Source organism: Oncorhynchus mykiss, chromosome 9 (assembly GCF_013265735.2).
Source record: "Oncorhynchus mykiss isolate Arlee chromosome 9, USDA_OmykA_1.1, whole genome shotgun sequence".
NCBI classification, from domain to species: Eukaryota; Metazoa; Chordata; class Actinopteri; order Salmoniformes; family Salmonidae; genus Oncorhynchus; species Oncorhynchus mykiss.
Genome location: NC_048573.1, coordinates 33,323,879 through 33,395,967, shown reverse-complemented (window position 1 = coordinate 33,395,967; position 72,089 = coordinate 33,323,879). Strand labels below are relative to the sequence as shown.

General features: G+C 45.3%; 1 protein-coding gene and 1 long non-coding RNA gene across 5 annotated transcripts; one reads left to right on the top strand and one right to left on the bottom strand.

Moving 5' to 3' along the window:
- Positions 1 to 8,001: 8,001 nt before the first annotated feature.
- Positions 8,002 to 34,706, bottom strand: LOC110531943 (protein TASOR). Of its 4 annotated transcripts, none has more exons than XM_021615470.2 (20): positions 34,268 to 34,706; positions 27,143 to 27,288; positions 26,759 to 26,851; positions 26,511 to 26,583; positions 25,912 to 26,003; positions 23,832 to 24,126; positions 23,204 to 23,309; positions 22,967 to 23,070; positions 22,362 to 22,471; positions 21,758 to 21,830; positions 21,568 to 21,642; positions 20,641 to 21,417; positions 19,464 to 19,771; positions 18,022 to 19,344; positions 17,183 to 17,305; positions 16,690 to 16,849; positions 15,130 to 15,238; positions 10,286 to 10,464; positions 9,993 to 10,127; positions 8,002 to 9,793 (listed from the first exon to the last, which is right to left on the bottom strand). In XM_021615470.2, exons 1-20 carry the CDS (start codon positions 34,575 to 34,577, stop codon positions 8,385 to 8,387), a joined length of 6,000 nt encoding a protein of 1,999 aa, XP_021471145.2. In that variant the 5' UTR covers positions 34,578 to 34,706; the 3' UTR covers positions 8,002 to 8,384. The 4 variants fall into 4 exon arrangements, with proteins under 4 accessions (XP_021471145.2, XP_021471144.2, XP_021471143.2 ...); XM_021615469.2 differs by having other exon boundaries at positions 8,002 to 9,796; positions 19,464 to 19,768; XM_021615468.2 differs by having other exon boundaries at positions 8,002 to 9,796; positions 34,268 to 34,705.
- An 18,416-nt stretch (positions 34,707 to 53,122) lies between these two features.
- On the top strand, positions 53,123 to 54,117 carry LOC118966028. The gene is made up of 2 exons (XR_005053227.1): positions 53,123 to 53,248; positions 53,870 to 54,117. It is a non-coding gene; the product is annotated as an uncharacterized LOC118966028 (long non-coding RNA).
- The last annotated feature ends 17,972 nt before the right edge of the window (positions 54,118 to 72,089 follow it).

Here is a 72,089-nt window from a genome sequence, read left to right as displayed (position 1 = left end):
AATATGTTTTGACCATGACAGTTTACAATCCAGGGTAACTCCAAGCAGTTTAGTCACCGCAACTTGCTAAATTTCCACATGATTTATTACAAGTTTTAGTTGAGGTTTAGGGTTTAGTGAATGATTTGACCCAAATACAATGCTTTAAGTTTTATAAATATTTAGGACTAACTTATTCCTTGCCACCCGCTCTGAAACTAACTGCAACTCTTTGTTAAGTGTCAGTCATTTCATTCGCTGTAGTAGCTGACTTGTGAAGTGTTGAGTCATCCGCATACATAGACACTCTGGCTTTCCTCAAAGCCAGTGGCAATTCATTAGTAAAGATTGAAAAAGTAATGGGCCTAGACAGCTGCCTTGGAGAATTCCTGATTCTACCTGGATTATGTTTGAGAGGCTACCATTAAAGAACACCCTCAGTGTTCTGTTAGACAGGTAACTCTTTTTCCATAATATAGCAGGGGATGTAAAGCCATATCATATACGTTTTGGCAGCAGCAGACTATGATCAGTAATGTCAAAAGCCGCACTGAATTCTAACAAAATAGCACCCACAATATTTTTATCACCAATTTCTCTCAGCCAATCATCAGTCATTTGTCTAAATGTTGTGCTTGTTGAATGTCATTCTCTATAAGCATGCTGAAAGTTTGTTGTCAATTTGTTTACTGTAAAATATCATTGTATCTGGTCAAACACATTTTTTCCCAAAAGTTTACTAAGGGTTGGTAAAAGACTGATGCTGCATAGAAGGCTGCCTAGAAGGCCAGCATCCCTGAGTTGTCTCTTCACTGTTGACGTTAAGACTGGTGTTTTGCAGGTACTACTTTATGAAGCTGCCAGGTGAGGACTTGTGAGGCGTCTGTTTCTCAAACTAGACACTCTAATGTACTTGATCTCTTGCTCAGTTGTGCACCAGGGGCCTCCCACTCCTCTTTCTATTCTGGATAGAGACAGTTTGCGCTGTTCTGTGAAGGGAGTAGTACACAGCATTGTATGTGATTTTCAGTTTCTTGGCAATTTCTCGCATGGAATAGCCTTCATTTCTCAGAACAAGAATAGAGTTTCAGAAGAAAGTGCTTTGTTTCTAGCCATTTTGAGCCTGTATTCGAACCCACAAATGCTAATGCTCCAGATAATCAACTAGTCTAGCCAGTTTTATTGCTTCTTTAAATCAGCACAACAGTTTCCAGCTGTGCAAACATAATGGCAAAATGATTTTTTTATGATCAATTACCCTTTTAAAATTATAAACTTGGATTAGCTAACACAACGTGCCATTGGTACACAGTGATGGTTGCTGATAAAGGGCCTCTGTACGCCTAAGTAGATTTTACATTAAAAAAATCCACTGTTTTCAGCTCCAATAGTCATTTACAACATTAACAATGTCTATACTTGTATTTCTGATCAATGTGATATTTTAATGGACAAAAAATGTGCTTTTCTTTCAAAAACAAGGACATTTTTAAGTGACCCCAAACTTTTGAATGTAATATATATATATACAGTGCCTTGCGAAAGTATTCGGCCCCCTTGAACTTTGCGACCTTTTGCCACATTTCAGGATTCAAACATAAAGATATAAAACTGTATTTTTTTGTGAAGAATCAACAACAAGTGGGACACAATCATGAAGTGGAACGACATTTATTGGATATTTCAAACTTTTTTAACAAATCAAAAACTGACAAATTGGGCGTGCAAAATTATTCAGCCCCCTTAAGTTAATACTTTGTAGCGCCACCTTTTGCTGCGATCACAGCTGTAAGTCGCTTGGGGTATGTCTCTATCAGTTTTGCACATCGAGAGACTGAAATTTTTTCCCATTCCTCCTTGCCAAACAGCTCGAGCTCAGTGAGGTTGAATGGAGAGCATTTGTGAACAGCAGTTTTCAGTTCTTTCCACAGATTCTCGATTGGATTCAGGTCTGGACTTTGACTTGGCCATTCTAACACCTGGATATGTTTATTTTTGAACCATTCCATTGTAGATTTTGCTTTATGTTTTGGATCATTGTCTTGTTGGAAGACAAATCTCTGTCCCAGTCTCAGGTCTTTTGCAGACTCCATCAGGTTTTCTTCCAGAATGGTCCTGTATTTGGCTCCATCCATCTTCCCATCAATTTTAACCATCTTCCCTGTCCCTGCTGAAGAAAAGCAGGCCCAAACCATGATGCTGCCACCACCATGATTGACAGTGGGGATGGTGTGTTCAGCTGTGTTGCTTTTACGCCAAACATAACGTTTTGCATTGTTGCCAAAAAGTTCAATTTTGGTTTCATCTGACCAGAGCACCTTCTTCCACATGTTTGGTGTGTCTCCCAGGTGGCTTGTGGCAAACTTTAAACAACACTTTTTATGGATATCTTTAAGAAATGGCTTTCTTCTTGCCACTCTTCCATAAAGGCCAGATTTGTGCAATATACGACTGATTGTTGTCCTATGGACAGAGTCTCCCACCTCAGCTGTAGATCTCTGCAGTTCATCCAGAGTGATCATGGGCCTCTTGGCTGCATCTCTGATCAGTCTTCTCCTTGTATGAGCTGAAAGTTTAGAGGGACGGCCAGGTCTTGGTAGATTTGCAGTGGTCTGATACTCCTTCCATTTCAATATTATCGCTTGCACAGTGCTCCTTGGGATGTTTAAAGCTTGGGAAATCTTTTTGTATCCAAATCCGGCTTTAAACTTCTTCACAAGAGTATCTCGGACCTGCCTGGTGTGTTCCTTGTTCTTCATGATGCTCTCTGCTCTTTTAACGGACCTCTGAGACTATCACAGTGCAGGTGCATTTATACGGAGACTTGATTACACACAGGTGGATTGTATTTATCATCATTAGTCATTTAGGTCAACATTGGATCATTCCGAGATCCTCACTGAACTTCTGGAGAGAGTTTGCTGCACTGAAAGTAAAGGGGCTGAATAATTTTGCACGCCCAATTTTTCAGTTTTTGATTTGTTAAAAAAGTTTGAAATATGCAATAAATGTCGTTCCACTTCATGATTGTGTACCACTTGTTGTTGATTCTTCACAAAAAAATACAGTTTTATATCTTTATGTTTGAAGTCTGAAATGTGGCAAAAGGTCGCAAAGTTCAAGGGGGCCGAATACTTTCGCAAGGCACTGTATATATACACTGCTCAAAAAAATAAAGGGAACACTTAAACAACACAATGTAACTCCAAGTCAATCACACTTCTGTGAAATCAAACTGTACACTTAGAAAGCAACACTGATTGACAATAAATTCCACATGCTGTTGTGCAAATGGAATAGACAACAGGTGGAAATTATAGGCAATTAGCAAGACATCCCCCAATAAAGGAGTGGTTCTGCAGGTGGAAACCACAGACTACTTCTCAGTTCCTATGCTTCCTGGCTGATGTTTTGGTCACTTTTGAATGCTGCCGGTGCTTTCACTCTAGTGGTAGCATGAAACGGAGTCTACAACCCACACACGTGGCTCAGGTAGTGCAGCTCATCCAGGATGACACATCAATGCGAGCTGTGGCAAGAAGGTTTGCTGTGTCTGTCAGCGTAGTGTCCAGAGCATGGAGGCGCTACCAGGAGACAGGCCAGTACATCAGGAGACGTGGAGGAGGCCGTAGCAGGGCAACAACCCAGCAGCAGGACCGCTACTTCCGCCTTTGTGCAAGGAGGAGCAGGAGGACCACTGCCAGAGCCCTGCAAAATGACATCCAGCAGGCCACAAATGTGCATGTGTTTGCTCAAACGGTCAGAAACCGACTCCATGAGGGTGGTATGAGGGCCAAACGTCCAACAGGTGGGGGTTGTGCTTACAACCCAACACCGTGCAGGACGTTTGGCATTTGCCAGAGAACACCAAGATTGGCAAATTCGCCACTGGCGCTCTGTGCTCTTCACAGATGAAAGCAGGTTCACACTGAGCACGTGAGAGACGTGACAGAGTCTGGAGACGCCGTGGAGAACTTTCTGCTGCCTGCAACATCCTCCAGCATGACCGGTTTGGTGGTGGGTCAGTCATGGTGTGGGGTGGCATTTCTTTGGGGGGCCGCACAGCCCTCCATGTGCTCGCCAGAGGTAGCCTGACTGCCATTAGGTACCGAGATGAGATCCTCAGACCCCTTGTGAGACCATATGCTGGTGCGGTTGGCCCTGGGTTCCTCCTAATGCAAGACAATGCTAGACCTCATGTGGCTGGAGTGTGTCAGCAGTTCCTGCAAGAGGAAGGCATTGATGCTATGGACTGGCTCACCCGTTCCCCAGACCTGAATCCAATTGAGCACATCTGGGAAATCATGTCTCGCTCCATCCACCAACGCTACGTTGCACCACAGACTGTCCAGGAGTTGGCGGATGCTTTAGTCCAGGTCTGGGAGGAGATCCCTCAGGAGACCATCCGCCACCTCATCAGGAGCATGCCCAGGCATTGTAGGGAGGTCATACAGGCACGTGGAGGCCACACACACTACTGAGCCTCATTTAGACTTGTTTTAAGGACATTACATCAAAGTTGGATCAGCCTGTAGTGTGGTTTTCCACATTAATTTTGAGTGTGACTCCAAATCCAGACCTCCATGGGTTGATACATTTGATTTCCATTGATAATTTTTGTGTGATTTTGTTGTCAGCACATTCAACTATGTAAAGAAAAAAGTATTTAATAAGAATATTTCATTCATTCAGATCTAGGATGTGTTATTTTAGTGTTCCCTTTATTTTTTTGAGCAGTTTTTGAGCATATACACACACACACACACTATTCTCTATGATTGACCCAGGTTTATACGCTAAAAGAAATGTTGCAAAAAAACAAACATTTTGCCTATATGGACACTCCTGACCTGCAAACCGATATTTCATTTAGATATTTATGGTTAGATTTCGGGTTTAAGTGCGACTGCACTCCCTGGAGAAGACCCTTGCTCTTCTTCTATGGTATAATTGCGGTCTGTAACCAAGCGTTTAAGGTGCATGCCACCACCTACTGTGTTGGAGTGTGTGAACAATTTTAGTTTGCCTAATTTTGTACTGCTAAGAAAAAGTAAACAAATAATTCCCTACTAACTTTAACCAAATCCTCCCCAAAATCCACAAACCCATCAAATCTCTTCAAACTTCCCTCTATCATGCTGAAACAATCCATCTTTAGGATTGTCTCCTAATAACCCTAATAACTCTGTTTGTCGTATCCACAATAATCTTCAACCTGCCATTTCTGCTTCTTCAATCCAACTCGTGTTGATAACCTTTCCAATGAAAGCTACAGTGCATTCGGAAATGATTCATTCCCCTTGACTTTTTCTATATTTTGTTATGTAACAGGATTATTCTAAAATGTATTAAATAGTATATTCCCCCATCAATCTATACACAATACCCCGCAATGACAAAGCAAAACGTTTTTTCTAAATGTTTCCTACTAAAAAAACTGAAATATCACATTTACATAAGTATTCAGACCCTTTACTCCGTAGTTTGTTGAAGCACCTTTGCCAGCGATTACAGCCTCGAGTCTTCTTGGGTATGACTCTAAAGGCTTAGCACACCTGTATTTAGGGTGTTTCTTCTCTGCAGATCCTCTCAAGCTCTGTCAGGTTGGATAGGGAGCGATGCTACACAGCTATTTCCAGGTCACTCCGGAGATGTTAGATCGGGTTTAATTCCTGGCTCTGGCTGGGCAACTCAAGGACATTCAGAGACTTGTCCCGAAGCCACTTCTGCATTGTCTTGGCTGTGTGCTTAGGGTCATTGTCCTGTTGGAAGGTGAACCTTCACCCCCAGTCTGAGGTCCTGAGTGCTCAAGCAGGTTTTCATCAAGGATCTCTTTGTACTTTGTTCCGTTCATCTTTGCCTCGATTCTGACTAGTCAACAAGTCCCTGCATCTGAAAAACATCCCCACAGCATGATTCTGCCACCACCATGCTTCACCGTAGGGATGGTGCCAGGTTTCCTCCAGACGTGACACTTAAGCATTCAGGCCAAAGTGTTCAATCTTGATTTCATCAGACCAGAGAATCTTGCCTTTTGGCAAACTCCAAGTGGACTGTCATGTGACTTTTACAGATGAGTGGCTTCCATCTGGCCATTCTACCATAAAGGCCTGATTGGTGGAGTGCTGCAGAGATGGTTGTCCTTCTGGAAGGTTCTTCCATCTCCACAGAGGAACTCTATCAGCTCTATCAGAATGACCATCGGGTTCTTGGTCACCTTCCTGACTAAGGCCCTTCTCCCCCGATAACTCAGTTTGGACAGCTCTAGGAAGAGTCTTGGTGGTTCCAAACTTCTTGATGGAGACCACTGTGTTCTTGGGGAACCTTTAATGCAGCAGAAATTGTTTTGTACCCTTCCCCAGATTTGTGCCTCGACACAATCTTCTCTCTGAGCTCTAAGGACAACTCCTTCGACCTCATGGCTTGGTTTTTGCTCTGACATGCACTGTCATCTGTGGGACCATATATAGACAGGTGTGTGCCTTTCCAAATCATATCCAATCAATTGAATTTACCACAGGTGGACTCCAATCAAGTTGTAGAAACATCAAGGATGATCAATGGAAACAGCTCAATTTCGAGTCTCATAGTGAAGGGTCTGAATACTTACGTAAATAAGGTATCTGTTTATGTTTAATACATTTAAAAAATGTCTAAAAACCTAATTTCACATTGTCATTATGGGGTATTGTGTGTAGAATGCTGAGATTTTATTTGATCCACTTTAGAATAAGACTGTAATGTAATCGTTTTTTTTTTTAAGTCAAGGGGTCTGAATACTTTCAGAAGGCACTGTATGAAGCCAATTTTATTTACAATGAAAGTGTCCTTTGACAAAGCACATTTATGGGAGCAGGATTTATGAACAGGCCTCGAAACCATGTCAGGACGAGTAGAAGCACCAGTTCTGACAGTAGGTCCACTTACTAAGGAAGCAGTCATAGTAGCGCCATAAGTCCGAATTGCAGTTCCACCAATATGTCTTTGGGTCTCTCTAGCCTCTTTCTGCACCTAGAAGACACTTGTTCTACAAAACCTTGCAACAAAAATAGCTTGCAACTTAGTTTCAACACGTTATGTACAGTGCCTTCAGAAAGTATTCATACCCCTTGACTTATCCACATGTTGTGTTATAACCTGAATTAAACATTATTTTTTTTTAATTCTCACTCATCGACACACAAAAAAATAATGTTAATCACTATTATTGCACACAGAGTGAGTCCATGCAACTTATTATCTGACTTGCTAAGCAAATCTTTACTCCTGAACTTATTTAGGCTTGCCATAGAAAAGAGGTTGAATATTGTTTTAACGACACAAGACCGTTCAATGGAAACGCACCGTAGGAGGCAATTGTCACATCTATTTTCTATGCAAACTTTCTAAATGTCGACAACAAGAAACAGGTTATTCCACTTCCTCTGATATTGTCAAAAACAAAATAACCCTAGTGCTGACTTAAGTAAGCTATGTTGTATGCAGGATGTTGGTCAAGCCCAGCACTTACACAATTTACACAATATCAAGGTATTGATGAATTTGGTGTGTTAGTCCTGAACTGGAGCAAAAACTCAGTTGTTTTTGGACCATGCTCTATTTTATTCTCTCCTATGACATGGCTCTCAACCTTATCAAAGTCCCATTTATTTTGATGGGCCTACTATTGTTATACTTCTGAACCCGGCAGTTGCTAGACTCCATTAGACCAATAAGAGATGTCATTCAGATTATTGGAGGTTCTTAGCACTACATACCAAATTGTTAGTACAGATTTGTAGCTCCCATCGATTGGCTTATAACGCCTCCATGACAGACTAACCCTCATATGTCCAAAAAGCCGCCAGGACAACTAGCTCATCATGAACCTAAGGTTTTGATCTCCAGGTGTGCAGAAACAAAAAGACAATTCAATAACAGGTGGTGACAGATGTGGTGCATGCTTTTAGATTGCTAGTCATCATGATTAATAGTAATAGTAATAGTTATCTAATAGTAGCTAATAGTTATCAAAGTGACATATGATTTGAAACATGTTTATTTTAATAGATATTCTTCTTTGAACAACCAAGGATGTAAAAAAGAAAACCAACAGTGAAAAGTGAGTGCCTTCCACTTATGATTCCCCCCCCAAAAAAGTTGCCTTTCTCTTCATTACATTTCTTGGCAATTATAAATACAGTGGTTGGAACAGGGGTCTGAAAAGGCTCACATGTAAAGAGCGTACGTTTATGCACGACAGTAACGACACTCGGCACTGCCTGTATCAAGTTTATTTGTAAAAAAAAAAACAGGATCCTTCTGTCCAGTATCAATTCAATGTGTTTATGACAAGTAAATATGTACATTCAGGTCTACCAGTGTGACGTGCCCATTACCCCCTCTCTATAATTATGATTGTCTGTTCAGGGGGAGTAGTTGTGTGAGTATGTGTAATCTGAGTAGTAATCTTGTTCACCTGGCCTAGGCCAGGGGCCTCCAGGTGGGGCTCCTCTACCTCGGCACTCCCCTAACGACCCGGGACCCATTCCCCTAGAAACCATGCTCCCGCGTTCCATACCCCCATCCATCTGTCCAGACATGGCACCTATACAGCTGAAGCGAACATCGCTGAGTGGATGTACACTGGCCACGCCACCTCGACTACCTCCAGTACCTCCAAGGATTGGCAGCATTGGCCTAGCTATTGAGCCCCCCCTGGTGGCTACAGAGGCAATAGCCATGCCCGCTCCAAGGCTTTCTATACTGTTCACTGGAGTCCGGCCCCCCTGACTTCCAGGGGTACTGCCACCAGGAGTGCCTGTCCTCTCCCTCTCCCCGCTTTGGGTGAGGCCGCTGTGGGAAACAGAGCCAGGCGTGGCCCCTCCCTGACTGTTAGGTGTTCCACCTCCTAACCCCCATGGGCTCTCCCCGGGCCCACTGAGTGTCCTGTCCCCCTGCTGGGTGGGGGTCCCATTAGTGCTGGAGCTGACCCCTTCCAGGTAGCCGAGCTGGGCCATTTCGCTCTGAGAATAGCCCAGGCCTAAGGAGGCAACAGCAGGGTCTGAGTATGTAAGTGCAGTGGATGGAGAAAAGGAAGAGACCTCTATGGCTGTGCTTGACAGAATGCTAGTACTGCTGGCTATAGAGAAGGATGCTCCAACACTAACCCCTGCTGCTCCAGTATCAGAGCCAGGCATCCTAAATGACTGAGACAGAGCCCCACCCAACGTGAGATGTGGTGGAAGGGGAGGCTGGGGGATGTCTGATAGGGTGAGGGGGGCCTGGCTGGTCAGAGGCCCTGTGGTGAGAGTGGAGCCTGGGGCTGTAGTAAGTGCTGTGGCTGGGTGTCTGTAGTCCTGTTCTTGGTTGCTGTTGCAGGGTGAGGCGGGGTAGGCCGGGGAGGCCGTGTAGCCGGAGGAGCCAGAGTAGGATGCCCACTGGGTGGAGGGACACAGGAAGCTCTGGTGGGGGTTGACAGCAAACGCTCCTGGCGAAGTGCTGCCTACGTCCGCCAAGCCTGCCCTCCCAACCTGGTTAGAGGCTTTGAACTGGGAGATGGCTGATTTGAGAGCAGCGAAGTCGGCCAGGTTGGCGGTGCCGCTGGAGTAAGAGAGGGAGGAGGGTGTGTGTCGGCCGGGGGTGTTGAGCTGGTCGGGAAGAGGGGGGCGAAAATCGTCTGACTCGGGTAAGGGGGGCTGCTGGGTTGCGTCCCCCATGCCCCCTCCTGTTCCCCCCTCCTGGCTTTGGGCAGGGGGCTTGGCGATAAGCTGGTTTTGGGTGTCGTCATCAGAGTCCAGCGACATATCTTCCTCTTCTACACACTCGTCATGCACTACTGAGAGAGGAGTAGAGGAGGAGAAAAAGTGAGAGGAGAGGGGGGGACGAGGGGAAGAGAAGGAAAAGGTTATAGATACATTCAAGTAAAATATTTCACATTTGGCCACACGTTTTTTTAAATTTTGTTCACAAATATCTTGCCATCACAAAGAATTATGCATTTGAATTGTGAAGTCATTGTTCATGATACCCACCAGTAGAGGGCGGCGTGGGCAGCTCGTTCAGATCCCTGCAGCCAATTAGGCTGTGAAAACTTGTCATGATGTCATCGATGTTCGCTATCACTATGCCGTTCCTGGAGTACTGCAGGAACATCTCAAACCGCCTCTCTTTAGGGGCAAACAACAAAAGAGGGGTGCTCAACTGGAAAAGTAAATATTCTGATTTACAAACAGAAGAATGCCTTATAGAGAGAGATTCTCAAAGCAGTGAGTGAGAAAGAGGATGATAAATGATAATGTTGTGAAAATTATGATGGTGGTGATACCTGTGAGGAAGATGATGTGGCGGTGCTGGGTGTGGTTAGCCTGGAGCTTGACCAGGCAGTCTAGATCAGGGGCCTGACGTGATTGGGCGTCACACTCGTGGTAAGGCAGGAACTCCACCAGGTGCTTCTTCTGATAGGCTGTTAGCAGGTTCAGAAGAGCCATGGCATCACTGTTCAACCTATGAGAGAAGAGAGGGGGTGGGGATGTCTGTCTGTCGTAATCGCTCCTCTTTCACCCCAGCTGCCAAACTAACCCTGATTCAGATGACCATCCTACCCATGCTAGATTATGGAGACATAATTTATAGATCGGCAGGTAAGGGTGCGCATGACAGGCTAGATGTTATTTACCATTCAGCCATCAGATTTGCCACCAATGCTCCTTATAGGACACATCACTGCACTCTATATTCCTCTGTAAACTGGTCATCTCTGTATTTCCCTATCGCAAGACCCACTGGTTGATGCTTATTTATAAAAACCCTCTTAGGCCTCACTCCCCTCATCTGAGATATCTACTGCAGCCCTCATTTTTTAATTCACCTTTATTTAACCAGATAGGCCAGTTGAGAATAAGTTCTCATTTACAACTGCGACCTGTCCAAGATAAAGCAAAGCAGTGCGACAAAATCAAACACAGAGTTACACAAACAAAGGTACAGTCAATAACACAATAGAAAAATCTATGTACAGTGTGTGCAAATGTAGAAGAGTAGAGAGGTAGGCAATAAATAGGCCATAGAGGCACTGGAGTGATGTGCAAGTAGAGATACTGGGGTGCAAAAGAGCAAGAGGGTAAGTAATAATAGGTAGTTGGGTGTGCTATTTACAGATTGGCTGTGTACAGGTACAGTGATCGGTAAGCTGTACTGACAGCTGATGCTTAAATTTAGAGAGGCAGATATAAGACTCCAGCTTCAGTGATTTTTGCAATTCGTTCCAGTCATTGGCAGCAGAGCACTGGAAGGAAAGGCGGCCAAAGGAAGTGTTGGCTTTGGGGATGACCAGTGAAATATACCTGCTGGAGCACGTGCTACGGGTGGGTGTTGCTATGGTGACCAGTGAGCTGAGGGGCAATTCCTAGCATAGACTTATAGATGACCTGAGTCAGTGGGTTTGGCGACAAATATGTAGTGAGGGCCAGCCAACGAGAGCGTACAGATCGGAGTTGCGGGTAGTACATGATGCTTTAGTAACAAAACCGATGGCACTGTGATAGATTACATCCAAATTTGCTGAGTGGAGTGTTGGAGGCTATTTTGTAAGTGACATCGCCGAAGTCAAGGATCGGTAGGATAGTCAGTTTTACGAGGGTATGTTCGGCAGCATGAGTGAAGGCTGCTTTGTTGCGAAATAGCAAGCCGATTCTAGATGTAATTTTGTATTGGAGATGCTTAATGTGAGTCTGGAAGGAGAGTTTACAGTCTAACCAGACACCTAGGTATTTGTAGTTGTACACATATTCTTCATATTCACAAGTCAGAACCGTCCAGAGTAGTGATGCTAGTCGGGCGGGACGGTGCGGGCAGCAATCGGTTGAAGAGCATGCACTTAGTTTTACTTGCATATAAAAGCAGTTGGAGGCCTCGGAAGGAGTGTTGTACAGCATTGAAGCTCGTTTGGAGGTTTGTTAGCACAGTGTCCAAAGAAGGGCCAGATATATACAGAATGGTGTCGTCTGCGTAGAGGTGGATCAGAGAATCACCAGCAGCAAGAGCGACATCATTGATGTATACAGAGAAAAAAGTTGGCCCGAGAATTGAAACCTGTGGCACCCCCATAGACACTGCAAGAGGTCTGGACAACAGGCCCTCCGATTTGACACACTGAAATCTATCTGATAAGTAGTTGGTGAAGCAGGCGAGGCAGTCATTTGAGAAGCCAAGGCTATTGAGTCTGCCGATTAGAATGTGGTGATTGACAGAGTCGAAAGCCTTGGCCAGGTCGATGAAGACGGCTGCACAGTACTGTCTTTAATCGATGGCGGTTACGATATCGTTTAGGACCTTGAGCGTGGCTGAGGTGCACCCATGATCAGCTCGGAAACCAGATTGCATAGTGGAGAAGGATGGGATTCGAAATGGTCGGTTATCTGTTTGTTAACTTGACTTTCAAAGATTTTAGAAAGGCAGGGCAGGATGGATATAGGTCTATGACAGTTTGGGTCTAGAGTGTCTCCCCCTTTGAAGAGGGGGCTGACCGCGCCAGCTTTCAAATCTTTATGGATCTCGGACAATACGAAAGAGAGATTGAACAGGCTAGTAATAGGGGTTGCAACAATTTCGAGAAACAAGAAAACAATAAAAATAAACAGAAAACATGGTATCATGCTGCCTGCTACTCAGGCCCAAAAGCTAGAATATGCATATAATTAGTAGATTTGGATAGAAAACACTCTGAAGTTTCTAACTGTTTGAATGATGTCTGTGAGTATAACAGAACTCGTATGGCAGGCAACCTGAGAAAATATCCAACCAGGAAGTGGGAAATCTGAGGTTTGTAGTTTTTCAAGTCATTGCCTATCGAATATAGTGTCTATGGGGTCATATTGCACTTCCTACTGCTTCCACTAGATGTCAACAGTCTTTAGAACCTTGTTTCAGGCTTCTACTGTGAAGGGGGAGCGAATAAGAGCTGTTTGAGTCAGGTGTCTGGCAGAATGCCATGAGCTAAATCATGCGCGTGGCCGTGAGAGTTAGCTGCGTTCCTTTTCATTTCTAAAGACAAAGGAATTGTCCGGTTGAAACATTATTGAAGATTTATGATAAAAACATCCTAAAGATTGATTCTATACATCGTTTGACATGTTTCTACAAACTATAATATAATTTTTTTTACTTTTCGTCAGAACTAAGCGATTGCGCATTGAGCATTAAGATTACTGGGCTAATCGCGCAAACAAAAAGGAGGTATTTGGACATAAATGATGGACTTTATCGAACAAAACAACCATTTATTGTGGAACTGGGATTCCTGGGAGTGCATTCCGATCAAGATCATCAAAGGTAAGTGAATATTTATAACGCCATTTCTGACTTTTGTGACACCTCTCCTTCTTTGGAAAAAGGCTGTATGTTTTTCTGTGGCTAGGTGCTGACCTAACATAATCGCAAGGTGTGCTTTCGTCGTAAAGCCTTTTTGAAATCTGACACAGCGGTTGCATTAAGGAGATGTTTATCTATAATTCCATGCATAACACTTGTATCTTTTATCAATGTTTATTATGAGTATTTCTGTAATTTGATGTGGCTCTCTGCACTTTCACAGGATGTTTGTTTGAGACAATGCATTTCTGAACATAACACACCCATTTCAAATGAAGTTTTTGGACATAAAGATTAACTTTATCGAACAAAACACACATTTATTGTCTAACGAAGTCCTGTGAGTGCCATCTGATGAAGATCAAAGGTTAGTGATTAATTTAATCGCTATTTCTGACTTTTGTGAGCCCCCTCCTTGGCTGGAAAATGGCTGTATGGTTTTCTATGACTAGGTGCTGACCTAACATCATTTGGTGTGCTTTCGCAGTAAAAGCCTATTTGAAATCAGACACTGTGGCTGGACTTACAGGACGTTTATCTTTAAAATTGTGTATAATACAGTATAATACAGTAAAAAAGTTTGAAATATCCAATAAATGTCGTTCCACTTCATGATTGTGTCCAACTTGTTGTTGATTCTTCACAAAAAAATACAGTTTTATATCCTTATGTTTGAAGCCTGAAATGTGGCAAAAGGTCGCAAAGTTCAAGGGGGCCGAATACTTTCGCAAGGCACTGTACGTGTATGTTTGAGGAATTTTAATTATAGGATTTCTGTTGTTTTGAATTTGGCGACCTGCAATTTCACTGGCTGTTGTTCAGTTCATATCCCAGAGAAGTTAAGAACAAATTATTATTCACAATGACGGCCTACACTAGCCAAACCCGGACGATTCTGGGCCAATTGTGCGCCACCCTATGGGACTCCCAATCAAAGCCGGGTGGGATACAGCCGGCTTTGACACCAGGGTGTCTGTAGTGACACCTCAAGCACTGAGATGCAGTGGCTTAGACCGCTGCGCCACTTGGGAGCCCCTGTTAAAGGTCCCCAAAGCACACACATCCCTGGGTCGCTTGTATTTTTAGTTCGTTGCAACTAGCGACTGGAACAAGCTGCAACACACACTCAAACTGGACAGTTTTATCTCAAGCTCTTCATTCAAACACTCATTCATGGACACTCTTACTGACAATTGTGGCTGCATTGTGTGATGTATTGTTGTCTCTACCTTTTTGCCCTTTGTGCTGTTGACTGTGGCCAATAATGTTTGTACCATGTTTTGTGCTGCTGCCATGTTGTGTTGCTAACATGTTGTTGTCATATGTTGCTGACTTGCTGTTATCTTAGGTCTCTCTTTATGTAGTGTTGTCTCTCTAGTCGTGGTGTTTTATCCTATATTTTTTTTTTAAGTATAATTTTTTTGAAAATCCCAGCCCCCGTCCCCGCAGGAGGCCTTTTGGTAGGCCGTCATTGTAAATAAGAATTTGTTCTTTAGGTTAACTAAATAAAATAAATACTAAAAAAATCTAAATACATAAGATGAAAAAAAAGAACAAGTTATTGATGAGAGCATGATATCATGTCCTATGTTTAATAATGTTTTTTAATTATTATTTTTTTGTTTCTCAGCGTTATAAACGTCACCACTATTACTACTTTGAACCTCCCAGAAACGTTCCTTATTGGTTGATAGACTTTCTTACCAGTCTTTGTATGGGCTGGACGATGTTACTGAATGGCTTGACATAGACCTATGCAGATGGCCATGCTCAATGGTAATAGTGGAGGTAATTACTGACCTGCCCAGCTCTTTGAGTTTCTTCTGGGACTTACAGTGGATCTTCCACTGCCAGGGGTTCTCTGGAGAGCTCTGTTCCTCTAGGAACCCCAGGAATGCCTGCAACCGGTCTGCACAGGAAACACAATAATACACAACGCATTACTGATCTGCACAGGAAACACAATAACACATTAACACACAACACTTTATACTCGTACTGACCCCCCCCGCCCCCCACATAAATGACCTGTCATGAGAGTTCAGTCTTTTCCCCTCCAAAAAAACACCCTTCTGCTATGTAGTCAATCTATGAACACTTTACTAACCAGAATGTATTTTTTTATTTTATTTTACCTTTATTTAACTAGGCAAGTCAGTTAAGAACAAATTGTTATTATCAATGACAGCCTAGGAACATTGGGTTAACTGCCTGTTCAGGGGCAGAACGACAGATTTGTACCTTGTCAGATCTGGGATTCAAACTTGCAACCTTTCGGTTACTAGTCCAACGCTCTAACCACTAGGCTACCCTGCCGCCCCAGTAATGGCAGCTGCATGGTACATAAAGCAACAATGGAATTCTAACAATAAAAAATCTGACCAAATACTGTTTCTAAAGAGTAAACTCAGCAAACAAAAGAAAAACGTCCTCTCACTATCAACTGAGCCAAAACCGTGACTCGTCAGTGAAGAGCACTTTTTGCCAGTCCTGTCTAGTCCTGCAACGGTGGATTTGTGCCCATAGGTGACGTTGTTGCCGGTGATGTCTGGTGAGGACCTGCCTTACAACAGGCCTACAAGCCCTCAGTCCAGCCTCTCTCAGCCTATTGCGGACAGTCTGAGCACTGATGGAGGGATTGAACGTTCCTGGTGTAACTCGGGCAGTTGTTGTTGCCATCCTGTACCTGTCCCGCAGGTGTGATGTTTGGATGTACCGATCCTCTGCAGGTGTTGTGGTCTGCCACTGCGAGGATGATCAGCTGTCCGTCCTGTCTCCCTATAGCGCTGTCTTAGGCGTCTCACAGTACGGACATTGCAATTTATTGCCCTGGCTACATCTGCATTCCTCATGCCTCCTTGCTGCATGACTAAGGCACGTTCACGCAGATGAGCAGGGACCCTAGGCATCTTTCTTTTGGTGTTTTTCAGAGTCAGTAGAAAGGCCTCTTTAGTGTCCTAAGTTTTCATAACTGTGACCTTAATTGCCTACCGCCTGTAAGCTGTTAGTGTCTTAATGACCGTTCCACAGGTGCATTCCACAGATCGTTCCACAGATCATTGTTTATGGTTTAAGCATGGGAAACAGGGTTTAAACCCTTTACAATGAAGATCTGTGAAGTTATTTGGATTTTTACGAATTATCTTTGAAAGACAGGGTCCTGAAAAAGGGACGTTTATTTTTTTGCTGAGTTTATATAGTATAGCTGCATGTTATTTCCAAATCCTCTAAAGATGGCATTTATCCAACTTCATGGAAAGGACCGGTGACCGAAAACTCAAGATATTCACACGTGGAACCCACGTGACTGTTAACAATGACTGTTAAGGAGATTTGCGGAGACCAATTTAGGCGGCTCACCGTGAGTTATGAAGTCTGGGTTGAGGACAAATTCGTCAGATACGATGAATCCTCCAGAGACAAAGAGCTCGTTGTAGGTGTGGTTCTTCACATCGTCTAGACTGTCCACTCCAGCAAAGCTCACCATGGACAGCTTCTTCAACGACACCAGGGCTGGGATCTGACAGGGGGAATGGTTCCGAATAAATCATTAAATAAGACACATACATACAGCTTTAAATTCATCCTCAACACTTAACATTGAAATGTACATTTGTGTGAAACAGAGGTAATGACCATGGCCAGACTAGTTACCGCGAGGAGCATGTCTTCCAGCTCTGCCTACATATTCAATTAATGACACTATGTTTATCTCTGTGCTGCATCCATGTTTTTTGTTGGATTTAATGAGAATTCTCTCTGGACAGACATTCTGTCTGGTGCCGTGGCGATGATGACTCATCCTAGCAGCCAGCCAGTCAATCAGGCAGTCAGTCGATAATGATGATGTTACCTTGTTAACGTGGGAAGAGATGTCCTCGTTCTGAATGATGATGAGCAGTTTATCCAGATTGCTGTTTTTCTCCAGGAATGTCTGGGGGTTACACTCTGTGTTACCCAGGCTCATCAAATACTCCTGTCACAGGGTGAGAGACAGAAAGAAGGGCTTTAGAAGAGGATCAAAGACATTGACACACATCACAAAACCAAATTGACAAGGTGAAGATAAGGGAATGAGGGAAAGAGGAGTCGTGCAATATTGTAAACTGTTTTTTTAATGGCAGTAGTGTTCTGCAGTAAAACAAGGAGAATACAATGAAGTGGGACTCTGCTTGTCTTCCAGAGGAGAAAGTTATTTTAAGGATGTTTGTAGATCAACAACATGAGGGAACTCTTGACAAGTAAGCCACTGAGTGACCATTCACAATGCAGATAATGACGCAGGTTGACATTTATTGGGACGAGTATTGTCCTGAAGGCAGAACTGAGCGATTTCAATGAGATGGGCCATCTGCAAAGTCAAAATTGGCTATATTGTAAAAATTCTCTTTTTGGTCTTAATTTAAGGTTAGGGTTAGGCATTAGGATTAGCGGTGTGGTTAAGGTTAGGTTTAAAAGTTAATTTTAAGACTAGCTGTGCCAGCAAGTAGCCACTCTGCAGAGCTGCCCCCAGAACAACATTCATGATGAAAAATGCTAATCTGCGATATTTACAGTGGACAGAGAAACTTTGGATAAAGGTATTGGATAAAGGTATTGGTGAAGAGTTAGCTCAATCATTGGTGAGAAGGAGTTCATCTGTGGGCAAACATTGACAACATCGGTGCTAATCATAAGTGAGGCCTACAGTACCTTGATCTCCACACAGATGTCACTCTCGTCATCTCCAGAGTGGATGTAAAACTTGACCGTGTTCTTCTGCACGTCCTTGAAGATCTCCACCAGGCTGCTGAACACCTCAGGCTTCAGCTGGCCTATCAGTAGTCCAGCGGCTGAGGCCGGGGTCAGGGGAGAGGGGGCTGTGAGAGGGGCTTGTTTAGGCCGGGTGGGGGTGCATTCTGGGGAGCCCATGGTGGCCTGGGAAGGGGAGTAGATCTCACACTCTGAGGAAGATGGCTCAAACTTCCTCTTCGTGGAGGGCTTCTGTGCTGCGGAGGGGTTCTTGTGTGGCTGTTTGACCGTACCAAGTTTGTGCCGGCTCTGGGAGGAAGAGGCGCTCTTATCCTGAGGGGGCTGTGCTTTGGTTTTGGGGACATGCTTGGGGGTGGGGGACGTGATGGGTACAGGGTCAGGGAGGTGGACGAGGGCAGTTGGGGGTAGAAGGTGAGGGATGGGGGGAAGGGGAGAGATGGAAGTGAGGGAATGGGGTGGGGAAGGGAGAGTGATAATAGGAGGGTTAGGGGTGAGGTGGATGTGATGAGGAGGTGGGGGGAGAGAGGGCATGGGAGGGGCGGGGGTGAGAGCATGTGGAGGGGGTGGCACAGTTGTGGGGGGAGCACAGAGGGTAGAACGAGCCCCATGCGCTTTAACAGAGTCAGTGTGGCGGGGTTGGGGCACCAGTCGGCCCATCCTCTCACACAGGGTGTTGACGTGGCCCTGGACAGGGACAGACACGACATAGGGTGCCACAAAGTCTGAGAAAGAGCTGTTGGGCTGCCAGGCGAGGAGCTGGGGCAGCCGTGGGGACAGCTGGGAGTTGTAGTAGATCCTCTGGGTCTCCATGAGGCCCTGGATGGAGTTGGAGAGGCAGTGGAGCCCCTGGCTAATGATGGTGTCCAGAGTGCTGGACGGCCTGGCTGGCCTCTCCACCTTGCTGTCCCTCTCTAGGGAGGTGCCCCTGGCTACCCTCTCACTTTCCAGTGAGGCTCCTCTAAGAACCTTGTCCCTTTCCAGAGAGGATCCCCTCAGAGCCCTCTCCAAGGAAGCCCCACTTTCTATAGAGGCTTGCCTCGTAACAGTCTCCCGCTCAAGGGAGTCACCACTCTGACCTCTCTCACCCCCCTCCAGACATCTCCTCTGCTCCAGGTGGCCGTCAGTCAGAGCATCAAGGAAGGGGAAAGGTTTGTCTGTGTGAGAGGCCAGATCCAAGGTGAGTGGTGGATTTTCTGAGGTGTGGTGTTGTTCTCCTGGAGAGCCGGGGCTGAAGAGGCTGGCCAGACTGCACTCCGTCTGCTCCTAAACAAACACCACCACCATCACCATGGTTAGTCACAATACTCCATCACAACACCAGAGGATTCAGTACATTCAAAATGTCTGAGTCCGTACTTCATTTGTTCTCACAAAAATCTCACCTCCAGGCAGTCCTGTCGGGCCTGCTCCACTCGCCCTGCGTACGGCGCTCCAGCCAGGGGCTTCTCCATGCTGGCCGTGCCCGTGGTGGGCTCCCCGTGGTCGGGCAGGTCGGTGGCGGCAGCACCCTGGGCCATAGCCTTGTTGAGGGTGGAGAGCAGGATCTTGAGCAGGCGCTGGGTCTCGTTGGCTGAGGAGGCCTGAGAGGAGTTGCCCCTGTCCCTCAGGTCAGTGTTGTAGATCCCCATACTCTCCATTACTGCTGCCAGGTTGTAGTTCCCACCGTCCCCCTCCTCCTCCCCCTGGGCTACTGGGAGGACGGAGACAGTTTGGTTAGGATGGATGTAGCCTCACTTACCAGGTTTATACGGTAGGCTTCTACAGTACACACACGGAAAGGTTAGAAAGGATATTATTGACTATATAGGCCTAGATTTAAATGTTAAATCAGAACCTGAAATCAATATTTTCTCTTTGGTTGGCGTATAAATGTTAAAACACTATTATTATTATTATTATTAAACTTATGACTTAACTTATGACTCCCTCCCACACTTGTTCTTTCCCTTATTCTTCAGTCTTGCACACACCGACACCCACCTATCACTCTCTCCCACACCAACTCAACTCATTCATTTTCTCATACAATTTTAAAAAACATTTTTACCCCGTTTTCTCCCCAATTTCGTGGTATCCAATTGTTTTTAGTAGCTACTAGCTTGTCTCATCGCTACAACTCCCGTACGGGAGTCATGCGTCCTCCGATACACAACCCAACCAAGCCGCACTGCTTCTTTAACACAGCGCGCATCCAACCAGGAAGCCAACCGCACCAATGTGTCAGAGGAAACACTGTGCACTTGGCAACATTGGTTAGCACGCACTGTGCCCGGACCACCACAGGAGTCGCTGGTGCGCGATGAGACATGGACATCCCTACCGGCCAACCCCTCCCTAACCCGGGCGACGCTAGGCCAATTGTGCGTCGCCCCACGGACCTCCCGGTCGCGGCCGGTTACGACAGAGCCTGGGCGCGAACCCAGAGTCTCTGATGGCACAGCTGGCGCTGCAGTACAGCGCCCTTAACCACTGCGCCTCCCGGGCGGCCCCTCTCATACAATATTTTGCTCCCTCCCACACCATCCCGCTCTCTCACACAAACACACGTCACAGACTCACCTCTACTGGGCTCTCCGTTGCTGAAGTGGGCTCCCCGTAGATATTTATACATGGCTCCTGATTCGTCTTCCTCTAGTTTTCTTTTCAGGCCGTGGGGGCCCTCCCAGGACCCATCATCACCCCCCTCGTCCCTCTCCTTCTCCCCTGGCTCCTTCACAAGGGCCTTCTTATGCAGCTGGATCAGCTTCAGAAGCTGTTTCATCTTTTCCTTATCATAATCACTCTGGGCTAGCCTGGACCTCTGGGGAGGGGCCCCTGTCCCTGCTGCAGCCCCGTTAGAATGGGCCTGGGTCTGGGAAGGGCCCCCTCTCCTCCTACTGCTACTGCTCTCTGGAGGCTGCCTCTCTGGTCTGTCCGACCCTCCTGAGCCCCCCCAGTCTGACACAGGGCTGTAGTCCGTGGTGGTGGGTGCCGGGGCAGACGGGGGCTGGTTGATCCTGTCCATCATGTCCCTGGCCTTGACCATGGGGAGGACGTAAGCCGAGGAGGGACCATGCAGGTAGGAGCGTAGCAGACCCTCCATGTTGGATTTGGGACGGGGCGCGGGGTGCATGCTGCCCCTCTCATCCAGGTTCTGTTGGTACTCTGGGACAAGGAAGGCCCTGACACTGTCCCTCCTGGTCAGGTAGTCTAGGGCCTGGCGCTCCACCCCGGTGCTGAGGTGCTTGATGTCGGGGGTGGAGCGCATCTTCAGCAGGGCGTAGTGCAGGGCTGGGATGAATGGTTCCATGGAGACCAAGAGGGGGGGCTGAGGCTCAGATGACAGAGGCTCCTGCTCTGGGGGAAGAATGACAGCAGGGACATGGTCAATGGAGGTAGTGGTTAAAAGTGCATAAGGTGCACATAAAAGGCTCTTACTAGAAATCACATATCAAGGAAAAATAAGCTGCAACTGTGGTTTGAAGAAGGATATTTTAGAATACTTACTGTACTTAATGACTCCCCTGGACTCCTGAAAGATAAACAGTGCCTGCAGGCTCTTTTCAAACCGCCCCTGTCGTTCTAAAATACACAAAACAACTTCCTCTGTAATAACCCACACAAACAACATGTCAGATCAGTTTAGAAATGAGAGGTGAGAACGAAAAAGATGTGATAAGAGATAGACAAGACATACCCTTGGGATTGACCATCTGAGTAGATGACAAGAGGAAGAGAAAGCCTTTATCAAATAAAGGCTTCACTAGCACCTACACAGGGGAGGAAACGAGACGTTAACATTCACTACATCTAAACAAACACTTTACATACATACACTGCAGCTGTGCAACACTATTCTTGACTTAACATTACAGCATTGGAATTACCTGATTCCCATTAGCTCTACCGATTAAAAATATATGGGGAACAAATGACAGCGCCCCTTCTAGGGAATTGAACAATTTAGCTGCTCCACATTTCAAACAATATGGGGGACCAAATGGAAGACTGGGAGGATGTACTGTATGACACTATGATCCATCCCCGCATCCCCCTCCCCACTCCTTTTCTAGTCTTCATGTGTAACCATTCAACTATGACGTGATGTTCTTTAATCACTTGTAGTCCCCTGCACAGTCCCCAACCCTTATATGTGTTTGTACATTGTCAGTTGTTATTTTTATGTCCCGTTAAGGATTTTTGCTGATGCAAGGTACATTTCATTGAATTGTAAATATACAATTCTGTATTATCTATCTTGATTAAACATCCGCCAGAGGGACCATCAGGGAGTGACTCACCATCCTCTCTCTCTCCAGTTTGTGTATTAGTCCTGATAAAGTGCTGGTGCTCGCTTTTCCCTTCCCATCCACCACCTCAAACAGGCTGCAGTACATCCCACACTTTAGCACTGAAACACACACACACACACACACACACACTTTGGTAAAAAACACACACAAAAAACACCTACACAGTGATATCAAGACTCCGGGTGACAGTTCCTACATTGTTGTTAGTCAGATTCAGTGTTGTTGTTGCTGTTGCCATTCTATAGCAGGGGTGTCAAACAATGACTCAAACCAAATCGAAACTGTGCAGATATGATAATGGTCCACCGTTTCTTGACTGTGTCCAGCTTGCTAATAATCACCGAAATGAAAGCTAGACAGTCAGGGAGCATCAAAAATTCCAAGAATGATGGACAGAGGACTTTATTTTTATTTTTATGTTGATGGCAAAGAAATATGTATTTTCAGTGTGGCCTCTTGTTGAAGACCAAATGAGGCCCCAGGGGCAAAATTTGTTTAACACCCTCGTTCTATGCCTATGTACTGCTGTCTTCGTCAGAGAATAGATGAGCCAAACTAGGAGTAAGGCTATAGAGGTATGGAGTGTTTCTGACCTTCTCGTGTTCCGCTGTAGGTGTCCCAGGAAAACAGAACAGAGGGAATCTTCCTCTTCACCTGGTCCAGCTGCATCCCCATACTCATCTCCAACTTCTCCGCTCTGCAAATAGAACACACACACACGTTAATCTACTTATTATATAACTTAATATTTATTAACTATGAATTACAACTGACAGCCATGTTTTAGTTATAGAAATAAATACGTGTATAGATAATAAAGGGGTACTCACAGTTTGAAAGGGAGGAAATGGCGTGTAGAGGAGCACAGACACACCTGGCACAACTCCTGTCCCTTGTTCACCAGCGGCCCACTCCACACAGTGTAGCTACTCCTCCCTGACAGGCAAATTAAACTTTATTTAAAGTGCATTCAAAACACTTTACATTTGCAATAGAAACAATGGCCCCAGTCACAGGTTAAATATGGACATAGTCAGCCAACATACAAGCTAGCTATCAAACTACATGCTACAATACCTACTTAAAACAAACATTGGCACAGACAGTTTTTTATTTAACTAGGCAAGTCAGCGAAGAACAAATTATTATTTTCAATGATGGCCTAAGAACAGTGGTTTAACTGCCTTGTTCAGGGGCAGAATGACAGATTTCAACCTTGTCAACTCGGGGATTCGATCTTGCAACCTTTCAGTTACTAGTCCAACGCTCGAACCACTAGGCTATCTGCTGCCCCACACATGCATACACACACAACATACGCACTATACATGCACATGGATTTAGTACTGTAGATACGTGGTAGTGGTACAATACTTTCACCTCTACAATTACTAAATCCTTCAGTACAAACACATTAAAGCAGAGAGATAATGTGAAAAAGAAGAAATGGGAGCGTACTTCTGCTTCCTCCTTCACAGACAGTGCTGTTGAACCTGTGTGCAGCCATAGGTGCAGCAGCAGACTCCTTGCCTTTGTACTGGAAGGACACCACAGCGTATGGACACACATGCCTGGGCCGAGACTTGATCTCATCAAAAGCAAACTCATAGAAATACTGCTGCGTGAGCTCAAAGGCCCTGTATGACAGCAGGGAAGTGACCCGTGTGGCGTTCTTAGAGACATGACAGTCAAACTTGGGCGTGGGGTCCAGTACACTCTTGGGCATGTTCTCAAAGATGCTCTTCAGCCGGCCCTGAGGGACAAACACACTTAATGGGTTACAGATCATTTAAACTGGTGTGGTATACAGGCTGGTATATGTTGCAGGGATGCAAACTGGTGAGGGCCCAAAAAGGTGACACTTTCTTTTGCATTGAAACATGCAAAAAATCCCTGCTAGGGGGAAATGCATGTTTTAAATAATTAAACAAAGAATTTGATCTACATGATCAGTCTCTGTGTGTAAAATAAAAAGTGGTTAATGTGAACCTAACTCACAGCAAAAGAAAAAAAATGAAAGCAATCCAATGTTATTTGTTGCCTATACTTTACTGCAAATGACACTCAAGTCTTGAGAAAAAAACAATACACTAATATGGCAGTTAGCCATGACAGCCTTTATAATAGAACGCTTGTGACCACACACACATCTAAATATTGCACTTGGGGGGAAAAAATCTTAAAGTAGAAATAGAATGAAACAAACAGGCATTCTATTTTTGCTCTATTATAGTGGCCTCTATAGTAGACATTGATCAAGTGCACAAGGTAAAAATAACGTTTACCGAGTAAAACATTTAACAATCCCACCCTCACTCACACACAAGTGTTACTGTCAAGTTCAACACAAAAGCAATATATTTGGGCTACACATTATTACATTGTACACTTTCTGCCTGTGGACGTACATCTGTTCTACAATGTGCCAGCAGAGCATGATACCCTTTGTTGGCATAATTGGTCTCTTTCAGGCAGAGTACACCTGGCATACCCCTTTTAATCCACTTTATTGAAAAAGAGGGAACGTGTGTGTGGTGTTCCTTTCACCTCTAGTGGCATCCAGCTTAAGCCAGGCCCAGCTCCAGCTACACTTCATCCCTGAATCAACTTGTTTAACAAGCAACTCATCATTTGCACCTAACTCTCTTATTCTGAAAATGAACCACGTGCATTAGACGGAAAACATCATTTCACAGATAGTAGTTAGTTCGTTAGCTAGTTAACAGTTCACAGATTGCCTGGGTCCAGTGAGCAACTAACGCGTTATAACTTGAGGAATGGCAAGGAGTCGTATACCAGTTAATACTATAGTGAATTGGTTAGGTTACTAACGCTTGCGCATCTGATGTTATAACCTTAGACAGCTGTCTGACTTTGTTAGCCGGCTAATTTTCACACCATAAACTCAATTATTTGGTCAGTTGGCTAATGTTGCTCAACATTTCTCTGGCTAGTTAACGGAGAATTTGATCCAGCTAGAAAGATACTTATTCTTATTCTCCCTCACCTCAAACTTTCCAAATGCCAGTTGTTTTTCGGTTACAGCTCATGAAGTAGCTTCATCACCTTCTCACCCCTCCCCCCGTCTCCGTGGTCAGGCTTCTCACCTACCTCTTCGTTATCGTTCAGGGGACACACTGCTGTAACTGACAAACTGCCTTTCCACTCTCCCGCTGTCTTTCCAGAGCACGCCCTGATGCAGTAACCAGCACATTGGTTGTCTCTTCTCTCTTCAGTCGCGTGAAGCATTCTGTGGTTATGTGAACGATTGGCTGAACCTTGGATACAGCCAGTATTGCTCCAAACGCGTATCACTCGTTTGCTTACAGCCAGTAGTGATCCAAAGCCCCCCCAAAAAAACTTTTCTCATCGGATCTACACGAATCACATAGGTCACCTATTTTGGATTCAAAACGGCGAATTTCGCCGAAAGGTGATGTTGGTTGCACTCAACGCTAGGCTGTAGCAATGTAAGCAACTATTTTCTAGGTATTCTTAAGATACATATAGTTTCAAGTTAGATAGGACATGTATTTACCCTCATGACTTTAAATACAACAATGTCTCCACAGGTTCCTGCTTCAAACGGGTTCATTTGAAGCAAATCAGAGAATTTGGACAGATAAACACCTGAAATGACAAAACAACAGTAATGTCAAGCACAAACTAATGAGACAAAAACAATTCATAAACAACTTTCACTTTTGGCAAATCTAATTCTGTGTGTGGGCTAATATTTTATGACTGAGGTTTGAGGCAGTGTAGTTTATGTATTGTAATAAATATTTCCACAATACTCAGCTGTTGCTAGGTCATGTATTGGGTATCTTCTCATGTAGCTGTATCTGGTAGAAATGCTAAGCTGTCCATCAGTGGACAAAGCTGCTCTTACTGTGCTGAGGCATACAGCTTTTCATCATTTAAAGAGAGTCATTAAACATTAAACTTGTTCAAAAGCAGATCAACTTCAAACTGACATACACCAGGCCCAAAAACACAAGTGCATTAGCGAGAAAAACTGTCCTTCCTGAGTCCAATCCTTAGAAGGTGAACAGCACAAATTTGACATTTGTAAACTCTCCCTAAAAACAGCATAATGCATGACATTTGGTAATAAGTACACAGGCGCACACTCACCCATTGCTGGATTTCCGAGTGCAGTGATCCTGGAGTGTCCCACGGACAGACCCTTCTCACAAATCAACGGGAGCTGGAAAAAGTAATTCACAAATTTAGTCAAAAAATAAAGAAAAATGGTTTTAAAGGAAAACCTAATGCATAATCCAAAGATCCAGACTTCACTGTAGCAGCAACATCAGATCAGAGTAGTAAATCAATGAGCTGTACCACACGCCCTGGTGAGGCAGGCAGGCCCTCAGGCTCACCTTAGACTTGTCTGGGAACATGAAGCAGTAGGACTCCACCAGCTCTGGGTCTGTACGGCCCTCCTGCTTTAGCTCCCTCCTCTTCTCAATGAACTGGCACACACACACAGGAAACCATGGCATCATGAGAAAATATGTGAGCACAGCAATATAAAGGGGTCACTGGTTTTGTGGGTGGGTGAAGGAGATATGAAGTACGTATTTGTTATTGGTCGTGCAAAATTATCAATTAGTATTTTGGGCCAGTCTGGGGACAATATCAGTAGAGGGTAATGTGTTTTGTTTGAACATTAGGAAGTGGAGCTGTTGCAAAACTTCAAATAACATCTTAACATTGAGAACAGCCAGAGGCTAACTGGCAGGGGGGGGGCTTGCTGATGCTACCTCTTTTTCCAGCAGCTCATTGTGAATGAGCCTGGCCTTGCTGTAGGAGAATGTCCCTCTAGAGGATGCATCCAGGTAGGAGGAGGACAGAATCTTCACAAGGCCCTCAAACTCCCGGGAGTCAGGGGGCAGAAACTGGTACAGACCTAGGAGGAGAGAAGCAGTGGATTAGTGTTTGGGATGTGGTTGGCACAACATAGAACAGGATGACATTGTTCATTTGTATACATTCTTACTTTTAAGCATTCAATAGGCTACTTTCTGGGTATCTGGTCAGTTTAAACTGTCAAAAGGGATTAGTAAGTGTGTTTAAGAGGGGGCAAGAGAGAGGGGACTTGGAAAAACATGTTTCACACCGTAATGACAGTTCTTTACAGAATCCCATTTACTCTGATTTGGGAATAGCATAGCAGAGCTGGCATCACGCATATGCATTCTGAACAGCTTGCCCCTACATCTAAGCACTTTATGGAGATGTCAAGAGATTAGACAGGTATTAGCATTATGCTTAAACCACCTTCCCTCCGAGTGACAAGGTGGATTTTTCTTCTCCGTATTGCTTATACACAAGTGCCTAGAGGGTCGATCTGGGATTGGGCACATAAGGGTTGTGGAGGTGGTGTTGTGTGAGTAATGCTTGGAAGCACTGCAGAATATCAGGATGGTGCTGCAGCATAATCAGGATGAACTACATTTCCTTACAATGACACCACACGCGCACACATGCCTACTGACGCCACACACACTTTCACACTCACCAGATATGCAGCTGCTACTGCTGCTCCACATACACTACTGCTACAGCTCAGTCCATCTATCCCGTTGCCTTGTTACTTCATTCCTACCTATATGTACCTCAATAACCTCGTACTCCTGCATCTCAACTCAGTACTGGTACTCCCAGTATATAGCCATGTTATTTTTGCTTGTTGTTATTCGTTGTGTTTTACAGTATTCCTCGTGTCACTATTTCATCTTTAATTATTTGTTGGTAAAGGACTCATATGTAGGCATTTCAGTGTCTACACCTGTTGTTTACGAAGCATGTGACAAATACAATTTGAGGAGAGGTTTAATAAATTGCCAGGTATGGAAAATCGCATTGGGCAAATAATATGGCAAGAAATGGCATTTGGGATCCAGAGTTGGGGTCAATTCATTCCGTCCTATTCTAAAATGGAATGTCATTGCTATGAGGAATGTCCCATGTCCAATGGAAATTGAATTGACCACAACTCAGATGTTCACAGAACACGAGGTCAGTATGATAGACAACATATCAAAACATCAACAGACATGCCCCAACTATACAAGATGGTTAGTACACTAAAGAGCTTCACTTTCCCAAATGGTTGCCATTGTTAAGAGTGATAGGATGGGGCTGCACTGTAATGCGGACCACTACCAATAGCAATTCCCTATCTTCATCTAATGACCCTACCACCCTATATTCAATATTTCTGCAAAAATGGCCAAGATCTCTCAATGTACTTTGTGCTCAATTATGATGCTGATGAAATATTTTCAAACAAGTTTCATCCACCAGTCTATTTTCCAACAGAGCTGGCATCACGCATATGCATTCTGAAAATTGGTCAATTGACTATTTAGTCACATAATGCATGGGACATATCCATCAAGCAATAGGCTAGATTCTAGATCCAACATCAAATGAGAATTAATGTACAGTGGGGCAAAAAAGTATTTAGTCAGCCACCAATTGTGCAAGTTCTCCCACTTAAAAAGATGAGAGATGCCTGTCATTTTCATCATAGGTACACTTCAACTATGACAGACAAAATTAGAAGAAAAAAAATCCAGAAAATCACATTGTAGGATTTTTAATTAATTTATTTTTAATTAAATTATGGTGGAAAATAAGTATTTGGTCACCTACAATCAAGCAAGATTTCTGGCTCTCAGAGACCTGTAACTTCTTCTTTAAGAGGCTCCTCTGTCCTCCACTCGTTACCTGCATTAATGGCACCTGTTTGAACTTGTTATCAGTATAAAAGAAAGCTGTCCACAACCTCAAACAGTCACACTCCAAACTCCACTATGGCCAAGACCAAAGAGCTGTCAAAGGACACCAGAAACAAAATTGTAGACCTGCACCAGGCTGGGAAGACTGAATCTGCAATAGGTAAGCAGCTTGGTTAGAAGAAATCAACTGTGGGAGCAATTATTAGGAAATGGAAGACATACAACACTGATAATCTCCCTCGATCTGGGGCTCCACGCAAGATCTCACCCCGTGGGGTCAAAATGATCACAAGAACGGTGAGCAAAAATCCCAGAACCACACGGGGGGACCTAGTGAATGACCTGCAGAGAGGGACCAAAGTAACAAAGCCCACCATCAGTAACACACTACGCCGCCAGGGACTCAAATCCTGCATTGCCAGATGTGTCCCCCTGCTTAAGCCAGTACATGTCCAGGCCCGTCTGAAGTTTGCTAGAGAGTATTTGGATGATCCAGAAGAAGATTGGGAGAATGTCATATGGTCAGATGAAACCAAAATATACCTTTTTGGTAAAAACTCAACTCGTCGTGTTTGGAGGACAAAGAATGCTGAGTTGCATCCAAAGAACACCGTACCTACTGTGAAGCATGGGGGTGGAAACATCATGCTTTGGGGCTGTTTTTCTGCAAAGGGACCAGGACGACTGATCCGTGTAAAGGAAAGAATGAATGAGTCCATGTATCGTGAGATTTTGAGTGAAAACCTCCTTCCATCAGCAAGGGCATTGAAGATGAAACGTGGCTGGGTCTTTCAGCATGACAATGATCCCAAACACACCGCCCGGGCAACGAAGGAGTGGCTTCGTAAGAAGCATTTCAAGGTCCTGGAGTGGCCTAGCCAGTCTCCAGATCTCAACCCCATAGAAAATCTTTGGAAGGAGTTGAAAGTCCGTGTTGCCCAGCAACAGCCCCAAAACATCACTGCACTAGAGGAGATCTACATGGAGGAATGGGCCAAAATACCAGCAACAGTGTGTGAAAACCTTGTGAAGACTTACAGAAAACGTTTGACCTCTGTCATTGCCAACAAAGGGTATATAACAAAGTATTGAGATGTTTTGTTTGTTATTGACCAAATACTTATTTTCCACCATAATTTGCAAATAAATTCATTAAAAATCCTACAATGTGATTTTCTGGATTTTTTCCCCTCATTTTGTCTGTCATAGTTGAAAGTCCGTGTTGCCCAGCAACAGCCCCAAAACATCACTGCTCTAGAGGAGATCTACATAGAGGAATGGGCCAAAATAAAGTGTACCTATGATGAAAATTACAGGCCTCTCTTATCTTTTAAGTGGGAGAACTTGCACAATTGGTGGCTGACTAAATACTTTTTTGTCCCACTGTAGCTATATGCCCATGAGAGCAACTTGTATGAACTTTGCAGGCTGTGCCATCATAATTCTGCATCTTCCCAACTACAAAACCAAACACATACAACCTGTGAATATAGCAGGCACCATTGCATAGCTGGAAATCTTTCCGATGACAATCCAAGCAGTGGACCAATGACAAAACAGGCTTCCACTGCCCATGGTGGTGTCCATTGCATAGTAGTCTAAAGTCGTCCGCATGCTCCCCAAACGAAACAGTTTGTGCATATATTATGACGTATTATGACGTGCATATATTGTGACGTTTTTGTTATTTATTTTAAACATTTTTTCTGGAGGCAAGCCGAAGTTTACGCCCCTTTGTCGGTGACTGGTTAACAGTAGAGATTCTTCAATAAAGTCTGTTGTCATTCGACGAGAGACAACTTGTTCTCATGTTAATTTTTTCATTGAGAAATACTGCACCAAACATCTTTGTTAGATATAAAATTGCGCGACTAAGATCTCCTCGGCAAACAGCTCAAAATGAATGACAGATTTCTTGAGATATCTTAAACTAATTCTGAACATTTTGGCTAGGGCGTCTCAAAAATGGACAAACAGTACCAATGCATTTTTTTCAAGCGAAGGTCTTTTAAAGGAGTATGTCAGCACATTTGTTCGGTTCGGGTAAGCACCAGTCCTTGGCAGCTTCTCCCAGTATGGCTACACTCCTGGATTGCCAATGGGTTCACTATTTCGAGTGAGCACGGGAATAAAATTAGAGTCTGGACTTATCTTCACAGATTTGATACCGATTATGGAAGACAAGGGACGACGGCTGACTATCTTTGAAGCTTCACTGAAGGGCCAGTCTAGATGGGTGTAGTGTTTGTGCAACCGAGTGGACTTCACCACTATAGTCATTTTCCACCAAAAAGCCTTCAAATTGGGTCCTCGGCTAAATACCATCATCAAAACTACTTTTTCTCTCCACATCAGCCTGTGTAGACCCAAGGAATATGGAGGCTTGATGGGCAGTTGGCTGATTAATCAGACTGTGATACATAATTAAATTGGTATATAGCCTGAAACATAGAAGTGCAAAATCATGGAAATGTTCCTTACAAGACAGAATGTTTACATGGTTTTGCATGTCCAGCTGAAGGACCAACCGCACAGACAACCAGTTTAATTTGATTAAACATTCTGGCTTGTAAGAAACATTTCCACTATTTTGCACTCCTGTTTCAGAATGTATACCAATTCAATAGCGGAAGTGCTCAAAGATGGCGGCCCCAATGCATTTACCACAAATTCCTTGTTTTGCTAAGTTCTCAGTTACTCTTTTTTTGTTTGGTCATTAGCAGAGTATACGTGATTACAATTTTAGCTTCAAGACGCCGCCAATTTGAAAATCTAAAAAGTAGATTGTGTGGATTTATTGGCACATTGAACCATATCGCACGCCATAGTTTAAAAACTCGGTAGATGGTGCTAAAACAAAGACATATCAGAATTCTGCCATCTTTATGCACGTTATCCATTGCATCAGTCGGGAGAGGCTATACGGACACGCCTAGTGCCAAAATTGATGACGTATGTTGCACAGCTGAGAGTCAACTGGAGAGAAATGGATTTGGTTCAGTCAGTCGTCCTGATGAGCCCTTCCCAGATATAGTTTATGCTGGCTAACTGGCAACCACACCATGACGCTAGTTCAAACTTGTCAAAGAAAGTGAAGTTTATTTTGATGGGTGAGGGAGAAATAACTTGTAGTATTGGTCACCATCTGGACATCACCATGACATGCCAATTAGCTAACGTTACAGAAAGCCGGTGTGAATGACAGTACAACGGTGTTGTATCGAAGTGCAATTCTCACTGGTGCTTCCCACTGGGCAGCTGTATCATTTATTTGTATTTAACATTTATTTAACCAGGAAAGTCAGTTAAGAACAAATTCTTATTTACAATGACAGACTACCCCAGCCAAACCCTAACCCAGACGATGCTGGGCCAATTGTGTGCAGCCCTATGGGACTCCCAATCACGGCCGGTTGTGATACTGCCAGGGTCTGTAATGACGCCTCTAGCAAGGCAGATGCAGTGCCTGCTGCATCACTTGTGGTAGCTAGTGGCCAATTTGTTCCATCCCACTTGATTTTATTTATAGTGGGATAGCAGCCTACATGAGAAATAACTTGTAATATTTATAGTAACCATCTGAATGTCACCGTCAAATGGGGAGAGTATGCACCCGCTTGCAGGGCACTGCTGTCCTGCAGTAAGGAGTTGAAGGTAGCTAGATCAAAGATTGAGAACTCAGAATTATTTTTTATAATTAGGAGTCGGGGTCTTATTTTACTGTTGAGAGTTAAGATAGTAGAATACACAAGGTGCAATTTCAAAATTTGGTTGTGCATCAGCAGTTTCTCTTATGTCAATCAAATAGTTCAGGTCAGCTAAAATGTTTTTAGATTGGTAAGTTAGTCTAGCCAGCTATCTAAACTTGTAGTAATAATGGTCGAATTCTGACCGCAGGCCCCCATTGATTTTGTTAGTCACTCTCCCACCCTATGGAAAACTCTGTAGAATTGCCAGAAATGTGCTTTAAAACTGACAAAAGTTGTAGTGTAGAATTGCGGCAAACGTACTTCAAAAGTACATTCTCCACACCCCATGTCAAAATGTGTAGAATTGCAATAAATTAACTCTAAAATAAAAAAAATCTCTCTGTAAATGTTTTGCTCACATGGTGGGTGAAGGGGAGGCCCAACAAAAGGCTAGGTACAGCTCTGATTGCATGTGTGGGTACAGACCCACGAGTCACTTTGACCCCTCATGATGAACTGAGTAGCCCTTATCCCCAGGTAGCGTAGTGGTTAGAGTATTCGGCCAGTAACCGAAAGGTTGCTGGATCAAATTCCCAAGCTGACAAAATAAAGAAAATTGTTCTGCCCCTGAACAAGGCAGTTAAGCCACTGTTTCCCCTTCAGGCCATCATTGTAAATAAGAATTTGTTCTTAACTGTTAAATAAATGAACATTTAAAAAGTTGCCCATCCCTGAGCTAGATGGTGTAGCCAATATCAGGCCAGGATAACAGCTAAAGCACATTTATTTGAGTGATTTTCACCAAATTTCTTTGCTTCTTGAAAGTCAAATATCTTGAAACTCTGACTGAGGATATGCAAAACATTTTGGGACTGTATCAACAATGGACTAACGTCAAAAAAAAAAAAAAAGATAGTTTGGATTTTTCCTTTATAATCTGTTTTCTTTTATTTATTTGAAATACTCTGACAAACACGGAAAGTTTCTGAACACTCGAAGTCCCACCTCCGGCAGATAAGTCTCACATTCACGCTGAAGTTTCTAGCCACAAGGGGCTCATTATGACTGACTGAACCGAATCCGTTCGTCCCCACTCAACTCTCGCTGCGCGTCATACGTCATCAATTTTGGGCACCAGGAGTATCTGTATAGTCCCTCCCTTATCAGTCTGATTAATCAGGCAAGATGGGCTGCGTCTCTTCACGTGCTTCCCTCCTTGCGCCTGGTCCGAAACTTACCTGCAATGCTGACCGAGTACGGGAACCGATATTACGTTAACAACGGCAATAACGAGGTTTACGCGCAATAAACTAGCTTCCCTCTGCAGATGGATCACATTTAACCATGTCAACCATCTAAATTCAGCCGGTAGGGAACGCGGGTTTGCAACATGCTGCACTTGAATTATGACACAAGGCAGCCTCTGTTGAAAATAGTAGAGAAAGGGCACAACCTTTCCGTTCCTTAATCTTCCTCGGTATCTGAAAATTTCTCCTTGGCAACTGTTCAGCCAGTCTCTGGCCGGGTAGCGGTGAATTATTGAAGCTTCTTGTGTCCGTGTGCCCGCTCCTCCGCCGCTCAGATGCTTCTTGTTCCGGCATTATACGGTCTTCACATCCAGTCTGATCGCCATTTTGGTTGGATGTGGCCGAGATGGCGGCTGACCACGAATTTTTCTTGCTATCCCCGCTCTCCACGTCGAGCTCGCCGGTCTTCAGACACTGTATGTCCGTTTTTCTCTCCACTTTGGAGTTCAGGGCCATTTTTCAGGCACCGTGAGCGTCTTTCGCGGGCAATGTAGTTGGTTACTGCGCCGCTTCACTAACACACTCTCCTTCTCACCCTGTCTCCGCCATTGTGAATGACGTATGCCTTCTTCTCCACCACTGCAAAGCGCTGTCGTCACTCTGTTTACGTTCAAGAAAAGCCGCGCCTCCTACAGGCCCTTAAGTCAAATAGCTTTCTTTGAGACAGCTGCTGGCTGAGCGTCTACCTTTGTGGACAATCGTAGGACACCTGACTCTCATAACGGGACTCTGCATATGAGTATGACCAGGGCGTCATGCACCCCACAAATCTGAGGGGGCGTAAAGTATGTGAGGATGGCTGGAGTTGGGCAACAATAATGCCCCCCCACACACATCTGTAAATTGGAGAATTGTGCATTTTTTCAAACACCTGAAACAGGGTTTTCCTGGAATCATGAGCCATAATCATTATGCATATTTCTAAGTCAAAAATGTATATTTTTCTGCATATCTAAGCATACCTCTAGCTGTCTGTATTCCTGATTGGTGTTTGTTTTTGAAAAACTAAATATGCTTCTGCTAAAATCTGGATAAAAAATTAAAAGGAATGTGAGTCTTTTTCAGTACATTAGGTACTGAAGTAGTTATTGCTTGCTTTTCTAATGTCTACCAAGCTTGCCAGCAGGCATGCCAGCTACTCTAACTTGATTCATACCCTGAAATTGCTTGTAGTGTTTGGGAGATTGGGAACCTACTGTGTCTGGGCATGCTAAAGACAACTTCATACAATTGCTAAGTGGCTAGTAGTATTACAGGAGGGAAAATGATTACATATTTTTACCAGTCAAAAGTTTGGACACCTATTCATTCAAGGGTTTTTCTTCATTTTTACTATTTTCTACATTGTAGAATATTAGTGAAGACATCAAAACGATGAAATAACACATGGAATCATGTAGTAACAAAAAGTTTTAAACAAATCCAAATGTATTTTAGATTTTAGTTTCTTCAAAGCAGTCACCCTTTGCCTTGACAGCTTTGCACACTCTTTGCATTCTCTCAACCAGCTTCACCTGGAATGGTTTTCCAACCATATTGAAGGAGTTCCCACATATGCTGATCACTTGTTGGCTGCTTTTCCTTCACTCTGCAGTCCAACTCATCCCAAAGCATCTCAATTGGGTTGAGGTCAGGTGATTGTGGAGGCCAGGTCATCTCATGCAGCACTCCACCACTCCCCTTCTTGGTTAAATAGCCCTTACACAGCCTGGAGGTGTGTTGGGTCATTTGTCCTGTTGAAAAACAAATGATAGTGCCACTAAGCGCAAACCAGAAGGGATGGTGTATCCTTGCAGAATGCTGTGGTAGCCATGCAGCTTAAGTGTGCCTTGAATTCTAAATAAATCACTTACAGTGTCACCAGCAAAGCACCCCATCACCATCACCTCCTCCTCTATGCTTCACGGTGGGAACCACACATGCAGAGATTATCCGTTCACCTACTCTGCGTCTCACTATGACACGGCGGTTGGAACCCAAAATCTCAAATTTAGACTCATCAGACCAAAGGACAGATTTTCACCAGTCTAATGTCCATTGTACTTGATCCTTGGCCCAAGCAGGTCTCTTCTTATTATTGGTGTCCTTTAGTAGTGGTTTCTTTGCAGCAATTTGACCATGAAGGCCTGCTTCACAAAGTCTCCTCTGAACAGTTGATGTTGAGATGTGTCTGTCTGTTACTTGAACTCTGTAAAGCATTTATTTAGGCTGCAATTTCTCAGGCTGGTAACTAATGAACGTATCCTCCGCAGCAGAGGTAACTCTGGGTCTTCCTTTCCTGTGGCGGTCCTCATGAGAGCCAATTTCATCAAAGCGCTTAATGGTTTTTCGCGACTGCACTTGAAGAAACTTTCAAAGTTCTTGAAATGTTCCGTATTGGCTGACCTTCATGTCTTAAAGTAATGATGGACTATTTTTTTCTCTTTGCTTATTTGAGCTGTTCTTGCCATAATATGGACTTGGTATTTTACCAAATAGGGCTATCTTCTGTATACCACTCCTTCCTTGTCACAACACAACTAATTGGCTCAAATGCATTAAGAAGGAAAGAAATTCCACAAATGATCTTTTAACAAGTCACACCTGTTAATTGAAATGCATTCCAGGTGACTACCTCATGAAGCTGGTTGAGAGAATGCCAAGAGTGTGCAAATTTGTCATCAAGGCAAAGGGTGGCTACTTTGAAGAACCTCAAAAATAAAATACATTTTGATTTATTTAACACTTTTTTGGTTACTACATGATTCCATATGTGTTATTTCCTAGTTTTGATGTCCTCACTATTATTCTACAATGTCGAAAATGGTAAAAATAAAGAAACCCCTTGAATGAATAGGTGTGTCCAAACTTTTGACTGGTACTGTATATATAGGATCTGAAGGGGCATGTGCCACCTATCGGCATGATGCCTCTGAGTTTGACTATATTTATTTCTTCTTTACAGATAGCATGTTCCACTCAAAATAAATGTACACAATTTTCACTAAAGGATGATTATAGAAATATTTACAAAATCATATATTGTCAAATTAAACTGTTCTTGTATGTAAAGTTATGCTTTTATACCATCTGTCACACGTGGTAACTTAGTGGCATAAAGAGACATTTGTTTGAATCAGAGGAATGTCCATAGATAGTATAGGCCTAATAACTCCCTGACCTATCCGCTTTCAGTCTGACATTGGATATACAAAGAGTGGTGGTCAGAGTGGGAAAAGCTAATTTTGTTTTGTCTGGCCTATTTAATTGAGATCATGCATCCAAAATGACATCTGACAAAGCCTACTTTAAGAACAAAAATGGACAGTCATATTTTCTCAGATTTAATACACCACCAGAGAACAGCAAAGCATGCACATCCTGTTATACATTGTCCAATGTCATATGATGTGTGCACAATGGGTGAAATGGATTTTAATGTTAGTAGATGAAAATAGAAGTGTTACTGAACCCAGTTCTTAAAGTTCAGTTTAAATGTTTAATGACAAAATACAATTATTGTAGATTGCAGATAAAAATAGGACATACAGTACACATACAAATACACAAAATTCCTCAATTTGTCATTCCTTACAAATTCAATAAAAACAAATATCCTTTTAAGTTCCAAGTTGAAATACTTTTTACCTAACCAGTTTAACCCAGTTGGTACCAATTATGTGTTTAAATACCCAGATGACTGACAGGGGGCGATGTTTTATAACCCCCAAGCAGCCATTTAGGTACTCCTCCATTGTACTTTTTAAAAAAACTTTTGGGAAGGTATAAAAAATGCATTTACTAACATCTACATTCGTTTTGGCCAAGAATATTTTACTACAAACACCTTAATGTATACTTTTAAAGGATATTAGGCTCCCGAGTGGCGCAGCGCTCTAAGGCACTGCATCTCAGTGGTAGAGGGGTCACTACAGACCCTGGTTTCGATCCTGGGCTGACTCACAGCTGGCCGCGAATGGGAGACCTATGAGGCGGTACACAATTGGCCCAGAATCATCAGGTGTAGGGGAGGGTTTGGCCGGCCAGGATGTCCTTGTCCCATCTTGCTCTAGCGACTCCTGTGGCGGGCGGGGCGCATGCACGCTGACTTCAGTCGCCAGTTGTACAACACATTGGTGCTTCTGGGTTGAGCGAGCAGTGTGGCTCTTGACCTTCGCCTCTATTTCTTTATTTTATTTAATCTTTATTTAGGTAAGTCAGTTAAGAACAAATTCTTATTTACAATGGCGGCCACCCTAAAACCCGGACGACGCTGGGCCAATTGTACGTCACCCTATGGGACTCTTAATCACAGCCAGATGTGATACAGCCTGGATTCAAACTAGGGTCTGTAAGTGACACCTATTGCACTGAGATGCAGTGCTTTAGACAGCTGCACCACTCGAGAGCCCGAGCACGTATGGGAGTTGCAGTGATGGGACAAGACTGTAACTACCAATTGGATATCAGAAAAAGGGGTAAAAAGCACAAAAATAATAATAAAAAAATATACAGCACCAGTCAAAAGTTTAGACACACCTACTCATTTACGGGTTTTTCTTTATTTTTACTATTTTCTACATTGTAGCTCAGGTGCATCCTGTTTCCATTGATCATCATTGAGATGTTTCTACAACTTGAGTGGAGTCCACTTGTGGTAAATTCAATTGATTGGACATGATTTGGAAAGGCACACACCTTTCTATATAAAGGTCCCGCAGTTGACAGTGCATGGCAGAGCAAAAACCAAGCCATGAGGTCAAAGGAATTGTCCGTAGAGCTCCGAGACAGGATTGTGTCAAGGCACAGATCTGAGGAAGGGTACCAAGTAATGTCTGCAGCATTGAAGGTCCACAAGAACACTGTGGCTTCCATCATTCTTAAATGACGGACAGACAAAATCCACTCCTTAGTAAAAGGCACATGACAGCCCGCTTGGATTTTGCCAAAAGACACCTAAAGGCTCTCAGACCATGAGAAACAAGATTCTCTGGTCTGATGAAACCACGATTAAACTCTTTGGCCTGAATGCCAAGTGTCATGTCTGGAGGAAATGGTGAAGCATGGTGCTGGCAGCATCATGCTGTGGGGATGTTTTTCAGCGGTGGGGACTGGGAGACTAGTCAGGATCGAGGGAAAGATGAACGGAGAGATCCTTGATGAAAACCTGCTCCAAAGCGCTCAGGACCTCAGACTGGGGCGAAGGTTCACCTTTCAACAGGACAACGGCCCTGAGCACACAGCCAAGACAACACAGGAGTGGCTTTGGGACAAGTCTCTGAATGTCCTTGTGGCCCAGCCAGAGCCCGGGCTTGAACCCAATTGAACCTTTATGGAGACCTGAAAATAGCTGTGCAGCGATGAACTCATCCAACCTGAGAGGATCTGCAGAGAAGAATGGGAGAAACTCCCTAAATACAAGTGTGCTAAGCTTGTAGTGTCATACCCAAGAAGACGTCAGGCTGTATTGGCTGCCAAAGGTGCTTTAATAAAGTTATGAGTAAAGGGTTTGAATACTTTTGTGATGTGATATCATTTTTTTTATATATAAATTTGCAAAAAAAAAATGTGCTTTGTCATTATGGGCTATTGTGTATAAATTGATTAGGGGAAAAAATATTTCATCCATTTTAGAATAATGCACTTTGTTGAATGAAGTTTGATTTGACTTGAGTTTGATTCCTACCTCAGCAGAGTGTTTATAAGCTCCTAGTTTCCCAGCCACAGTGCCACCTGTAGACAGTTGACAAGGTCCTGGTTGACCATGAGCTCAGACTGTGCCTGGACTGGGGAGAGGAAGTGTTATGGAGAGTGAATGAGGACCCAAAAGCGAACTAACTTAAACAGAGCTTCTTTAATAACCAAACATAGGTAGGCTCAGATAGACCGGCAGATTCCGACAGGACAGGACAAGGTTACAGCAAACATGACGATAGTCTGGCTCAGGCATGAAACACAAACAAGAATCCGACAAGGACAGGAACAGAAACAGAGAGAGATATAGGGACCTAATCAGAGGGAAAAAGGGAACAGGTGGGAAACGGGGTGAATGGGTAGTTAGAGGAGACAAGGAACAGCTGGGAGAAAGCGGGGGAGAAAAGGTAACCTAACAACGACCAGCAGAGGGAGACAGGGTGAAGGGAAAGGACAGAGACAAGACACAACATGACAGTACCCCCCCACTCACCGAGCGCCTCCTGGCGCACTCGAGGAGGAAACCTGGCGGCAACGGAGGAAATCCTCGATCAGCGCACGGTCCAGCACGTCCCGAGAGGGAACCCAACTCCTCTCCTCAGGACCGTACCCCTCCCAATCGACAAGGTACTGGTGACCACGGCCCCGAGGACGCATGTCCAAAATCCTGCGGACCCTGTAGATGGGTGCACCCTCGACAAGGATGGGGGGGGGGGGGGGGAAGACGAGCGGGGGCGCGAAGAACGGGCTTAATACAGGAGACATGGAAGACCGGGTGGACGCGACGAAGGTATCGCGGAAGAAGAAGTCGAACTGCGACAGGATTAATGACCCGAGAAATACGGAACGGACCAATGAACCGCGGGGTCAACTTGCGAGAAGCCGTCTTAAGGGGAAGGTTCTGAGTGGAGAGCCAAACTCTCTGACCGCGACAATATCTAGGACTCTTAGTTCTACGCTTATTAGCAGCCCTCACAGTCTGCGCCCTATAACGGCAAAGTGCAGACCTGACCCTCTTCCAGGTGCGCTCGCAACGTTGGACAAAAGCCTGAGCGGAGGGGACGCTGGACTCGGCGAACTGAGATGAGAACAGCGGAGGCTGGTACCCGAGGCTACTCTGAAAAGGAGATAGCCCGGTCGCAGACGAAGGAAGCGAGTTGTGGGCGTATTCTGCCCAGGGGAGCTGTTCTGACCAAGACGCAGGGTTGCGAAAAGAAAGACTGCGTAAGATGCGACCAATAGTCTGATTGGCCCGTTCTGCTTGACCGTTAGACTGGGGGTGAAAGCCGGAAGAGAGACTGACGGAAGCCCCAATCAAACGGCAAAACTCCCTCCAAAATTGAGACGTGAATTGCGGACCTCTGTCCGAAACGACGTCTGACGGAAGGCCATGAATTCTGAAAACATTCTCGATGATGATTTGTGCCGTCTCTTTAGCAGAAGGAAGCTTAGCAAGGGGAATGAAATGAGCCGCCTTAGAGAACCTATCGACAACCGTAAGAATAACAGTCTTCCCCGCTGACGAAGGCAGTCCGGTGACAAAATCTAAGGCGATGTGAGACCACGGTCGAGAGGGGATAGGAAGCGGCCTGAGACGGCCGGCAGGAGGAGAGTTACCGGACTTAGTCTGCGCGCAGACCGAACAAGCAGCCACGAAACGACGCGTGTCATGCTCCCGGGTGGGCCACCAAAAACGCTGGCGAATGGAAGCAAGCGTACCCCGAACGCCAGGGTGGCCGGCTAACTTGGCAGAGTGAGCCCACTGAAGAACGGCCAGACGAGTAGGAACGGGAACGAAAAGGAGGTTCCTAGGACAAGCGCGCGGCGACGGAGTGTGAGTGAGCGCTTGTTTTACCTGCCTCTCAATTCCCCAGACAGTCAACCCGACAACACGCCCCTCAGGGAGAATCCCCTCGGGGTCAGTGGAGGCTACTGAAGAACTGAAGAGACGAGACAAAGCATCAGGCTTGGTGTTCTTAGAGCCCGGACGATAAGAAATCACGAACTCGAAACGAGCGAAAAACAGCGCCCAACGCGCCTGACGCGCATTAAGTCGTTTGGCAGAACGGATGTACTCAAGGTTCCTATGGTCAGTCCAAACGACAAAAGGAACGGTCGCCCCCTCCAACCACTGTCGCCATTCGCCTAGGGCTAACCGGATGGCGAGCAGTTCGCGGTTACCCACATCATAGTTACGTTCCGACGGCGACAGGCGATGAGAAAAATACGCGCATGGGTGGACCTTGTCGTCAGAGAGGGAGCGCTGAGAAAGAATGGCTCCCACGCCCACCTCTGACGCGTCAACCTCGACAACGAACTGTCTAGAGACGTCAGGTGTAACAAGGATAGGAGCGGATGTAAAACGATTCTTGAGGAGATCAAAAGCTCCCTGGGCGGAAACGGACCACTTAAAGCACGTCTTGACAGAAGTAAGGGCTGTGAGAGGAGCGGCCACCTGACCGAAATTACGGATGAAACGACGATAGAAGTTCGCGAAGCCGAGAAAGCGCTGCAGCTCGACGCGTGACTTAGGGACGGGCCAATCAATGACAGCTTGGACTTTAGCGGGATCCATCTTAATGCCTTCAGCGGAAATAACAGAACCGAGAAATGTGACGGAGGAGGCATGAAAAGTGCACTTCTCAGCCTTCACAAAAAGACAATTCTCTAAAAGGCGCTGGAGGACACGTCGAACGTGCTGAACATGAATCTGGAGTGACGGTGAAAAAATCAGGATATCGTCAAGGTAAACGAAAACAAAGATGTTCAGCATGTCTCTCAGGACATCATTGACTAATGCCTGAAAGACAGCTGGAGCGTTAGCGAGGCCGAAAGGAAGAACCCGGTATTCAAAGTGCCCTAACGGAGTGTTAAACGCCGTCTTCCACTCGTCCCCCTCCCTGATGCGCACGAGATGGTAAGCGTTACGAAGGTCCAACTTAGTGAAAAACCTGGCTCCCTGCAGGATCTCGAAGGCTGAAGACATAAGAGGAAGCGGATAACGATTCTTAACTGTTATGTCATTCAGCCCTCGATAATCTATGCAGGGGCGCAGAGACCCGTCCTTCTTCTTGACAAAAAAAAACCCCGCTCCGGCGGGAGAGGAGGAGGGGACTATGGTACCGGCGTCAAGAGCTACAGACAAATAATCCTCGAGAGCCTTACGTTCGGGAGCCGACAGAGAGTATAGTCTACCCCGGGGGGGAGTGGTTCCCGGAAGGAGATCAATACTACAATCATACGACCGGTGTGGAGGAAGAGAGGTGGCCCTGGACCGACTGAACACCGTGCGCAGATCGTGATATTCCTCCGGCACCCCTGTCAAATCACCAGGCTCCTCCTGTGAAGAAGAGACAGAGGAAACAGGAGGGATAGCAGACATTAAACATTTCACATGACAAGAGACGTTCCAGGAGAGGATAGAATTACTAGACCAATTAATGGAAGGATTATGACAAACTAGCCAGGGATGGCCCAAAACAACAGGTGTAAAAGGTGAACGAAAAATCAAAAAAGAAATGGTTTCGCTATGATTACCAGAAACAGTGAGGGTTAAAGGTAGCGTCTCACGCTGAATCCTGGGGAGAGGACTACCATCCAGGGCGAACAAGGCCGTGGACTCCCTTAACTGTCTGAGAGGAATGTCATGTTCCCGAGCCCAGGTCTCGTCCATAAAACAGCCCTCCGCCCCAGAGTCTATTAAGGCACTGCAGGAAGCTGACGAACCGGTCCAGCGTAGATGGACCGACAAGGTAGTGCAGGATCTTGAAGGAGAGACAGGAGTAGTAGCGCTCACCAGTAGCCCTCCGCTTACTGATGAGCTCTGGCTTTTACTGGACATGAAGTGACAAAATGACCAGCAGAACCGCAATAGAGACAGAGGCGGTTGGTGATTCTCCGTTCCCTCTCCTTAGTCGAGATGCGGATACCTCCCAGCTGCATAGGCTCAGCTCCCGAGCCGGCAGAGGAAGATGGTAGTGATGCGGAGAGGGGGGCAACGGAGAACGCGAGCTCCTTTCCACGAGCTCGGTGACGCAGATCAACCCGTCGCTCAATGCGAATAGCGAGTTCAATCAGGGAATCCACGCTGGAAGGGACCTCCCGGGAGAGAATCTCATCCTTTACCTCTGCGCGGAGACCCTCCAGAAAACGAGCGAGCAAAGCCGGCTCGTTCCAGCCACTGGAGGCAGCAAGAGTGCGAAACTCAATAGAGTAGTCTGTTATGGATCGATTACCTTGACATAGGGAAGACAGGGCCCTGGAAGCCTCCTCCCCAAAAACAGATCGATCAAAAACCCGTATCATCTCCTCCTTAAAGTCCTGATACTGGTTAGTACACTCAGCCCTTGCCTCCCAGATTGCCGTGCCCCACTCACGAGCCCGTCCAATAAGGAGAGATATGACGTAGGCGACACGAGCAGTGCTCCTGGAGTAAGTGTTGGGCTGGAGAGAAAACACAATATCACACTGGGTGAGGAACGAGCGGCATTCAGTGGGCTCCCCAGAGTAACACGGCGGGTTATTGATTCTGGGCTCCGGAGATTCGAAAGCCCTGGAAGTGGCCGGTGGATCGAGGCGGAGATGGTGAACCTGTTCTGTGAGGTTGGAGACTTGGGTGGCCAGGGTCTCAACGGCATGTCGAGCAGCAGACACTTCCTGCTCGTGTCTGCCTAGCATCGCTCCCTGGATCCCGACGGCTGAGTGGAGAGGATCCGAAGTCGCTGGGTCCATTCTTGGTCGGATTCTTCTGTTATGGAGAGTGAATGAGGACCCAAAAGCGAACTAACTTAAACAGAGCTTCTTTAATAACCAAACATAGGTAGGCTCAGATAGACCGGCAGATTCCGACAGGACAGGACAAGGTTACAGCAAACATGACGATAGTCTGGCTCAGGCATGAAACACAAACAAGAATCCGACAAGGACAGGAACAGAAACAGAGAGAGATATAGGGACCTAATCAGAGGGAAAAAGGGAACAGGTGGGAAACGGGGTGAATGGGTAGTTAGAGGAGACAAGGAACAGCTGGGAGAAAGCGGGGGAGAAAAGGTAACCTAACAACGACCAGCAGAGGGAGACAGGGTGAAGGGAAAGGACAGAGACAAGACACAACATGACAGGAAGACTCCGGCCTTGGAGCTGGCACCGGAAGTACCTGGCTAGAGAGACGCACTGGAGGCCTGGTGCGTGGAGCCGGCACATGTGGCACCGGACTAGTGACACGCACTTCAGGGAGAGTGCGGGGAGCTGGCACAGGATGTACCGGACTGGGGAGGCACACTGGAGGCCAGGTGCGTGGAACTGGTGACACGCACTTCAGGAAGGGTGCGGAGAGCTGGCACAGGACTCACCAGACTGCTGACAGGCTCTTCAGGTTGGAACCAAGGGCTCTCTATGGTCAGGGCGTGACATATACATATCTCCAAGCAACAGTAAGTGTGGAGATAGTGGGACAGAAATGATGAGTAGTTCAGATAGGAATGATTCATTAGCTTTAGGAGGATGGTACATAAGGATAGTGGTCGTGGAGCAAGATAATTTGTAAGCAATGTATTCCAATGAGGAGACAGTAGGTGTCACGCCCTGGCCATAGAGAGGTTTTTATTCTCTATTTTGGTTAGGCCAGGGTGTGACTAGGGTGGGCATTCCAGTTTCTTTGTTTCTATGTTTTCTGTTTCTATGTTTTGGCCGGGTATGGTTCTCAATCATGGACAGCTGTCTATCGTTGTCTCTGATTGGGAATCATACTTAGGCAGCCTGTTTTGCCACCTTAGTTGTGGGTAGTTGTCTGTGTTAGTGGCCTGTATAGCCCTAGCCACGGTCATGTCCTTATTCTTTGTTTTGTTGGCGACATTTATAAATAAAAATAAATGTACGCTCACCATGCTGCACCTTGGTCCGATCATTTCCACCCTGGCAACGATTGTGACAGTAGGGAAAGACAGTTCAGTTATTTTGATTTTGGAGTACACCGATGTCGATGGAGCGGGGGTGACACAGGTAGCCATAACCAGCGGGAGTAGCTTGCTTAAGAGAGAATAAATCACCAGGTTGTTGCCAACTTTCAGTTAGGAGAAGTAAGTCTAGCTTGTTGTCAGATATTAGTTAATGGAGCAAGGGGGCTTTGTTGCTCATTGACCAAGTGTTGAGGAGAGCAAAGTTAGTATTGTGAGACAGAGGTGAGTTTATCGATAGTGGTAGGCTGAAGGCAGTCATGGTTTACAGTACGAGATGATCTATTTGAGAGCAGGGTGGAGTGAGACCAAAGAGAGTTAATGTTGCTACCAGTAGTATAGTTGAAAGACCAGTTGCAACGTGAGCCACGATGCAGGTAGCGGCGTCTACGTAGGATGTATGATGAGCGGGCAAGGATAAGTACATCAGAGGAGAGCCAATAGTTACAGTATATTTCAGGTGGCGAAGATCAAGGGGGGAATAGTATTTGGTCTTGAAAAAACAGGGAGGGGGAAACCATAGTAACCAGAGCATCGTACAAACAGGAGGCACAGAGAGGAGCCAGTGAGCGGGTCTGTGATTTAGATCCAAGAAAACATCAGATAAATCCACACAGAAACCACCACAGTAGGCAAAGCAGCAAGCAACTAACCTACTTTATCCAGCTAGCACTAGAACCCACAGTCAAAACACATCTGAAACACAACCTTTGCCAGCAGAGCAAAAGCAAAGAGAGAACGGAAACGTCCTCAATGAGATTGACGGCTGGAGCTCACACGATGGCAAAAGAGTGGAAGCTGGGTTACAATGACGAAAGCCAGGGAGAGAAGCTCTGTCATGTTGTCTTGTCTCTGTCCTTTCCCTTCACCCTGTCTCCCTCTGCTGGTCGTGTTAGGTTACCTTTTCTCCCCCGCTTTCCCCCAGCTGTCCCTTGTCTCCTCTAACTACCCATTCACCCCGTTCCCCACCTGTTCCCTTTTTTCCCTCTGATTAGGTCCCTATATCTCTCTCTGTTTCTGCTCCTGTCCTTGTCGGATTCTTGTTTGTTTGTGTTTCATGCCTGAGCCAGACTATCGTCATGTTTGCTGTAACCTTGTCCTGTCCTGTCGGAATCTGCCGGTCTATCTGAGCCTACCTATGTTTGGTTATTAAAGAAGCTCTGTTTAAGTTAGTTCGCTTTTGGGTCCTCATTCACTCACCATAACAGAAGAATCCGACCAAGAATGGACCCAGCGACTTCGGATCCTCTCCACTCAGCCGTCGAGATCCAGGGAGCGATGCTAGGCAGACACAAGCAGGAATTGTCTGCTGCTCGACATGCCGTTGAGACCCTGGCCACCCAAGTCTCCAACCTCACAGAACAGGTTCACCATCTCCGCCTCGATCCACCGGCCACTTCCAGGGCTTTCGAATCTCCGGAGCCCAGAATCAATAACCCGCCGTGTTACTCTGGGGAGCCCACTGAATGCCGCTCGTTCCTCACCCAGTGTGATATTGTGTTTTCTCTCCAGCCCAACACTTACTCCAGGAGCACTGCTCGTGTCGCCTACGTCATATCTCTCCTTATTGGACGGGCTCGTGAGTGGGGCACGGCAATCTGGGAGGCAAGGGCTGAGTGTACTAACCAGTATCAAGACTTTAAGGAGGAGATGATACGGGTTTTTGATCGATCTGTTTTTGGGGAGGAGGCTTCCAGGGCCCTGTCTTCCCTATGTCAAGGCAATCGATCCATAACAGACTACTCTATTGAGTTTCGCACTCTTGCTGTCTCCAGTGGCTGGAACGAGCCGGCCTTGCTCGCTCGTCTTCTGGAGGGTTTCCGCGCAGAGGTAAAGGATGAGATTCTCTCCCGGGAGGTTCCTTCCAGCGTGGATTCCTTGATTGAACTCGCTATTCGCATTGAGCGACGGGTTGATCTTCGTCACCGAGCTCGTGGAAAGGAGCTCGCGCTCTCCGTCGCCTCCCTCTCCGCATCACTACCATCTTCCTCTGCCGGCTCGGGTGCTGAGCCCATGCAGCTGGGAGGTATCCGCATCTCGACTGAGGAGAGGGAACGGAGAATCACCAACCGCCTCTGTCTCTATTGCGGTTCCGCTGGTCATTTTGTCACTTCATGTCCAGTAAAAGGCCAGAGCTCGTCAGTAAGCGGAGGGCTACTGGTGAGCGCTACTACTCCTGTCTCTCCTTCAAGATCCTGCACTACCTTGTCGGTCCAACTACGCTGGACCGGTTCGTCAGCTTCCTGCAGTGCCTTAATAGACTCTGGGGCGGAGGGCTGTTTTATGGACGAGACCTGGGCTCGGGAACATGACATTCCTCTCAGACAGTTAAAGGAGCCCACGGCCTTGTTCGCCCTGGATGGTAGTCCTCTCCCCAGGATTCAGCGTGAGACGCTACCTTTAACCCTCACTGTTTCTGGTAATCATAGTGAAACCATTTCTTTTTTAATTTTTCGTTCACCTTTTACACCTGTTGTTTTGGGCCATCCCTGGCTAGTTTGTCATAATCCTTCCATTAATTGGTCTAGTAATTCTATCCTCTCCTGGAACGTCTCTTGTCATGTGAAATGTTTAATGTCTGCTATCCCTCCTGTTTCCTCTGTCTCTTCTTCACAGGAGGAGCCTGGTGATTTGACAGGGGTGCCGGAGGAATATCACGATCTGCGCACGGTGTTCAGTCGGTCCAGGGCCACCTCTCTTCCTCCACACCGGTCGTATGATTGTAGTATTGATCTCCTTCCGGGAACCACCCCCCCCCGGGGTAGACTATACTCTCTGTCGGCTCCCGAACGTAAGGCTCTCGAAGATTATTTGTCTGTAGCTCTTGACGCCGGTACCATAGTCCCCTCCTCCTCTCCCGCCGGAGCGGGGTTTTTTTTTTGTCAAGAAGAAGGACGGGTCTCTGCGCCCCTGCATAGATTATCGAGGGCTGAATGACATAACAGTGAAGAATCGTTATCCGCTTCCTCTTATGTCTTCAGCCTTCGAGATCCTGCAGGGAGCCAGGTTTTTCACTAAGTTGGACCTTCGTAACGCTTACCATCTCGTGCGCATCAGGGAGGGGGACGAGTGGAAGACGGCGTTTAACACTCCGTTAGGGCACTTTGAATACCGGGTTCTTCCTTTCGGCCTCGCTAACGCTCCAGCTGTCTTTCAGGCATTAGTCAATGATGTCCTGAGAGACATGCTGAACATCTTTGTTTTCGTTTACCTTGACGATATCCTGATTTTTTCACCGTCACTCCAGATTCATGTTCAGCACGTTCGACGTGTCCTCCAGCGCCTTTTAGAGAATTGTCTTTTTGTGAAGGCTGAGAAGTGCACTTTTCATGCCTCCTCCGTCACATTTCTCGGTTCTGTTATTTCCGCTGAAGGCATTAAGATGGATCCCGCTAAGGTCCAAGCTGTCATTGATTGGCCCGTCCCTAAGTCACGCGTCGAGCTGCAGCGCTTTCTCGGCTTCGCGAACTTCTATCGTCGTTTCATCCGTAATTTCGGTCAGGTGGCAGCTCCTCTCACAGCCCTTACTTCTGTCAAGACGTGCTTTAAGTGGTCCGTTTCCGCCCAGGGAGCTTTTGATCTCCTCAAGAATCGTTTTACATCCGCTCCTATCCTTGTTACACCTGACGTCTCTAGACAGTTCGTTGTCGAGGTTGACGCGTCAGAGGTGGGAGTGGGAGCCATCCTTTCTCAGCGCTCCCTCTCTGACGACAAGGTCCACCCATGCGCGTATTTTTCTCATCGCCTATCGCCGTCGGAACGTAACTATGATGTGGGTAACCGCGAACTGCTCGCCATCCGGTTAGCCCTAGGCGAATGGCGACAGTGGTTGGAGGGGGCGACCGTTCCTTTTGTCGTTTGGACTGACCATAGGAACCTTGAGTACATCCGTTCTGCCAAACGACTTAATGCGCGTCAGGCGCGTTGGGCGCTGTTTTTCGCTCGTTTCGAGTTCGTGATTTCTTATCGTCCGGGCTCTAAGAACACCAAGCCTGATGCTTTGTCTCGTCTCTTCAGTTCTTCAGTAGCCTCCACTGACCCCGAGGGGATTCTCCCTGAGGGGCGTGTTGTCGGGTTGACTGTCTGGGGAATTGAGAGGCAGGTAAAGCAAGCACTCACTCAAACTCCGTCGCCGCGCGCTTGTCCTAGGAACCTTCTTTTCGTTCCCGTTCCTACTCGTCTGGCCGTTCTTCAGTGGGCTCACTCTGCCAAGTTAGCCGGCCACCCTGGCGTTCGGGGTACGCTTGCTTCCATTCGCCAGCGTTTCTGGTGGCCCACCCGGGAGCATGACACGCGTCGTTTCGTGGCTGCTTGTTCGGTCTGCGCGCAGACTAAGTCCGGTAACTCTCCTCCTGCCGGCCGTCTCAGGCCGCTTCCTATTCCCTCTCGACCGTGGTCTCACATCGCCTTAGATTTTGTCACCGGACTGCCTTCGTCAGCGGGGAAGACTGTTATTCTTACGGTTGTCGATAGGTTCTCTAAGGCGGCTCATTTCATTCCCCTTGCTAAGCTTCCTTCTGCTAAAGAGACGGCACAAATCATCATCGAGAATGTTTTCAGAATTCATGGCCTTCCGTCAGACGTCGTTTCGGACAGAGGTCCGCAATTCACGTCTCAATTTTGGAGGGAGTTTTGCCGTTTGATTGGGGCTTCCGTCAGTCTCTCTTCCGGCTTTCACCCCCAGTCTAACGGTCAAGCAGAACGGGCCAATCAGACTATTGGTCGCATCTTACGCAGTCTTTCTTTTCGCAACCCTGCGTCTTGGTCAGAACAGCTCCCCTGGGCAGAATACGCCCACAACTCGCTTCCTTCGTCTGCGACCGGGCTATCTCCTTTTCAGAGTAGCCTCGGGTACCAGCCTCCGTTGTTCTCATCTCAGTTCGCCGAGTCCAGCGTCCCCTCCGCTCAGGCTTTTGTCCAACGTTGCGAGCGCACCTGGAAGAGGGTCAGGTCTGCACTTTGCCGTTATAGGGCGCAGACTGTGAGAGCTGCTAATAAGCGTAGAACTAAGAGCCCTAGGTATTGTCGCGGTCAGAGAGTTTGGCTCTCCACTCAGAACCTTCCCCTTAAGACGGCTTCTCGCAAGTTGACCCCGCGGTTCATTGGTCCATTCCGTATCTCTCAGGTCATTAATCCTGTCGCAGTGCGACTTCTTCTTCCGCGATATCTTCGTCGCGTCCACCCGGTCTTCCATGTCTCCTGTGTTAAGCCCGTTCTTCGCGCCCCCGCTCGTCTTCCCCCCCCCCCCCCCCCATCCTTGTCGAGGGCGCACCTATCTACAGGGTCCGTAAGATCTTGGACATGCGTCCTCGGGGCCGTGGTCATCAGTACCTAGTTGACTGGGAGGGGTACGGTCCTGAGGAGAGGAGTTGGGTTCCCTCTCGGGACGTGCTGGACCGTGCGCTGATTGATGATTTCCTCCGTGGCCGCCAGGTTTCCTCCTCGAGTGCGCCAGGAGGCGCTCGGTGAGTGGGGGGGTACTGTCATGTTGTCTTGTCTCTGTCCTTTCCCTTCACCCTGTCTCCCTCTGCTGGTCGTGTTAGGTTACCTTTTCTCCCCCGCTTTCCCCCAGCTGTCCCTTGTCTCCTCTAACTACCCATTCACCCCGTTCCCCACCTGTTCCCTTTTTTCCCTCTGATTAGGTCCCTATATCTCTCTCTGTTTCTGCTCCTGTCCTTGTCGGATTCTTGTTTGTTTGTGTTTCATGCCTGAGCCAGACTATCGTCATGTTTGCTGTAACCTTGTCCTGTCCTGTCGGAATCTGCCGGTCTATCTGAGCCTACCTATGTTTGGTTATTAAAGAAGCTCTGTTTAAGTTAGTTCGCTTTTGGGTCCTCATTCACTCACCATAACAAGCTCTTCAGGGGAGAGGCTGTAGAGCTAGCCGGTGAATAAGCAGGGAGGAGGCGGGAGGTACACCAGGCCACGGGAAAGCCAAGGAGGGTAATCTGACAGGTATTCCAGAGGGAGGTATTTGGCGAGGGAAATTCAAAATAGATCAATTCCCAAAGCAATAATCCATAGGTGGGTCAGAGAACCATGATTACAGCAATCAGAGGAAGACTGCATGCTGGTATGTGGTCACAGCAGCGCAGTCCAGACTCAGAGGTAGGCTAACTAGAAAGCTAGCTTACACTAATATCCAAGGTTGTAAGAGTCACAAAACTCCAGTAGGCCTAAAAGTGGACAAAAACAACAGGCCGGAAAATAGACAAAACAAACGCTTAACGAAAAACAGACAAGTAACACTGCTACTATACAGGTACCAGGGCGAAGCGGCAGCCAAGTACGACGGTAGCAGATACTCTTGCCCAGAAATTACCTCACAGTGACACATTAGAAAGTAGCAGGTATTATACCATTTGGAAGGTCTTACTTGGGGAATGAGCCATTGTGCTTGTTGCATTTCAAAAGGCTCTATTCAGTCATGTACTATGTGTCTTCGTCTTCATCCTAGTTCTTCTGATTGGTCATCCTGCCTCTGTCTCGTGTTAACCTGTCACTCCAGGTAGGGTTAACAAACCAGAGGGGTATACTAACAGAGCAGCTTCAATTAGTTAGCCAGCTAACTTGGATAAAGGTTCAGAATTATTATTATTATTTTTTTAAAGATATTTGTTTTCATGCATATCTAAGTTTAGATTCTTAATGAACCAGAAAGTCAATAGTTATTTCTGGATGCTCATCAAACTTAGCTGGCTAACTCATTGATTCTGGTTTGTAGAATACCCCTGTGGAAAGTACTAACTTGAGCTGGTGGAGATTATGTTTAACAGTCTTCCTTCTCTGTTCATCTACTTGTATTTGATCTGGGCCACCGATTTAGGTAACACTTTACAATAAGGTTCTATTTGTACAGGGTTTATGAAGGATTTGTAATTACAATTACAATGGTTATTTAATCAATTGTTAATGCATTATAAACCATTAATAAATGGGTTATAACAAATGTCTTAAATTACTGTGATAGCCAGTCAGTGCTTGCCACATAGTGAGCCACTATTTACCTCCAACTAATAACCATTTACAAATGCATAATGTGCGCATAATATTGAACCCTTATGTATCATCATGGAACCTTACTTTCAATGGTTATTTTCTCACTTTTGGGTGTGGTGCATTGTTGCACTGTTCCAGGAACATAAATGGTTGGTTTTCAGAACAATGGTCAAGTGCCATGATGTGTCTTGCCCCATGTTTGAAACCCTGATGATGCATTGGTACACTTATTTATTACAGAAATTAACGCTCAATGTTTCAATACATATTATTGGTGTGAATCGTAGGTTTCTGAAAAATGCATCCGACTGTGAGATCTGTCCATCTGTGAAACGTGCTTGAAATAAAGACGACCTGGAACGTGCCCAGAATTTTGAATTGACACTTACATCATGTGACAGTGCCTCGTAAATAATCAGTACGACGTAGCTGTAAGAAGTGTTCAAAATCCAGACAAGAGATTGCGTGAAAAAAACGTTCGAAGGATACAGGGTAGAAAGGGTGAATTCGCTATGCAATTTGTTTCACCTTTGAATACAGAAATTCTGCTGGATTTAGCACGCTGCTCGGCTAGTTCCTCTGTCCTACCTATAGTAGCTGGCTAGGAAACGTTAGCTAGCTAGCATTAGGTCAATTTTAAAACATATTTTTCAATATAGACGTTATGCTAGACGATTTAACACGATATGATCCTTGGCATGATATAGCTAAATAGATCACATTTGTTAGCTAGTTAGCTAACATCGACATGATATTCCATGCAATTGGTTTAGAATGTTTTTTTGGGGATTAGCATGGTAGCTAGCTAGCTATCTAACCTTTGAACTCATGTTCAGTCTCTCGCTAGGTAGCTGGTAAATTTGCTGTCATCCTTTGTCAGCCCACTACAATTAGTGGTTCCAATTTTAAGACGAATTTACTAGTTTATTATAAAAATTGCGATCACTAGCTAACCCCTTTCAGCTGTGGTAGCTAGCTATTAGTGTTAGCAAGTTATTAGCTAGCAGTGGATAACATAACTAGCTAAACCTAAATGGTAGAATTTATGAGAGTAGAGTAATGTAGCTATTGTCTATGCTAAATTGTCATAAATTCCTCTTCCCTCCCACACATTCCCATAAGGTCTGACTCAAGAATGGGAACATTCTTAACAAGAAAGAAACGGATGAAGACACAACAGAAGGGGCCATGGGGCGCTGTGTTGTATTTTAAATAGTTAAATCTGTTATCAATTTCTATTCTGACTTGTAATGTTAAAAAAGGTAGAGAAAATGAACTCCTGTTTATCTGAATTAGCTAGGCTCACGTTGATAAACTACACAGATTTGAGTCGCTGCAATTAAAATTGTTTTCCCAATGTATCCTTCAATTCAATTGTTTTCACTATGTATTGCATGTTTGAGGAGATTATATCTCTGAAACTGGAAACACTTATCTCCCTCACTAGCTTTAAGCACCAACTGTCAGAGCAGCTCACAGATTACTGCACCTGTACATAGCCCACCTATAATTTAGCCCTATCAACTACCTCTTTCCCAACTGTATTTAATTTATTTATTTATTTTGCTCCTTTGCACCCCATTATTTTTATTTCTACTTTGCACATTCTTCCATTGCAAAACTACCATTCCAGTGTTTTACTTGCTATATTGTATTTACCTTGCCACCAAGGCCTTTTTTGCCTTTACCTCCCTTCTCACCTCATTTGCTCACATTGTATATAGACTTGTTTATACTTTATTATTGACTGTATGTTTGTTTTACTCCATGTGTAACTCTGTGTTGTTGTATCTGTCGAACTGCTTTGCTTTATCTTGGCCAGGTCGCAATTGTAAATGAGAACTTGTTCTCAACTTGCCTACCTGGTTAAATAAAGGTAAAATAAATAAAAAATATATATACTGTTAAACATGTTTGTAACTTAATATTAATAAATGGCCAGAAGGTTTCCACTTTTAAGCTATATTTTTTAAAGTTATAAATATTGGTAGGCTTAACTTGTTAATAAATGGTCAATAGGTTTTATCTTTCTTTAAAGGTTATAGATCTGTAATTGAAAGCAAGTCTAAGAAGTGGTAGATGTGTTCCATGTGTGCATTTTTTTAAAATGTAACCTTTATTTAACTAGGCAACTCAGTTAACACATTCTTATTTTCAATGACGGCCTAGGAACAGTGGGTTAACTGCCTTGTTCAATGGCAGAACGAAAGATTTTTATCTTGTCAGCTCGGGGATTCGACCTGCAACCTTCAGTTGCAGGCCCAACGCTCTAACCACCAGGCTACCTGACACCCATTCTATGCTTACCATTCTTAAGTTTTGTTTTGTACACCAGCTTCAAACAGTTGAAAATACAATATTTTTGGTTATGGGAAGCATATTTCACAGTGGTTTAGATGGTACAATGATTCTCTAAACAATGACTGCTTGTTTTGCCACATTAACTGAAATTAGGCAAACTTAGATTTTTTGCAACCAGGAAATGGCAGTGATTTCTGTATATTGCACCTTTGAAGGTATCATTTTAGCAGTTATAAATGTTGATAACTCAGTTATGTTTATAGGCCTGTCACTTTAAAATGAGATATACTTTTAACAGTTATACATGTGGGGAAATCATTTCGACATGATTTGAGAGTTCTCTCAGAGCTTAGACATTTGGTACTCATCACTGCTGGGTACTCATCACCACATACATGAGTGAAGATTCAACACTTTGTTAAACGTGTTTAGTCAATGAATGATGGGTATGAAGATCAAAACATTCAACGTTGTGAGAGGATTTCTCCACTGTTTCACCAACCAAAGGTATTAGGGTTACCATTTCACACCAGTGTTCACCATACTTAGGCTATCACAGAGAAGTGGTAAGTATGTGTTGATATAATCTGGTAAGCGGTAATGATGATGATTGAATAATGTCCTGAATGTAAATTTGGCCTGGGCATCAGGGCAAAGGTTGGTCAAGACACATGAAAACCAACCTCTTCAGTTCCTGGGACAGAAAAATTTAGAGAAAAAAAGGTGAGAAAATAACTATTGTTCCACTGTACAACTAGAAAATGAGGATGCACAAGGGTTCATATGATAAACATTTGTAAGTGCATTTATAAATGGTTAATAAGTGGAGGTAAATATTGGCTGACTATTTGGCAAACATTGACAAGTGACGGCACTCGACCAATGCGATATAACCATTAATGTAATTATAACCCTTTTACAAATGGAACCTTATTGTAAAAGTGTTACCCAGATGGGTAAACTACCAGGAACCATACACATTTTGACATTGCATTTTAATCATTTAGCAGATGCTCTTATTGAGATCGACTTAGTGCATTCATCTTAAAGTTGCCAAGAGAGACAACTGCAAAGATCACAGTCATTCTGACATACACATGATCCACCATCAGCTTCAAATACCAAATGGGCCTCAGAAGACATTCAATGGACAACAGTAAAATTGGAGAGCAGTGCAGTAATGTTGCAGTATGTTATGTGAGTATGTATGGACTCGTCACATACATAAAAAACTGGAGAATGCATTGAAAATAGAAAGCTGTACAGTATATTCACATGCTCAATGGTTGTGTTCTGCATGAAATAGCTGCTCCAGTTCTCATTGGTGTTAGGCAGTTACCAGGGACTTAGAATATTACAGTAGATAGATGCATCATAAGGACTAAACAAGGCATGGGTTTGGTATATTATGTGTGGCTTTGTGTTGGGTATTGGACATTGAAAAGTACATCATTTTCAGGATAAAAAAAGCTGAAATTCAACAGTTATCAAGCCTCTTACTGTAAGTTTAGCATGCAATGGCCATTCAAAGTTCAATAGTTTAAGGTATAATGGATGACAGCATTGCAGATTAACTCATGGAAACATTCTATCTTCAAGACCTACTGGAGGATTGTTTCTTATCAAAACTCAGATTTGTTTAATGTTTACCTTCACTCAACAGGCTGTGTTTCTCACTATCTTGAGTGGGTCACACACACTCAGCTCCCAAATCACATCTATTTATATCTCCCCAGCTATTTATATGTGATATTTAAAATATTAAGAAACGTCCTCTCACTGTCAACTGCGTTTATTTTCAGCAAACTTAACATGTGTAAATATTTGTATGAACATAACAAGAATCAACAACTGAGACATAAACTAAACAAGTTCCACAGACATGTGACTAAATGTCATAATTTGTCCCTGAACAAAGGGGGGGGGGGGTCAAAATAAAAAGTAAGTCCGTATCTGGTGTGGCCACCAGCTGCATTAAGTACTGTAATGCATCTCCTCCTCATGGACTGCACCAGATTTGCCAGTTCTTGCTGTGAGATGTTACCCCACTCTTCCACTAAGGAAGTTCCCGGACATTTCTGGGGGGAATGGCCCTAGCTCTCACCCTCCATCCAACAGGGCCCAGATGTGCTCAATGGGATTGAGATCCGGGCTCTTTGCTGGCCATGGTAGAACACTGACATTCCTGTCTTGCAGGAAATCACACACAGAACGAGCAGTATGGCTGGTGGCATTGTCTTGCTGGAGGGTCAGGTCAGGATGAGCCTGCAGGAAGGGTACCATATGAGGGAGGAGGATGTCTTCCCTGTAACGCACAGCGTTGAGATTGCATGCAATGACAACAAGCTCAGTCCGGTGATGCTGTGAAACACCGCCCCAGACCATGACGGACCATACAACTCCAAATCGATCCCGCTCCAGAGTGTAGCCCTAGGTGTAACGCTCAATCCTTCAACGATAAATGCAAATCCGACCATCACCCCTGGTGAGACAAAACCGTGACTCGTCAGAGAAGAGCACTTTTTACCAGTCCTGTCTGGTCCAGCGACGGTGGATTTGTGCCCATAGGCGATGTTGTTGCCGGTGATGTCTGGTGAGGACCTGCCTTACAACAGGCCTACAAGCCCTCTCTCAGCCTATTGTGGACCGTCTGAGCACTGATGGAGGGATTGTACGTTCCTGGTGTAACTCAGGCAGTTGTTGTTGCCATCCTGTACCTGTCCCGAAGGTGTGATGTTCGGATGTACCGATGCTGTGCAGGTGTTGTTACACGTGGTCTGCCACTGCGAGGACAATCAGCTGTCCGTCCTGTCTCCCTGTAGCTCTGTCTTAGGCGTCTCACAGTAAAGAAATCCATCTCACCGTGTTGCATGATCCAATTCCCCAAGCACAGAAGGAGCAGAGTATGCTCATGGTAGGAGCTGCAAAGGAGCTGTACCTCGACCAGCAGAACCAGTCTCCAAGGGTCATGTTGAAGGTGGTCAAGGTCATTGATACATTCGCCGTTCTAGATGATGGGTCAGAAAGAACAATCATTCTCACAGCGGCCACCCGTCAGCTTAACCTGGAGGGGACCCCCGAGACCCTTAATCTCAGAACGGTGCGACATGATGTTATCCAAATGAAAGGCTCTGCTGTAACCTTTAGCATTTCACCTTCAGGAAACAGGGACGTGGCCTATAACATCACCAATGCCTTCACGGCAGATGGCTTGAATCTCGCAGAGCACTCCTGCCCGGTAAGTGTTCTACAGAAACAATATCCTCATCTACGAGGATTGCCTCTTCCTAACCTGGCCAGAGTAGCGCCACTTATCCTGATTGGGTCAGACCACCCACATCTCGTCACCCCGACTGAGACTATACGAGCTGGACCAGAAGGAGGGCCAATTGCTGTCCATACATCCTTGGGTTGGGCTGTGCAAGGTCCATCCCATCTACTTCTCTCCACCCAAGCTGTACAGTCACAGCAAGTCCTCTTCACCAGAAGCAATCCAGATCCATTCCCCTGTGCAGCCACTGACCTCCTTCGTGAATGTTGAGATGCTCTGGAAGATGGACACCTTCTCCAACCGGAAGCTACAGGAGGTCACTCGCTCGAAACATGACTGCTATGCATTAGACCTCCTGGAGAAGAGCACCACCACCACTGAAATGGATGGCGTTTGCAGGTATGCAACCCCACTGCTACGGGTGCCCAACCATCCTCCTCTGGCAACCACGACACGGGCTGTACTCCCACTACTGCGTGGAACGGAGTGATGCCTGGTGAAGAATCCTGAGCTTGCAGAAGGTCATAACCGAGAGATTCATAACCTTGTGAAGGCAGGCTACGTCACTGAAGTGACAGCTCATGAAGAGGGAAACGCACTCCGCTAATCCTGGTATCTCCCTCACCATGTTATCCAGCAACATGGTGGGAAGTATAGACTTGTCTTCAACTGTTCATTCCAAGCTGCTGGTCAAAGCCTGAATGACTGTCTACTCCCCGGACCAACCTTAGGTCCTTCCTTGCTCGGTGTCCTTCTCCGATTCCGTCAGCACTCTACAGCCATCAGTGGAGACATCAAAGCCATGTTTCATCAGATTCGTCTGCTGCCTTCCGACACCCCACTGCTCCAGTTCATATGGCGAGATATGGAACGAGATGCAGAGCCCACAATCTATGAATGGCAGGTACTCCCATTTGGCACCACCTGCAGTCCTTGCTGTGCCATATACGCAGAGACACGCACGGGAGCATTCAGACAGTGACCCAGAAGTATTGGATTCAATGGAAAATGCCTTCTATGTGGATAACTGCTTACAGAGCGTCCCATCCACGGCTGAAGCGAAAGCACTCCGTGATAAAGTACGGAATCTCCTGTCCAAAGGGGGATTTGAGGTCCGACAGTGGGCTAGTAACAGAGCGGAGGTTATCCAGCACCTCTCGCCACAAGCTAGGTCCAGTAGCAGTGAACTATGGCTAACACAGTCTGGTGCTATCCCAGAAGAGCCCACTCTAGGACTGAGGTGGAGCTGCATACCGGATACCCTGGGGTATAAGCACCGCTCATCCCCGAGTACCGAAACACCCACTCTGCGCACCATCTATCGGACCCTGGCCAGTCAATACGATCCCCTTGGGTATATCCTGCCATACACAACACGGGCCAAAGTCTTAGTCCAGGACCTGTGGCAGACCAAGAGGGACTGGGATGAACCAATCCACCCGGCTGACCTAGTGGAACGATGGATCTGTTGGGAAACTGAGTTAACGGAGCTCTCTGATGTCCAAATGCCAAGATGTTATGTACCATCCTGTGCTAACCAACTGGGATCATGCCTGGAACTGCATGTGTTCTGTGACGCTTCAGAGAGAGCTTATGGGGCGGTTTCCTATCTTAGAGTGGAGGATAAGGCAGGCCACACCCATGTCTCCTTTGTCATGGCCAGGTCCAGGGTCGCACCTAAGAAGCAGTTGTCAATGCCTAGGCTGGAACTCAGTGCTGCCCTTTCCGGAGCCCAGTTGGCCTCTACCTTGCGAGCCGAGCTCACCTTGCCAATCCAACGGGTCATCTACTGGAGTGATTCGACCACTGTATTGACCTGGCTCAAGTCGGAGTCCTGCAGGTATAAGGTGTTCGTCGGAACTTGCATTGCGGAAATCCAAGACCTAACAGAAGTCCAGGACTGGAGGTATGTTGATAGCATAAACAATCCTGCTGATGACATTACTAGAGGTAAAACCTTTCAGGAACTGGCTCAACCCCATTGCTGGAGCTTGGGACCACCATTCTTGTCCCAACCAGAGAACGAGTGGTCGACAGCCCCCAGGCGTGCGGCCCCTCCGCAACCAACTGAAGCTCATGAGTTAAGGAAGTCCGCCCAATGCTACAGCATCTCTACGGAACCAACAACGGCTCTCCCTGACCTAACACAATCTCAAACACTGCCGGATCTGATCGCCGCCACAAACCAGACCTCAGATGGGGTGGCTTCCATACCCACTTCCCTCACGGCAGAGACACTACTCCTCCAGCAAGCACAAGCGGTTAGCTTCCCTGTGGAGTTAAAAGCTCTGAAAGCCGGTAGGGAAGTGGCTAAGGACAGCCGTCTTCTCTCCCTTGCCCCAGAATATGATCCAATCCTTGGAGTGATCAGAGTCGGAGGGAGGCTGCGCCAAGCAGAGGTTTTGGACCCAGATGCTATCCACCTAATTATCCTTGACACCAGACACCCTCTTACCAGGCTCCTCATCAAGAGTTATGATGAGAGGCTTCTCCACCCAGGGCCAGAGAGGGTCTATGGGGAGATGAGGCAGAGGTACTGGATAATTGGAGGACGAGGAGCCATTCGTAAGCACCAATACGCCTGCGTAGAATGTCAGAGATGGCGGTCCGGAGCTACGGTGCCCAAAATGGCAGATTTACCCCCTGCTCGCTTGCGCCCCTTAAACCACCCTTCTGGTCAACAGGAGTAGATTGCTTTGGCCCCTTGATGATCAAGCTAGGTCGTCGTGTGGAAAAGCGCTGGGGCATTCTATTCAAGTGTTTGACAACCAGATGTGTCCACCTGGACCTACTGGAGAGTTTGGATACGGAAGACTTCCTCATGGCCCTACGGCGGTTTATCTCCCGACGGGGGAAACCCTACGAGATCCTGGCTGACAGAGGTACGAACTTCAAGGCAGGAGAAGCCAGGTTGGAGGAAGCCTTCCAAGCCATGGATCAGCTGATGGACCAACAAATCTCATTCAAATTTAACCCTCCAGGCGCTCCTCATTTTGGAGGAACATGGGAGCGAGATATCAAATCTGTAAAGACGGCCTTACGAGTCGTCCTGGGGGACCAAACTGTCACTGAAACTGTCTTGAGGACCGTCCTGATAGAGGTGGAAGGGATTCTGAACTCCAACCCCTTGGGATATCTCTCTGCAGACATCGATGACCCCGATCCGGTTACACCAAATATGCTCTTGATGGGACGCCGAGATGCGTCACTTCCTCAAGGCATGTATGCTGATACCAACCTCGTAGGCAGACGTTGGTGGCGACAGCCAAATCTTAGCTGACCATTTTTGGGCCCGATTCATTCGGGATTACCTACCAAGTCTACAGCACAGAGGGAAATGGCGGAGAGAAATGGCCAGCCTGAAAACTGGCCAAGTAGTAATGATGGTGGACCCTCAGCTGCCTCGAGCCTCCTGGCCGGTGGGCCGTATAACTAAAACCATGCCTGGGACCGATGGTCCGTGTTAGAGGAGTGGAGATCCAGGTGAAGAACCGGACATATATTCGGACAGTTGCCCGACTAATTCCTCTCCCTGAGATGACAGAGGACGGGGAGCAATGAGCCTTTTTTTGAGGTGTGGAATTTAACACATTTCCGGGGTGGCTGTAGAAAAGGCCCATGGAGTTGGTGGAATAGTCCTTTAATTCATTGCCATTTACTCAGCTGGGCCAGGGGCGCTTTAATTAGGTCAGGTGGAAATGTCCGACAGATCTCAACTCCATAAAAGGAGGAAATTGCCATCGCCTGATCTCGCTGCTTTCTCTTCCTTAACTCCATCTGATCCAGAAGTTCTGTGCGTCCATGAATCCATGTAAGTCCACCGACTCTTACCTTACATCTGAATTATCTGTGGCGATCGGGAGAGTGGGCCATTCAGTTATTGTTTATAGTTATTACCGCGGAGCGCGGCTTGGAGCGCACGCTTCAAACATATTGTGTAATGTGAATTGTCAATGATCACGGCCCTACGGATCCTCATAGGCCAATTATGCAGTCGATATGGTTCATATGTATTGAAATTAATTATATGTACACATGAAGACAATTGAAAGAGTGAAATGAGAAACGTCATTGTTTGCTAACTGATTGACTTTGATGGGGATTATAGACTGTATAACCATTCACTGTTTGTATTCTTTCATGATTTATGATAAATAGTTACGAGCCTAAATGACTCGCAGATGATTACTATTGACTTAATGAACTGAACTGTTGAACTCCCTAACTTATGTTAATAGAGAATGATCTGATTTGATATTTGATTGGATACATGTTATTTGTTTCCTTTGTGATGCAGCACAGACTACTCAGTAAATATACCACTTTATGGTTAAAGGAATTCCTGCCTCAGTCTCATCCATTCCTCTGTCACCTGACACGTGACCACCTGTTCACCTTCACTGTCAGTCATCCTACCTGTCCAGCTACCCACACAGATTCCACTAATCTTTCACGGACATTGCAATTTATTGCCCTGGCCACATCTGCATTCCTCAATCCTCCTTGCAGCATGCCTAAGGCACGTTCACGCAGATGATCAGGGACCCTGGGCATCTTTCTTTTGTTGTTTTTCAGAGTCAGTAGAAAGTCCTCTTTAGTGTCCTAAGTTTTCATAACTGTGAACTTAATTGGCTACTGTCTGTAAGCTGTTAGTGTCTTAATGAACACTGAAAACAAAACAATAAACAACCAACGAACAGTCCTCTAAGGTGCAACACAACACTAAACAGAAAATAACCACCCACAAAACACAATGGAAAACAGGCTACCTAAATATGGTTCTCAATCAGGGACAACGATTGACAGCTGCCTCTGATTGAGAACCATACCAGGCCAAACACAGAAATAGAAAATCTTAGACAAACTAACATAGACAACCCACCCAACTCACGCCCTGAACATACTAAAACAAAAGACAAAACAAAGGAACTAAGGTCAGAACGTGACAGTTATACTCACAGACAATATTTTGACAGTTTTGGAAACTTTAGAGTGTTTTCTATCCTAATCTGACAATTATATGCATATTCTAGATTCTGGGCCTGAGAAATAGGCAGTTTAATTTGGGTACGTTTTTCATCTAAACATCAAAATACTGCCCCCTACACTCAACAGGTTAACAGGCTTTTCCCGCCGAAACCCTAACACGTTCAAAAAGTGAATACTGTCCCAAAATTTCTAACATAAGAATGTGTGGGAATGGTCAGAGATGGATCTGTAGAAAATGAATGTCATATATGTTTTTATTTTGTGATGTCATTAAAAAGGTTAGCAATGAAATACTGTAACTTGGAAAGTATATCCCTTTATCTGTCAAGTTTCCATCCTTAATGTTGTATATTAAATATGATCAATATGAAATTATTTTTGTTAAGATAGGAATTGGATTTTAGGAGCCATAAGAGAATCTCTCCTGTAAACTGTGCATAGTAATAGCCATGCCCCAAGTGAGGTCAGACTGAGGGATCCACCATTTCGAGAGAATGCATAAAAGGGAATTGGTAACAGAAATTAACACTAGACCAGAAAACATGGTTCGAAATGGTTGGAACTTTGAACCTCAACACGAGGTGAAGAAAATAAGCTATTCTCCCAGACCAGAGAGGCATGTAGAGCTGCAGCTCACGTCCAGAGAGCTTTTGAACTTTGAATGTCAACACAAGGAAGAGGCGAGAAGCTCACCTCTCAGACAATCACTGGTATGGCTGATTAGCTGTTCAAAATCAAATATCTAGAAAAGCGCATTTAAGTGGGAACATCCTACTACTCTAATAAAATCACTGCATCCTACTATGCTCATCACCAATGGGATCCGTTGACACGGCTGGCTAGCCTTTCCAAGGAGCATCTTCCATAGTGAACAATAGTAGAAGACGGGAAAGGGGAGACCCCTCTCGGACAATTAGAGCCATACAAGCTTGCCACTGAAAGGCCAACAACCTTCCTAAGGAGGGCTGGTTCCGACAGAGAAATGGCGAATGAAGGCATAACGTAACATTAATACATTCATGATTTCCCAAACGGGCGTTGGTTCGTGTGCAAAGTATATGATTACTGTGAGAATAGTTTAAAAAATGAATCAATGATAAGTGTATTTTCCTCTCTTCCCCCCTTCATTTTGTTGTGTAAGAAGCCACAATTTGTTGTGTTAGTCCGCTAAGGACCTTCTCTCATGTATTAAGTGTGTATGTGTCACAAGCATTGTTGTAAGAATCGGACCAAAATGCAGCGTGGTTTGGGTTCATCATCTTTATTACGTGGTCCGGCAAAAAACAATAAAGAACAAAATGAACGTGACGCTATGCAGTGCTCAAGGCAACTATACACAAACAAGATCCCACAAAAAACAGGTGGGAAATGCTGCCTAAATATGATCCCCAATCAGAGACAACGATAGACAGCTGCCTCTGATTGGGAACCATACCAAGCCAACCTAGAAAAAAAGAAACTAGAATGCCCACTCTAGTCACACCCCGACCTATCCGAAATAGAGAATAAAGGATGTCTAAGGTCAGGGCGTGACAGTACCCCCCCCCCCCCCCCCGCAAAACCTGACTCTATAGGGGAGGGTCCGGGTGGGCATCTGGCCTTGGTGGTGGCTCCGTTGCGGGTAACCCTCACAGGAAGCTTGGACTGGGAACCCTCGCAGGAGGCTCTGGACTAGGATTCCTCGCTGGAGGCTCCGGACTGGGAACCCTTGCAGGAGGCTTCGGACTAGGAACACTTGCAGGAGGCTCAGGAACGGGAACCTTCGCAGGAGTCTCTGGACTAGGAACCCTCACTGGAGGCTCCGGACCATGGATCATCACTGGAGGTTCCGGGCCATGAATCATCACTGGAGGCTCCGGGCCATGGATTATTACTGGAGGCTCTGGGCCATGGATCATCGCTGGAGGCTCCGGACTGGGAACCGTCGCTGGAGGCTCCGGACTGGGAACCGTCGCTGGAGGCTCCGGACTGTGAACCGTCGCTGGAGGCCTGGTGAGTGGAGCTGGCACAGGGTGTACCAGGCTGGGGAGACGCACTGGAGGCCAGGTGCGTGGAACCGGCACAGGATGTACTGGGCTGGGGAGACGCACAGGAGGCCTGGAGAGTGGAGCCGGCACAGGATGTACCGGGCTGGGGAGATGGACTGGAGGTCTGGAGTTTAGAGCTGGCACAAAGTATCCTGGACAGATGACAATCTTCGCACGGCAAGTGCGGGGAGCTGACACAGGACGCACTGGGCTGTGGAGGCGCACTGGAGACACGGTGCGTAGAACCGGCACAGGACGTACTGGGCCGTGGAGGCGCACTGGAGGTCTGGCACGTAAAGCTGGCACAACATGTCCTGGACAGATGACAACCTTTGCACGGCAAGTGCGGGGAGCTGGCACAGGATGTACCGGGCTATGGAGGCGCACTGGAGACACGGTGCGTAGAACCAGCACAGGACGCACTGGGCCGTGGAGGTGCACTGGAGGTCTGGAGCGTAAAGCTGGCACAACGTGTCCTGGACAGATGACAACCTTCGCACGGCAAGAGTGGGGAGTTGGCACAGAACGTACCGGGCTGTGGAGGCGCACTGGAGACACGGTGCGAAGAACCGGCACACATTGTACCAGAACGATGACACTCTCCTCAAAGCGAGTGCGGAGAGCTGGCACAGGTGGCATCGGGCGGCTAACACGCTCCTCAGGTCGACTGTCTTGCCTCTCCAGCCAAACCAACAGCTCTTCCACTTCACACTCTTCACATTTCTCCAACCACTCCTCGAAGGTCTCTATCTCACCCCTCCGTTCACTCTCTCTCAATCTATCCAACACTTCCACCATGGTCTCTGACTCACCCCTCAGCGTCGCAGACCACCCCGTGTGCCACCCCAAAACTTTTTTGAGGCTGCTTCTTGGGCCTAAGTCGTGGCTGCGAACCCCTGTGTCGTCGCTGTCCCTCCTTCGCTGCTTCCGCCTGCTCGATTCGGTCTTACGTAGCAAAATTTGAAATTGTGTTTTCGACATTTGATAAAAGTAGAGACTTAGAGCCACAAAATGGTATATCATACACTATAGTTGAGGAACAATGGGAAAGTAATTCTGCTTTGTAAGTTGATAAACTTGTAACCTCACTTTTGAATGTACTAAACAACCAAAGATTTCAAGACTAAAGGCTGGTTTATACAATGAGTGTGTTCATAAATTAAATCTGGAGTGCCAGAGTGTGCTCTGGGTGTTGTCATATTGCCCGTTAGTAAATTCAGAGCATTTCGCTCTCGGAGCACACAGGACGCTGTCACGTTCTGACCTTAGTTCTTTTATTATGTCTTTGTTTTAGTATGGTCAGGGCGTGAGTTGGGTGGGTGGTCTATGTTCGTTTTTCTATGATTTGGGATTGCTGTGTTCGGCCTGGTATGGTTCTCAATCAGAGGCAGTTGTCAATCGTTGTCCCTGATTGAGAATCATACTTGCAGTAGGTAGCCTGGTTTCACTTTTGAGTTGTGGGAGTTTGTTTCCTGTTTTAATGTTTGTTTCACATTACAGGACTGTTTCGGTTTTCGTTTGTATCATTCACTTTGTTATTTTGTATTTTTTAGTGTTCAGGTTAATAAACTAAAATGGACACTGACGACGCTACACATTGGTCCGATCTCTCCCGTTACAGACGCTCTGGACGAAAAGTAGGGTTGATCCGAGTGTTCTGACTTAACAACAACAGTCAAAAACTCAAGCTAACTGACTTACGTTGGCTAGCTTTCAAGCTACTCCCAGACACAAATGGGAGAACAGCTCACTCTGACCATTTCATTCATCCTAGCAGAGCTGGTTAGGCTGTTTTTATATTATCCAGAGCGTTGGTGACTGCAACTGTCTTGTTACACTTCAGAGCAGTTTTTGACATTATTGATCATAGTCTGCTGCTGGAAAAACTTGTGTTATGGCTTTACACCCCCTGCTATGATGTGGATAAAGTGTTACTTGTCTAACAGAACACAAAGGGTGTTAGTTAATGGAAGCCTCTCAAATATAAACCAGGTAGAATCAGGAATTCCCCAAGGTACTGTTTAGGCTCCTTGCTTTTTACATTTTTTAATAACGTCACACCACTGACTTGAGTAAAGCCAGAGTGTCTGTATGCGGATGACTCAACACAATACACGTCAGCTACTACAGCGACTGCAATCAATAAAGAGCTGCAGTTAGTTCCAGAGTGGGTGGCAAGGAAAAGGGTAGCTCTAAATATTTCTAAAACTAAAAGCATTGTATTTGGAACAAAACACTCACTAAACCCTAAACCTCAACTAAATATTGTAATGAATAATGTGGAAATTGAGCAAGTTGAAATGAATAAACTGCTTGGAGTAACCCTAGATTGTAAATTGTCATGGTCAAAACATATTGATGCAGTAGTAGCTCAGATGGGGAGAAGTCTGTCTATAATAAAGCGATGCTCTGCCTTCTTAACAACACTATCAACAAGGCAGGTCCTACAGGCCCTAGTTTTGTCGCACCTTGACTACTTTTCAGTCGTGTGGTCAGGTGCCACAAAAAAGGCCAGCTCATTATAGACAGAAGCGAGCTACATGGCAGACCAATCAGAACTCTCGGAAAGTCCAGCCCACTCATTATCTCAGCCAATCATGGCTAATGGGAAGGTTGCTGACTTTTTCCATGGCTAAACCAACTAAGGTTGTAATTCAAGTTTGTAATTAAGGCACATGAAAGTTCACATGTTCCAGAAGGCATTTCTGCCCAAAAACACATTTTGATTTAAAAAAGTTTCAGTTCAAATGGTGCTCCTGTGAAGTAGTGACGTGCGACAAATGCCTAGTTTCCTGAAACAAGTCACATGTAATCATAATTTTCATTATTACAAGTAGTGAAAGTAAAGTAAATAAAGTATTCCACCTGAAAGGTTAGACGTGTCATTCTGAAATGTGAACGTAATTATTCATCTGAATACATTGGAACAACATTTTCCACAGATCTTTCCACTCGATTTGGACACTTTGTCGGACTTTGAACAACTAAGAGAAGTGGCTGTATAATCAATCATATTATTCATTTGTAAAGTTGAATTGACCCATTATGTCTCTATCGGTTTGTAAAAACTCCTGCAGCAGCACACCACAAACAATCGCTCGGTCAGTGGCCATGCTGACAGCGTTCCCCAACCTACCAACCCCTCCCAATTTTTCAACTGGTTGTTCAGTACAGTACCATTTACGTTCAACTGAATGTTCCAGAACATAAAAATGTACTGAACGCAGCACAGGACAGGACTGAAGGATTGCAACAAAGAGTATTTATATACTGTCGTTGTCCACAAAGCGGCACACTTTGCCTCTATTTGGATTGGTGGATACATATTTGATGAGGGTTGTTGACGTCAACTGCCTGTATTCAATACAGAGAGGTGCTATGCTACTAGCCTCATGTCATGAATATGCATAGCCACCTCGAGACAACTCCTATATAAAGAGTTTTTTCACAAACTTGCGTGTCATACTTACATCAGTCCATTCGTAACAACGTGAGCATTATGAAACTTCTATTAGATCAAATAAACCTCATGTAGCAAATAAGCCATTATATTTTTTGTTGAACAAATTTGACACTCATTGACCGCCATACAAAAACTCCTTGCTTGGTAAGCAAAAGCAACGAAACACTACCTGCTGGAGAAGACAGATTTTTGGCCAAGTTGGGCCTCTCGCTCGTTCATGGCTTGAAGTTACCCAGCTTTTGTAAAGTTTACTTCAAAAGTTGACTTTTTGGGGGCATTTTAGCTAATCCTAACCCTTTTCCCAACCTTAACATAATTCTCCTAACTTGCGACGTTAATTCTCCTAACCTCCTGCATAAATTCTTCTAACCTGCTACCAGTGGAGTATAATCATGGATGCAAAAGGAATCCAGGCATCCCACAAAAATGTACCAAGGAAAAAGATACATTATTTTATTTTTTGTTTCTCTGTTTCATCATTTTCCTTCAATTCACAAATGGCTAAATGTATCACACTGGAGAAAGCAACCGAGTGAGGGAATGAAGGCCATCTGTCTCAATATGTGTAGCCCATCAATCTGATGCTGTCTGGTCAAAAAGAGTATGACATTGTTGCCAACCGTAACACTGAATGCAAGGGAAGCCAGTGATAAAAAAGAGTACAACATTATATTCAATCAGCGTTGCACTAAACTGAGTGAGCTCAACTGTGAATGGTCCTGGTGCACCCCCAAAAAAAGTGTCAAGGGAAGCTAGTTTGGATTTGGCTTCATATCAAATCAAATGCAAAACTAAATTTACAGAAAAAAACTTGAATTGTTGCATCTTGTTGTGTCCTTGTCTTCCGGTGGCTGGCTAGCTAGCGAGCTAGCTTAAATCACCCCCTTCCTAAATTATCCATGGATGTAGATAGGGATTTGTACTTGTGGTTTTACTTAATTTCCCGTATTGGACAATGATTATAACGGTGATTCTGATCCAACCATAAATTCATTATAGCGCCAAGTCTAGGTCCAAGAGGCTTCTTAGCAGATTCTACCCCAAGCCATAAGACTCCTAAACAGCTAATGAAAGGGCTAACCAGACCTCTCTTTTACGCTGCTGCTACTCTCTGTTTATTATCTATGCATAGTCACTTTAACTCTACGTACATATATTACCTCAATTACCTCGACTAACCGGTACCCCCTGTATATAGCTTCGCTATTGTTATTTTACTGCTGCTGTTTAATTATTTGTTACTTGTATTTTCTATTTTTTTTTTACTTATCTTTTTTTACTTAACCAACAATGCAGTTTTAAGAAAAAGTGTTAAGGGCTTGAAAGTAAGCATTTCACTGTAAGGTCTACAGCGCATCTGACAAATACAAATACAATTTGATTTTATTTGATTGGCTTTTCTCTACCAGTAGGTTGGGTCAACATTTTTTTCTACACATACACACACACACACATGCACACAGTATTGTTAACCTGAAGAAATTGATTGATTTCAATGCTGAGGAAGTAAAAGCTCTGAAGCAGCAGAACGCAATATTGAACATTCAGGTTGCAAAGCAGGAGAAGAAACTCACTGAAATGGAGTCAAAGGTAAACAAGAATGACCGGTATAGTCAGAGATGGACGAGAACATCGAAGCAAGAGTGAAGACATTTGCAGGGCAATAGTCCCGGAGGAGGAGCAAAATGTTGTTGCAGGTTCTCTGGATGTAGTGAAACACCTGGGTAGGCTGAGAAATGGGGAAAACAACCAGCCACCACGACCAGTGATCATGAGATTCATCTCGAGATCATGAGATTCATCTCCAGGACAGCGAGGGATATGACATGGAAAAATGCAAAGAAAAATGACTATTTAAAGAAGAACAACCTGGGGTTCAAGGAGGATCTGACGTCATTTGATAAAGAAGCTCGGAATCGTCTGTGGCCGATGATTGAGAGAGCAAGGAAGGAAGGGAAAAGTGCATACTTTGCGGGAACCAAGGCTTTTGTTAATGGAAGGAAAATTCATGCTGACACCTAGCTTGTTGACTGCTGGGTTTATCAAGTGGGTTGTGCAGGACTGAGTTTTATTTGATCTGATGAAAATGTATATTTCTTGAGGAAAGACATTGTTTGTGTGAGCCAATTTTTTTTATATATATACAGTGCCTTGCGAAAGTATTCGGCCCCCCTTGAACTTTGCGACCTTTTGCCACATTTCAGGCTTCAAACATAAAGATATAAAACTGTATTTTTTTGTGAAGAATCAACAAGTGGGACACAATCATGGAGTGGAACGACATTCATTGGATATTTCAAACTTTTTTAACAAATCAAAAACTGAAAAATTGGGCGTGCAAAATTATTCAGCCCCTTTACTTTCAGTGCAGCAAACTCTCTCCAGAAGTTCAGTGAGGATCTCTGAATGATCCAATGTTGACCTAAATGACTAATGATGATAAATACAATCCACCTGTGTGTAATCAAGTCTCCGTATAAATGCACCTGCACTGTGATAGTCTCAGAGGTCCGTTAAAAGCGCAGAGAGCATCATGAAGAACAAGGAACACACCAGGCAGGTCCGAGATACTGTTGTGAAGAAGTTTAAAGCCGGATTTGGATACAAAAATATTTCCCAAGCTTTAAACATCCCAATGAGCACTGTGCAAGCGATAATATTGAAATGGAAGGAGTATCAGACCACTGCAAATCTACCAAGACCTGGCCGTCCCTCTAAACTTTCAGCTCATACAAGGAGAAGACTGATCAGAGATGCAGCCAAGAGGCCCATCATCACTCTGGATGAACTGCAGAGATCTACAGCTGAGGTGGGAGACTCTGTCCATAGGACAACAATCAGTCCTATATTGCACAAATCTGGCCTTTATGGAAGAGTGGCAAGAAGAAAGCCATTTCTTAAAGATATCCATAAAAAGTGTTGTTTAAAGTTTGCCACAAGCCACCTGGGAGACACACCAAACATGTGGAAGAAGGTGCTCTGGTCAGATGAAACCAAAATTGAACTTTTTGGCAACAATGCAAAACGTTATGTTTGGCGTAAAAGCAACACAGCTGAACACACCATCCTCACTGTCAAACATGGTGGTGGCAGCATCATGGTTTGGGCCTGCTTTTCTTCAGCAGGGACAGGGAAGATGGTTAAAATTGATGGGAAGATGGATGGAGCCAAATACAGGACCATTCTGGAAGAAAACCTGATGGAGTCTGCAAAAGACCTGAGACTGGGACGGAAATTTGTCTTCCAACAAGACAATGATCCAAAACATAAAGCAAAATCTACAATGGAATG

Coding starts and splice junctions, on each gene's coding strand:
- LOC110531943 (XM_021615468.2), bottom strand. CDS start 34,577: ATGGCCCTGAACTCCAAAGTGGAGAGAAAAACGGACATACAGTGTCTG. Junction 26,584..26,758: donor TGTTCCCAGACAAGTCTAAG/GTGAGCCTGAGG, acceptor TACTTTTTCCAG/CTCCCGTTGATTTGTGAGAA. Junction 10,128..10,285: donor CCACATCATCTTCCTCACAG/GTATCACCACCA, acceptor TTGCCCCTAAAG/AGAGGCGGTTTGAGATGTTC.